This window comes from Hydra vulgaris, chromosome 01 (assembly GCF_038396675.1).
Source record: "Hydra vulgaris chromosome 01, alternate assembly HydraT2T_AEP".
In the NCBI taxonomy this organism is placed as follows: domain Eukaryota; kingdom Metazoa; phylum Cnidaria; class Hydrozoa; order Anthoathecata; family Hydridae; genus Hydra; species Hydra vulgaris.
The window spans coordinates 60,630,262-60,702,350 of NC_088920.1; the positions used below are offsets into that span (position 1 = coordinate 60,630,262).

Sequence of the window (72,089 nt, forward strand, 5' to 3'; positions counted from 1 at the left end):
GGACTACCCGTCCTGCTGGTCGGGGACTTCAACATGGTCGAAAGTCTGCCACTTGACACAGAAGGAACAAACAACGCTAAATATCACACCTACGGCATTTCTGAACTCGGGGTCTTCCGAGGTAAGTATAACCTAGTAGATGTTTTTCGTTATAAGTTTCCCACCAAACGAGAATTCACATGGCGCAATCAGACGGTCAAATGTTGACTCGACAGAATCTACTGCCCTGATAAAGTCGCCAAAAAAACAACACGCTCCAAAATTCTCACCAACCCTTTTACCGACCACGAGTTCGTGTCAACAACTGTCAACTTTAGTCAATTTAGGAGAGGACCAGGTTACTGGAAATTAAATTGTTCTCTTTTGGAAATAGAGGTGCATAGGCAAAAAATTGAACTCTTAATTCAAGATTGGCAAACAAAAAAACGGTCCTACACGTCAATTTTAAAATGGTGGGACGACTGCAAACTTTTTGTAAGGGCTGAATTACAACACATATCGATACAGGAAAGTGCGAAAAACAAAAAAAATATCAAAAGGATTGAAAACGAAATCCAACGGGAGCAAAAAAACGCTAACCCAAATTTAGATAGCATCAAAGAAAAACGCTCTTTTCTTGCTCCAGTTTCCCGGAGCGTTTATTCGCATGAAACAAAAACTAATCGAAGAAGGAGAAAAACCTTCCAAATTTTTGTATAATTGGGAAAAAACTCGACAGCGGAACAAGTCAATTACCGAAATTCGCAAGAATGACGGCACATTGACGAGTGAACCTGGCGAAATACTCAACTCCCTAGCAACTTATTATAAAAACATTTACACCAAAACAAATTTATGCAAAGACAGCCAAAACCGTGTCTTGCCACACATCACTAAACGTTTGAGTGATGATGAAAACGAATTTTTAAACACCCGCCTAACCGGCGCGGAACTAAAAGAGGCCCTTTTTAAATTTGAAAACGGAAAATCTCCGGGCTATGACGGATTTCCAGCTGAATTTTACAAAACTTTTTGACACGTTTTAAAAAAAGATTTTGAAGAACTTGCTTACGAAATTCTTTTCGTAGAAAAAAACACGAGCCGCTCTATGAAAAAATCAATAATTTCACTTATTCCCAAACAAGGAGATCTTACTAAATGCAAAAATTGGAGGCCTATATCTTTAATCGGCGCTGATTACAAAATAATCACAAAAGCGCTGGCCCTAAGACTTGCAAAAGTAATGGGGAAAATTATAGAACCAAATCAAACTTGCGGAATTCCAGGTAGAAACATTTTCTCAAATTTAAACCTAATACGTGATCTTATAGATTACGCCGAATTTAAAAAACTACCTAGTTTCATTTTGACAATAGATCAAGAAAAGGCATTTGACAAAGTCGATCGCGCGTTTCTGCTGCAGATTCTTCGAAAATTCAATCTCGGAGAAAATTTCGTATCATTCATTAACACCTAGTATTCAGATGTTTCGGCAACTGTTCTGAATTGCGGCTTCCTGTCTACCTCCTTTCTTACGGAAAGGGGAGTCAGACAGGGAGACCCACTCTCTCTTTTGCTGTACGTTTTTGTTGCTGAAGCTTTGGCTTTGGTGATCAGAGCGGATAGCAGAATAGAGGGTTTTCCTCTGCCGGGAACACGGAAACTTCTAAAACTACAGCAGTACGCAGACGATTCAAACTTTTTTGCTAAGGACGTAAAATGTGTCCGCTATTTCTTTGAAAACCTAAAACTATTCGAAAAAGCAAGCGGTTCAGTGATCTACGCCTCAAAAACCAAGGGTCTCGCTCTTGGGGGTTTTGATCCCGAAATTTACACACAATTGGACGACATAGAGTGGAACAATGACACCGGTTTCAAAATTTTAGGTGTCACATTTTACACCAGACTGAGCGATACTACCAATTTCAACTGGCAAGTAGCTCTTAAAAAAACAGAGAAAAAGCTCAAGTTTCTGGGACTGCGTACTTTGTCACTTAGGGGAAAGACTAATCTGATAAATACGCTAGCAATGTCAAAAGTGTGGTTTCTAGCAAACGTTTTGCCCACTCCCGAGTGGGTAATAGAGCGTTTGCATCGAGCCATTTTCGAAAATCTGTGGCAAAAGACCAATTTCAACCCGGTCAAACGAGAGACGCTTTTCTTACCCGTCAAAAGCGGGGGTCTCGGAATTTTATCACCGAAGGAGCAAAGTCTTGCGATCCGCCTCAAAACGCTCTTTCAAATAAAAGAACGCGAAGAGGACAAAACTCACGATTCTTACTACTTTTCAAAGTATTGGGTGGCAAGTTCACTTGTTAAATATACTAAGCAAAACGAAAGCTGGAATTTTTTAAGGCAAAACACTTTTCCAAAACACTGGGACAACAAAATGTCTCAGTACTACAAAACTACAATTGATATGTTAGATAAATACGGGTCCTTCTTTAACGGCCCCCTAAAATCAACAAAAAAATTTTACTTAGAAGTGGCAAAAAACAAAAAGACAGTCGTGCCAGCAGAACTTTTCTGGAACAGTTCAACGAAAACAACAATGCCGTGGACCCAAATTTGGAAAAGAAATTTTACCTCCCACGCATACGGACCGACTCAAAACATCCTCTTTCGATTTCTCCATAACAGCTTACCCTCTGCTGCCTTGCTTGCCAAAAGCACAAGACAACAGATCGTTAAAAACAACAAATGTAAAACTTGCGGTAAAATTGAGGACAACCTGCACATCTTTGCCTACTGTCCTCCTTCTGTTACAATATGGGAATACTTTAAACATGTATATAACTCCTTGACATCCCAAAACAACTTTTCTCCAATAAATTGCATCTTCTCGATTGAGACTGCGAATTTATCGGAGAAAAACCCTACCTCGCAGCTGCTGTTGACAGTCACTCAAACCATTATGAGTGAACTATGGAACAGCAGATGCCACCATATGTATAAAAATTCAAACATTGACCCAACGGCAGTGATCAGGATAATTACCAGAAACATCAGGAATATTATTACTTTAAAATATAATTATCATGTCCGTAGAAACACCACGGACATTTTTTGTCAACTTTTTTGTATTAAAAACGTTTTTTGTGAAATAGAGAACGGGAACCTGAAACTAAACATATGAGCCAAACTAACACACTGGCTCGTAAATAGAACTAAATGTTTAGTTGAGTGTTCCCGTGTCCATTAAACATATAATTTTTTTTACAACAAAATTATTGTTATTTATGATTAAACAATCACTGCCAGCCCTTAGTTTTTTTTTCAGATATATTTTATTATTTGCATTTTTTTTCTGTAGATTTCGTAATGTGATGATTTGTGTAAAAGTCCTGTAATTTTTTTAGTATTAATCAATAAAATCTTTTTTAACTAAATATACTTAAATAATCTTTACAAACTTCATTATCAACATTCTTCCATATTCTCGATTTCTTTCCGCACATAGGCTCAAAAAAACAAAAAACACAAAAAAATATAAAAATAAAAATGCGAAAAAATAAAAAACTTAAAAACACAAAAAAATAAAAATACAAAAAAAAAACCAAACAAAAATTAAAAAATGTATATATATATATAAACACGACTTTGTTTTTAAAATATTAGCATAGTAACTAATGAACTTTTTAAAATAGATCAAATCAAATTAAATGAAAAAAAGCCTGTTTTTTTTCTTTTGCCTTCTTATAATATAAAAGAGAAATATAAAAGTGTATCATAAAAATATTTATAAACGGGAAAATATATAATATTAAACGATTTGTAAACTCATTGTAAATATGCGTATTTATTATGCAGATATAGTAAAGACAATTGTAAATATTTATTATTTTGTAATCAAAATAAAAAAAATTAAAAAAAATGTTAGTAAAAAAAAAAAAAAAAAGTATCTGTATCGAAATAAATCAAGTGGAAGGTAGTGAGTATTTGTCGGAAGTCGTTTATACAATGGCGTCTTATGCGAAAGTTTCCGCTTCAGTTCATCCCGTCAGCGAACGAATTATCGAATTTAGAACTTATATGGATCCAAGACAATCTGGTGTTTATCGTTATGTTAATGATCGTGCCAAGGAAATTAATGACAAAATTCTAGAGAAGGTTGGACGAAACAAAATCGAAAGCCTTACTTATCATCGTGATGGCAGATGGATTGCCGTTTTTAAGTCTGTAAAAGATGCCGAGGCAATGTCGCGTAACGAGATTACAGTTTCGGAATGTAAAATGCCAGTCTTCTTTAGAAAACGCGATGAATATGGTTTCTTAATAACTATTAAATGTGACCCAGTTATAGAAGACGAACAGCTTGTCGAAAAACTCCAACCGTACATCGAAAAGGTTTTATCGATTAAGCACTCAACATACGATTTTGATAACTCTATTAAAGATGTTTGTCGCCTGTTTAGAGTACAGCGCAAAGTTCTAGCGAGGGACATTCCGCACCATGTTGAAATAAATGGTGCTAGAATTTTGTTGAACTTTGCGGGAAAAGAGTTTTTATGTCGAATATGTCAAAATTTTCACGTACCAAAAGAGAATTGTTCGGCTGTTAACCCAGCTAAAATACGACCCACAATCAGTAATGTAATACAGAAGTGTGATCAAAAGCAAGTTGATGACGTCAAAGCGATTAAAACTGCAACTTTCCAATTCACACCACCAACTCCTCTCTGCTCTACCAATACATTCTCAAGAGGAGAAGTAAATAATTTTGTTTATATAAAAAAGAAAGAAAATGTTTTTGATAGTTTAGGGAAAGAAGACCTCGAGTTACCAAGCGAAATAAAAAACAAAATCCTTGTAACACAAAAAGAATACAAATCGGCTTTTGACGCTGCAAGACAGCAGGAACAGTCAAAACATCCTGTTGAAGATTTAGTAATTGAAGAAAATCCTTTCATTGATGTCGTGTCTAAAAACACCAAAAATAAAGAAAAAAAGATTTTAAAGAAGAAAGAAGAAGGAGAAGTTTCAACAGAGAGCGATATCGAATACGAGTCGGAAGTCGATATAACGATGGCAAGTAACGTTAGTGAACGTAAACGACTACACCCGCAAACACCGGTGAAAGAGAGACAGTATAATAAAGAAAAACGGAGCTTAAAACCGAAATGGATTACTTAAAAAAAGACTGTTTTGTGAGTGTTTCTTTATTTCGGTATGAGTTTTTATTTTATTTTTTTTTTACTAATTATATATTAAGGTTTTGCTCAATAGCTTTCACCTGATCTAAATATGAAAGGTTCCTCTTAAAAATATTTTAAACTAAGTAAGGAAAATCTTAATAAAAAATTTAAAAACTAATAAATAAAAACAAAAACAAAAAAGAAAAATGGAAGTTTTAAAATTTTACACCTCAAACATTAATGGATTAAATAACGGAATTAAGATAAAAACAATCGTTAATAATTTCAAACACAACCCATGTGACGTTTTTCTTTTGCAGGAAACTCATTTGAATAATAAAAATATTAATTTGTTAAAGAATGTATGGGAAGGTGATGTTTTTTACTCACCGTCCGATACATCATTTACACGCGGCACAGCCATTTTGTTTAAATATAACCACGATAAACCGATTTTAGTAGGAAATGACTCGAAAGGCAATTATAATTATGTAGCTATAAAAATTAATGGTATAAATTATTTAATCATTAATGTTTACGCACCATCCGGGGTTGGAATATCTCAAAAATTAAGAACAAATTTGTTTAACGATTTAATTAATGAGTTTAGCAATAAAGACTTAAATGATTTTAATATTGTAATGGGTGGTGATTTCAACATCACTTTGTCTGAAAAAGATAGATACCCAGTCATGTTCAAAAGTGAATGTCCCTCGTGTAAAACTTTAAAAACCCTTTTAAACCTATTAGAAATTGAAGATACATGGCGTGTCTTCAACCCCAATAAACAAGAGTATACCTATGCTGCCACTAACGGTGTGTCCCGTTCTCGGCTGGATCGCTTATATATGAGTAAAAAATGTAGACAAAATATAAAAACATTTTTTGAGCCCACCATATTTACTGACCATTATAATGCTCAAGTAGCTTTTTTAAGTAAAAGAGTCTTTTCGCTAAAGTCAGAAATATGGATATTAAATAACAAACATTTAGAAAATATCCATTTTAATGCTCATATAGAAGCGTTTTGGAACGAATGGGGACAGCAAAGGTGTGCGTATGAAAATGTCAAGGAATGGTGGGAGGCCGGTAAAGAGAATATAAAAATTATTTCAAAAAAATTTAGCAAAAAACTTAAACAAAAACAAAACAAAAAAAAATATAAATTGATCAAATTATTAAAAAACGCATTAAAAAAAATGCATATAAATCACAAGATGAAAAAACTCTACGATGATATAAAAAATAAACTTGAAAATATAGAAATAGAAAAAGCCAAAGGCGCGGCAATAAGAGCGAAAATTCAGTGGAGGTTAGAAGGAGAAAAATGTTCGAAATTTTTTTTTGGATTAGAAAAACAAAAACTTGCCAAGCAATATGTCTCTGAAATAAATGGCAGAGATGGGCTGGTTAAAACTGACTCAAAAGAAATTTTATTGGAGTTTGAAAATTTTCACAGAAACTTATATAAATTCAAAGAAAACGACAAACATTCTCAAGAGTTTTTGTTTTTAAATGCTAAAGTTAAAAAAGTTACAAAACAAGAAAACAAAATGTTAAAACAAGAGATTTCCGAAAGAGAGGTAAAACAAGCTCTAAGCCAAATGAAAAATAATAAGTCACCAGGGTCAGACGGTTTAACCATTGAATTTTATAAACATTTTTTCATTTTGTTTAAAAAAGATTTGATTGCAACTTTAAATAATGTTTTGGTTACAGGCGAAATGACAAAATCGCAAAAAGAAGCGTTAATTACGTGTATTTTTAAAAAAGGAAATAAAAACGATATTGCGAATTGGAGACCCATTTCGTTGACAAATGTTGATTATAAAATATTAACAAAAGTTTTGGCCAACAGGCTTAGAGATGTTTTGCCTAACATAATACATAGCAATCAAACCGCGTGCATCAAAAATAGAACAATATACTATAACCTAAGTTATACTAGAGACATTATTAGCATAGCTCAAAAAAGCAAGTTAGACGCTTGCATCCTTTCAATAGATCAGGTGAAAGCTTTTGATAGGGTTGATAGAGTTTTTTTGTTTGAAAGTTTAAAACATTTTGGATTTGGAAAAGTTTTTACATCTTTTATAAAAACAATTTATAATAATATAAATGCTAAAGTTAAAATAAATGGTATGTTATCGCAAAAAATAGATACTTTGAGAGGAGTAAGGCATTGTTGTCCTTTGTCAATGATACTATACATCATTCAGGCAGAAGTATTTTCATCCTATATTAGACAAAACAAAAATATAAAAGGTATAAGTGTCGAAGGTAGCGAAACAAAAATACAGCAATACGCCGACGACACAAATTTCTATCTAATCGGAGATGATTCCATTAGAGAGGTAGGAAAAGCCTTAAAATTAAACCAAAAAGCTACTGGTGCTAAAATAAACATTGCCAAATGCCAAGGCATATGGCTAGGCAAAAACATTTTTAAAGATAAAAGCGAACATTTAAATTTCAATTGGGAAGAAAACGTCTTTAAAAGTTTAGGCGTCTTTTTCTCAAATAACGCAAACTTCCAGTACGAAACATACTGGAAGGAGCGTTTTTACACAATGGAAAACTCTCTTCAAAAATGGCAAAAGTACAACTTGTCGCTTAAGGGCAGAAAAACAATAATAAATTCATTGATTATCCCACAAGCTCTGCATTTGGCTTTTATAGCGCCCTTACCTGGCAAAGCCATTTTAAATAAAATTGAAACAAAAATTAGTAATTTTTATTGGGGAGGCAAAATTTGTAGATTAAGCAAGACAAAAACACAACAAAAGATAAATGAGGGTGGCGCAGGAGTTAACTGCTTAATAATTAAACTTAAAGCAATTCAACTGCAATGGGTCAGCAAACTTTTTAACGAAATCTTATGCAGCCCTTGGAAAGATCCAATGTTTTGCATTTTTAATAATTATAGAAATGCAAACCAAGGTAAACACATTTTCGAAACAATCCCTACTAAAATCAAATTATTACCCCCGTTTTATTCTCAACTCTTAGTTAATTGGCATAAACTAAAACAAAAGCATATTGTACCTGTAACCGATATAGAACAAATTTTAAATCAGCCTCTCTTTTTCAATTTAATGATAAAAACATCTTCAAATAAGTATTTAACTCCAAGCGAAATCCATATTAAAAATGATATAATCCTTGTAGCTGACATTACCAAAACATTTCAACCGGGTTTTTTAAATTACAAAAGTATTGGCTTGAGCGAGAAAGAATTAGAATTTATTACAAAAGCATTGCCAAGAAGATGGAATAAAAAAATATTATCAGAATGTCAAAACTATGATTTTAAAAAGTCTCCATTGTATGTAGCTAAAAGAAAACCAAAATACGAATAAAAAAAACTAACTGTTTTAACTTTATACAAATTATAAAATAAAATAACGAAAAAGTTAAATTATAAATTTTATGAATGGAAAAATACTTTTGAAAGCATGAAAGATATAAAAGAAAAAGATTGGAAACGTTTTTTTATAAAACTTCAGAAAAGAAATACAAACAATAAGGCGAGTGAAATTCTATTTAAAACTGCACATTTCATATTGCCAACTAATGAAAAAATGCTTGACCTTAAAGTAAGAAAAGACAAACTTTGTCCACAATGCAAACTAAAAGATGAAAATACTGCACACATGATGTATCAATGTGAAAAAGTACAGCCTTTAATATTTTTTGTACTAGATATTTTAGATCAGCTCTACCCTAGCGAATATCCTCATATTAACAGTTTTAAGTTTATATTTTTTGGATACGAAAAAAATCAAGCCCAGAGATGTTTTGGGGCTTTGTTGTTGGAGTTTTTTATATGTGAAGTTTATTTTAACAGAATGAAAAGTCAATATGAAAACAAAGTTTTTACGAAAAAATATTTGTTAGAAAAGTTCGAAAAAAAAGTTAAAAGAATGTTTTTAAATGAATTTTTAATGCTGAAACAACAAAATAAACAAGAAAAACACATAAATGAAATAACAAACATTTTTATAAATGGAAGACTAATTTTGATTTCAGATATTCGTGACTATTTCGATTAATTCTTATTTTTTCTTTTTTTCTTCGGAAATTAAATTTTTTATTTTTTTGGTGTTAGTTATTTTTATTATATTTACGGGTCCGAAGAACATCTTTGTAATCGTTTTTTTTCGTTTTTTTCGTTTTTTTTTTTTTTTTTTTTTTTTTTTTAAAACCTTGTAAATTATTTATGAGGACGTCAGTATGGCAATTAGCTGGATGACGGAATAAATTACAATATAAAAAAAACTTTTTAGTTTTCTTGCTTGTGGGTTTTTCCGATTTTAAGGTGCGATTTTTAAGATGGCGGCTGGTGAGCCGGTTGGCGTGGAAAAGCTTTTCGAAGTTCCATCACAACCTTCTAATTCAAGTAACGAGATGGCGATTACGGTCAAAGAGACAGAAAACCTGATAAAAAAACCGAAAGCGGTGTCGAACGGAGATTTAATAGAAGACGTGTCAATTGAATACAGCGATGATGATTTGTTAAGTGACGAAGATCAATACCACAACATTCCAAAACCAAAAAGTTACGCTTCCGTGTTAAACATTGTTAAAAAAACTGATCGTCGACCACTTCTAAGAACTCTTGTTTCTAGAGTCCAAACCAATCTTTCTATTTTGGACGTAATAGTTGAAATTGAAAATGCGAACTTGGCAGAACATCTTGAGGGAATTCAACTTATCAACTGAAATTCAATTATTGAAATAGTCATGAAAACTGAAGGTGCACGAAACTTTCTTTTAGAGAAAGGACTGAGTATAAATGGTTTTCATCATGTCTTTAAGAAATCAAATCCCAACAGACAACCCAGTAGACGGACTCATGTTTCCATTTTTGGACTGCCGTTAGAGGCAAAAAACTCTCAGGTAGGTAAATGTTTGGAACAGTTAGGATATGGTAAACACGTTTTGACTAAACCCGTTATGCGAAAAACGCCGAACGAGGGTAGAGAATATTACAGTGGAATACTAGTAGCTGTCATGGAGGATTTGGTTTCATCGATTCCTGTTTTTATCGATTTATTGGGATATCGAGTTAGAACTAAACACAACGGACAAGTTTTGTTAAGTGAAAAATTTCGAAATAATACAAAAATTAACATAGTTTCATCAAATGATGTAAGTAATAATGTTGTAACTAGTGAAGTTAGTAATAATGAAGTAGTAGCGATGTTGATTGTAAACGAACAGCCAAAAGTAGTTTTAGATATTTCATCATTGACTGTAGATGGTGGAATGGCTTCCCCAGTTGAAGAGGTAAGTAAAGAAAATGTAAACATTGTTGTGGACCAAGCTGCTCTGTCGGAAGAAGATTTTAAGGAGGTGGGAAAGTCGAGAAAGAAACGAAAGAAGCGAAGCGAGGAAAGAAGACCAACGATCGGCGATAGTTGCGAAATCAAAAGGAGAAACGATGACGAAAAGAATGAGGTCGTAGAAAAAGCGGACGTATAAAACTGGTATGAGGATATGGTTGATTCGGGAGATATTGAAATAGAGAAGGGAAAGATTACGTAAGAATTTTTATTTATTTTGGTTTTACTTTATTTAATTAATATTTTGGTTTCACGATATTTTATTTTCTAATATTTTATTGAAAAACGTTGTTTGCGTATAATTGTGTTTGGAGCTTACGCAAGAACTTCCGCATTTTTTTTAATTAGTATAAACTGCCTTTAATTTTGGTTTCCTTAAGTTCAAATGTGTCATTTGTTTTTAATGTTTTAAAAATGTTTGTTTCAATAACTTAATTAGTTTCTTTTTTTTTTTTTTTTCGCTTAATTAATTTTAATGGCTATGAAAATTCTTTCTAATAACGTCAATGGCCTTAATAATGTGGCCAAGAGAAAAAATATTTTTAATTTTTAAAAAAAACTTTCTTGCGACATTTATTGCATTCAAGAGACCCATAGCACCGATTCTTCGACTGTAGAATGGGCCAAAGAATGGCGAAACATAACTGACGGCTGTTCCATTTGGAACAGCGTTTCAAGCCGAGAATGCGGTGTGGCCATTCTTTTTAAAAAAGACACTGAATTAGTAGAAATTACTAAAGACAAAAGCGGAAGAATTCTTTCCGTAACAGCAAAAATAGAAAATTTGAATGTCAGAGTAATTACTGTTTACGCTCCAAATTTGTTAGAAAAGTTCGAAAAAAAAGTTAAAAGAATGTTTTTAAAAGAATTTTTAATGCTGAAACAACAAAATAAACAAGAAAAACACATAAATGAAATAACAAACATTTTTATAAATGGAAGATTAAATTTGATTTCAGATATTCGTGACTATTTTGATTAATTCTTATTTTTTCTTTTTTTCTTCGGAAATTAAATTTTTTATTTTTTTGGTGTTAGTTATTTTTATTATACTTACGGGTCCGAAGGACATCTTTGTAATCGTTTTTTTTTTCGTTTTTTTCGTTTTTTTTAAAAAACCTTGTAAATTATTTATGAGGACGTCAGTATGGCAATTAGCTGGATGACGGAATAAACTACAATATAAAAAAATAAAAAAAAAACTTTTTAGACCCTGTGTTTATCTTATTGCTGTCATTAGGTTAACCTAATTTCAGCATGATTTCCAGTCATTGCACAATCTAACATCATATGCAATCCTGTCCGCTTTCTCTATGCTATCTTTCTACCGCGATTTCTTCTATCTTTTGCTCTAACATATCTTCGTTCTTCCAAAACTCACTTTACTCTTGGCCGTAGAGCGGTAATGACGCTCCCCTACTAGGGGCTGAACACGTCTCTGCGTGCCATGGTATGGTGGTCTCCGTATGGCAATTAGCTGGAGGAGAATAAACCACAATACCAACTTTTTAGTTTTCTTCCTTGTGGTTTTTTTACGATTAAGGTGCGATATTCAAGATGGCGGCAGGTGAGCCTGGTGGTGGCGATGTCTTGTCGAGTACTTCGCGAAAAAGCTCTGTTGTTAACAATGATGTCGTTTTAAATGTTAAAGATGCTTATAATCTGTTAAAAAAAATGAATTTTGTAGCTAATGGTGAATATATTGATGTCATACCGATTGAATATAGCGATGATGATCTGTCGAGTGAGGAAGAACAATATCATAGTATACCTCAACCAAAAAGTTATGCTTTGGCAACAAAATCATTTAAAAATGTCGATCGACGACCACTTACAAGAACTCGGGTTGCCAAGGTTCAAACTCGAATCACAATTGTTGATGTGATTGTCGAAATAGAAAATGCTAATTTAGCGAAAGAGTTGGAAGGAGTCCAACTCATAAATAGGAACTCTGTTATTGAAATTGTAATGAAGTCCGACGGAGCGAAAAACTACCTTCTCGAAAAAGGATTAAACATAAATGGATTTCACCATATTTTCAAAAAAGCAAATCCGAACCGACAACCGAGTAGGCGCACACACGTTTTTGTTTTTGGTTTGCCCTTAGAGGCCAAAAACACTCAAATTGGCAAATGTTTTGAACAATTAGGATACGGAAGACACGTCCTAACAAAACCAGTTATGAGGAGAACGCCAAACGAAGGCGTTGAATATTATAGCGGCATACTGGTTGCCATTATGGAGGATTTGGTTTCTCCGATTCCTGTCTACATGGATTTGCTTGGCTATAGAGTCAAAACAAAACACAATGGGCAAATTCAAACTCAAGAAAGAAACGTCAAGGTATTGAATGAAAAGGTTAATCCACCTAAAGATGTTGATATTGTTAATAACGAAAGTGTTTCAGTTGAAATGGTGAGTATAACAGAAAATTCTACTGCTGTTGAAGAAATCTCTACGCAGAATAGTGATGGAATGGTTTCCCCAAATGACGAAAATGTAAATAATGTTATTGATCAAGTCGTTGTATCGGGAGAAGATTTTAAAGAAGTTGGTAAATCACGAAAGAAAAGAAAGAAGCGAGGTGAAGATGTAAAATAACGTAGAGGAAATAATACCACTTAAAAAAATACTTGAAACTTCTACCGAAGAAATAAAAACCGAATTGCAGGAAGACAAAACCAGTAAATACAATCAAAAAGAAAGTCATAAAAATGAAAAAGACGAGACGAAATGTAACAAACGAAAACAGTACCATTTCGATACTCCTGAAAAAAAAAAAGCAGAAGAGAAAATCAGTATCAACTTTAGGAGGAACGACGACGAGCTCGAGGTGGAAGAAATGGTGATTTCTGGAGGCAGGTGAGTCATTTTTTTCTAATTTCTTATTAAGTTTTTTATTTTAATTTTTTTTAAACGAGTATTTTTAAATTAATCGAAAGTTCACGTTTTAAAAATGCAAAATTTCAAAGTTGACGCCTCTGTGAACTCGAAAAAGTTTAAAATTTAATTAAATAGAATTTCTTTTGTTTCAAAGCGCCTGCGTTTTAAAAATTCTTTTGTTCTATTAAGATGACAGTAAAAATTCTTACAAACAACGTAAATGGCCTTAATAACTCGGCCAAACGAAAAAATACTATGAATTTTTTTCAAAATCTAAATTATGACATTTATTGCGTCCAAGAAACTCACCGCACCGATGAAACGGCTATTGAATGGGCTAAAGAATGGAAAAACAAAAAAAATGGAACATCAATATGGAATAGCGATAACAGTCACCAATGTGGTGTTGCTATTCTTTTTAAAAAAGATATTATAATTGAAAATATTACCCAAGATAAACAGGGAAGAATTCTTGCTGTCACTATAACATTAAAAAAAATAAACTAAGAATAATAAACATTTACGCGCCAAACACTTACAGTCATAAAGAGCGTTTTTTTAAGAAATTAAATAAACATGCAAATGTGTGTGATTTTCTTATTTTATGTGGAGACTTTAATATGGTTAAAAACCCAAGTATAGACCGGCAAGGTGGAGATATGTTAAACTTAAACCACCTTGCTGGGTCAAAAAACTTAAGTCAATTTAAACAACTACACAAAGTGGATGACGTCTTCAGGACGCAATTCACGCATAAACAAGTCTTTACGTATGAAAAAGAGGATAAAACAATCCGAAGTCGGCTAGACCGCATTTACGCCTCTAATTCAAATCTAAATGATTGCAAGAGCACGTTCGTGAAAAATCTTTTAAGTGATCACGACGCCGCACACTGCGAAATGAGTTTTGTACATACAAACAAAAGAGGGCCAGGATACTGGCACCTTAACACCAATATTTTAGGTGACGAAATTTTTAAAAATAAATTAAAAACAGATTTCGAAAAGCAAAAACACAAAAAGTTTAAATACAAGCAAGGCCAGAGCTGTGTGGAGATGCATGAGAATTATATATGAAAAGCTAATGCCTAAAACACCTTTCAACTCGGTGCAAGCTCTCTTTTTAATAAACATAGAGGAGCTGCCGAGAAAAGATCACAGCGCAAAAATAATAAATACTTTAACTCATATTATAACAACAGAATTATGGAGATGTAGAAACTCCAAACTAAAAGAAAATAAAACTATACCTGCAACAAGAGTTGTAGAAAATATATTAAAAGAAATAAAATATATCCGGACAATACAATATAATAAATATTCCAGAGAAAACAACATAGGAAAATTTCATGAAATGTTTTCAATAAATAACGCCATAAGCGAAGTTAATAATCGAGACTTAACATTCACCATATAAAAAATGGTGAATTTTAGGTCTCGATTACCAAGTTAACAGCAAAAAATTTAGGTCTTCAACCATTATTAACTACGAAAAACGGCATGACCCTAGCCATTTGGTGATGGCGAAGGTTGTGTGTTTATTTATGAGGTCGTGGGTTAATCGCAACGATATTTTATTATTTAAACCACGAGTCTGAGCATGTCCAGGGTAACCACTTGGTGCGAAGGACATGCGTATGTTTTTTGTTTATAATTACCTATTAGTCACATATATATATATATCTTATATTTATATATATGCAAATGTTTAGCTTGATATATTGATATAATTGTAGTCGCGCGAGCGCATTATAATAATTTATATATATTTTTTAATGGGGGAGATATGTAGAAATCTTCCACATAAACTTTGTTATTTGTTTTTCTTTTAATTTGATGCAATTTAACCAACATTGGTTTAAAGACCCTCTTTTTAACTAGAATGGATGAAATATGAAGTAAAAACTTATAAATAAAAAATTCATGCTAACGCAATATGTATATATATATATATTTTTTCTTGTTTAGTAATAACTTTACGGCATTGTATTTATAAAGATGCCAAACCTTAACAAAATGTATATATTTAACGAAAAAACCCACCCAAACATTGTAGATTTGTCCCCAATTGTAAAATCAGTTTCTTTGAAATATATATATTGTTATCTTAAAAAAAAAAAAAAACAAGGTAGGCATCAAAAAATTTTGACGCAAAATCTCGATTTTTCGGGGTTTCGGGAGTGGGTAAACTAAAGCAAAAAAAGTAACTTTTCCCTGCACTTCGCTCGTCTTATTGACGTGCCAGTGCAAACAACTCTTCTTTTGCAGATTCATGTTTTCATAGAACGATTTTTGAGTTTTTAACTGAGTTTTAAAGATAATTTTTACGGATTAATTTTTCAAATGTACACTTTTTTTTAATGTTGCAATTTGTATGCAAATGATACCTGTATATTTGATATTTGACAAACAGTGTAATTAAAGGCTTTATCTAATAAAAATACATTTACTTGCTTGTTGTTGATTTCTTTTAAAACGAAGTTTAACTGCTGCTGCTGCTGCTGGTACAAACGAAGCAATGAGAACTTGTCATATTCTCGCATAAGCACAACACTAAATAAGAAAGTTTTTCTTTTTTCAAGTCAACAAGAACCTGTTACAGTTACAGTTTACAGTTCCTACATATAAAATATAATGTACACTTGAATGACAATCTACTTAACATAAAAGAACATTTCAGCGTTTTTTCACATATGTTAACAATGGTGTTGGAGTTTTCAAACATATTTTTAAGTAGCATCTTTTGCTCTGTTTTGTTCTTTTGTTGAATACTAATTTGTTGAATAACGTGGAGGTTCACTTGATTGCCGATATAGAGCTGAATATTTGCACAATGAAAAATATTGAAGCTTTAAGCAACAAATGAAAATACTTCAATTTTGACGTCTTTTAGGCCGAGACAATGTTTAGAGCTGTCTAATCGACAAGGAGCAAAGATGTATTTAGGTAATGAAAGTGAGAAAAGTAAGAAAAAGCCTACGGCCCCAGGAGTTCCCAGGCGGTACCCCATCCAAGTACTACCCTGGCCCGACGGTGCTTAACTTCCGTGATCGGAAGAGAACGGGTGTGTTCACTGTGGTATGGTCGTAGGCGAAAGCTTTAGCGTTTGCAACGCTTATAAACAGTCAAATGAGCTCTTCACCCGCTTTCACCAAGTCACTAAGTCACCAATAATGTAGGAGAGACCTATCAACTTGATCAAAGAAATTCGATTCATTTTGTGGCATCTGTAATGAAAAACGTAAAGGATTTCGTGCTAGATAAGTTGCGTTTCAAATTTTAGAGCCACAATTACAAAAATGGGCAGTTGAACAACCCTCTTATATTAAGAACGAAGACACTACGGAAAAAAACACATACTGAAACTTTTTAGTCGCGCTTGTGGTTTTTATCTGTTTTTGTTGTTTATGGTTAATAAGAAGTCGTCATTGCTATTTTGAATTATATTAGTTTTTTTTTTTGTTCCTGTTTGCCTTGTGGTTTTCTTTAAGTTACCTTTTATCGCTTTGAGATGGCTAAAAGTTATGCCAGCGTGGTGGCACCTGGAGTCTCTGGTGAAACTGATAAAGTCAACCTTGGAATTTTTAAACCTTCATTCTCTAACGATGCATACACTGTACTTCTATGTAGATACGGCAATCTTAACTGTAGCGTAGAAGATTTTCTAGAAGTCCTCGCCAAGAAAAATCTTTTGTGCTATGTCTGGGGAGTTACCAGACACTACAACAACCGATTCTTTGAGTTTGTAGTGAGCAACCCAAGTAAAGTGAGTGAATTTCTTGTTGCAGAAATAGTTATTAAAAACGTAACTTTGTCAATAACACAGAAATATATCAGAAATGTCCAAGTTTTAGTTTAAAACATATCAATTGGTATGCTAGTTAATGGAGGTACCAATGCCTTAAATACCTTGGGGAAATTCCTCGCCGCTGGAAGAGGTGTTTTCGACTCGTTTAGCTGTCAAAAGGTTAATGTTTTTGGCGAAAATATATTTACCGGAAACGTCATAATTGTAATAAAGAACTGGCAAAACCCCAACCTTAACCCGTTGCCAAGATACCAAAACGTCGACGGGTACACGTTGAGGTACAAACACAACGGGCAACCGCAAACATTAAAAAAAGTTGAAAACCCAACTGCAGTGACAAACGTAAAAGTCCCGGAAAAAACTTCTACTGAAAAAAGTATACTCGAGCCCAAAGAGCACACGCTGTCAAGTGAAACAGCTGAAAATGTGGAAAACTGACGTTGTAGTCAAGGAAATTACAAATGTAACCGCAATTAAACAAATAGAATCAAGCGAAGAAACAAAGGTATCGAGAAGGAAAAGGGCAAAAAATAAAGCAGAATACCCTTTTCATTCTAAAAAAAGCAGCAACGAAGTGCTGTGTGTAGTAAACTCAGAGGAAATAAACACCGTAGATTTGTTGGAAAAAGAAAAGATGGACACTGATGGCGTTACAGATGACGACCAAGATTTAACTTTTAATTTGATAAATACGATGCCATAAATTGTGCGGAGAAGATGTCGTAAGATCTTTCTTTCATTTTAATTTTTCTAGGTTTTTTGTTTATTTTAATTTTTTTCTAAACTATTAATTTCTCTCTATTCTCAAATCTATTAATTTTTTTTTTCGATTCTTTCACGTTCTATTACGAAATGCATGTTCTATTTTTAAATAAGCGCTTAAGCTGTCGTAATTCGTATTGTTGTAGTTCGCGCTTTTTTGTGGAATGTTATGGTCCAGTGCGTCCTATAGTTCGTATTACGTCAGTTCAAACAAAAACTCGTGCTATAAGGTTAAGCTTTTTATGTTTGTGTTTTTTATGTCAGGTTGTAAAATTATTATATTTTTGTTTAAGATACACGAGTTTTCAAATAAGGAAACCTGACTCTCTCCATCATGGCTATTAATATTTTAACGTGCAACATAAATGGTCTAAACGACCAAGATAAACGCACTAATTTTTTTGGTTTTCTCAAAAAATCCACCTTCGATCTCATCCTCCTTCAGGAAACAAAATCCGGACCGTCCACTGTTAAACAGTGGAGTGACGAATGGACTGGCGAGTCTATTTGAGACTCTGGTCCGAGTCACAACTGTTGTGGGGTGGCGATACTCTCTAAATCCAATGTTTCTTTGCACGAACTAAAAAGGGACAACAACGGAAGAATATTAAATGTCATGATAAAAATTGATGAACACGAAATGCAGGTGCTGAATATTTACGCGCCTAATGTGCCGAGAGAAAGGCGCCTCTTTTTTGGCGACCTTGGAGATTTCTTGCAGGACACAGGACTACCCGTCCTGATGGCCGGGGATTTCAACATGGTCGAAAGCCTGCCTCTTGACACAGAGGGCACAAATAATGCTAAATATCACACCAACGGCATTGATGAACTCGGGGTCCACCAAGGTAAGTATAACCTCGTAGATGTTTATCGTTATAAATTTCCTAACAAAAGAGAATTCACATGGCGCAATCAGACGGCCAAATGTAGACTCGACAGAATCTACTGCCCTAAAAAAGTCGCCAAAAAAACCACATACAACAAAATTCTCACCAACCCTTTTTCCGACCACGAGTTCGTGTCAACAACTGTCAATTTTAGTAAAACCAGGAGAGGACCAGGATACTGGAAATTAAACTGCTCCCTTTCGGAAATAGAGGTGCATAGGCAAAAAATTGAGCTCTTAATTCAAGATTGGCAAACTAAAAAACGGTCCTATACGTCAATTTTAAAATGGTGGGACGACTGCAAACTTTTTGTTAGGGCTGAATTACAACACATATCGATACAGGAAAATGCGAAAAACAAAAAAAAATATCAAAAGGATTGAAAATGAAATCCAACGGGAGCGACAAAACGCTAACCCGAATTTAGATAGCATCAAAGAAAAACGCGATGCTCTTTTCTTGCTCCAGTTTCCCGGAGCGTTTATTCGCACGAAACAAAAACTAATCGAAGAAGGAGAAAAACCTTCATAGTTTCTGTATAATTTGGAAAAAGTTTAACAGCGAAACAAGTCAGTTACTAAAATTCGCAAGAATTACGGCACATTGACGAGTGAACCTGGTGAAATACTAAACTCCCTAGTTTCATATTATAAAAACATTTACACCAAAACTAGTGTATGCAAAGACACCCAAAAATATGTCTTGTCACACATCACTAAACGTTTGATGAAAATCAATTTTTAAACACCCGCCTAACCGGCGTGGAACTGAAAGAAGCCCTTTTTAAATTTGAAAACGGAAAATCTCCGGGCTATGGCGGACTTAGAGCTGAATTTTATAAAACTTTTTGGCACACTTTAGAAAAAGATTTTGAAGAACTTTCCTACGAAATACTTTTCGTAGAAAAAAATACCAGCAACTCTATGAAAAAATCTGTTATTTCACTGATCCCCAAACAAGGAGATCTTACCGAATGCAAAAACTGGAGGCCCATATCCTTAATCGGCGCTGATTACAAAATAATCACTAAAGCGCTGGCTCTAAGACTTGCAAAAGTAATGGGGAAAATTATAGAACCAAATCAAACTTGCGGAATCCCAGGTAGAACAATATTCTCAAATTTACATTTAGTCCGTGATCTCATAGATTACGCGGAATTTAAAAATCTACCTAGTTTCATTTTGTCAATAGATCAAGAAAAGGCGTTTGATAAGGTCAATCGTGCTATTCTGCTTCAGATTCTCAAAAAATTCAACCTCGGAGAAAATTTTGTGTCTTTTGTTCACACCTTATATTCAGAAGTTTCGGCATCTGTTCTGAATTGCGGTTTCCTGTCAGCCTCCTTTCCTACAAAAAGAGGTGATAGACAGGGTGACCCCTCTCTCTCTTGCTGTATGTTTTTGTAGCCGAAGTTCTCGCTTTGGTGATCAGAGCGGACAGCAGAATCGAGGGTTTCCCGTTACCAGGTACACCTAAACCCCTCAAAATACAGCAGTACGCAGATGATTCGAACTTTTTTGCCAGGGACGTAAAATCAGTCCCCTTTTTTTTCGAAAAAATAAAACTGTTTGAAAAAGCAAGTGGTTCAGTGATCAACGCCTCAAAAACCAAGGGTCTCGCCCTTGGGGGTTTTGATCCTAAAATGTACCCAGAATTGGACGACATAGAGTGGAACAACAACACCGGTTTTAAAATATTAGGTGTTACTTTTTACACCAGACTGAGCGATACTACCAATTGCAACTGGTTAGTAACTCTAAACAAAATAGAGAAAAAACTCAAGTTTCTGGGACTACGTACTTTGTCACTTAGGGGAAAGACTACGTTGACAAATACGTTAGCAATGTCAAAAGTATGGTTTCTGGCAAACGTGCTGCCCGTTCCCGAATGGGTAATAGAACGTCTGCACAGAGCCATTTTCGAAAACCTGTGGCAAAAGACCAATTACAATCCGGTCAAGAGAGAGACACTTTTCTTACCCGTCAGAAGCGGGGGTCTCGGAATTTTATCACCGAAGGAGCAAAGTCTTGCACTTCGCCTCAAAACACTCTTTCAACTGAAAGAATGCGAAGAGGACAAAGCTCACGATTATTACTACTTTTCAAAGTATTGGTTGGCGAGTTCACTTATAAAATTTGCAAACCAAAACCAAAGCTGGAACTTTTTAAAGCAGAACAATTTTCCAAAACACTGGGACAACAAAACGTCTCAGTAATACAAAACAACAATAGAAATATTAGGCAAAAACGGGTCCCTATTTAACATCCCCCTAAAAACAACAAAAAATTTTTACTTAGAAGTGGCAAAAAACAAAAAGACAGTTGTGCCAGCAGAACTTTTCTGGAACGGTTCAACAAAAACAACAATGCCGTGGACCCAAATTTGAAAAAAAAACTTCACCTCCCACGCATGCGGACCAACTCAAAACATCCTCTTTCGTGTTTTACACAACAGTTTACCTTCTGCGGCCTTGCTAGCCAAAAGCACAAGGCAGCAGATTGTCAAAAATAACAAATGCAAAACCTGTGGTAAAATCGAGGACAACATGCATATCTTTGCCTACTGTCCTCCTTCTGTTGAAATTTGGGAGTATTTTAAACATGTATATAACTCCTTGACATCCCGAAACAACTTTTCTCCGATAAACTCGATCTTCTCAATTGAAACAGCGAATTTATCGGAGAAAAACCCCACTTCGCAGCTGCTGTTGACACTCACTCAAACCATAATGAGTGCAATATGGAACAGTAGATGCCACCACATGTTTAGTAACAAAAAAATTGACCCAATGGCAGTGATCAGGGTAATAATCAGGAACATCAGGAATATTATTACCTTAAAATATAATTATCATGTCCGTAGAAACACTACAGATATTTTCTGTGAGTATTTTTGTATTAAAAATGTTTTCTGTCAAGTAGAGAATGGAAGTCTGAAACTAAACATATGAGCTGAATTAAAACAACGGCTCGTTGTATGTTTAGTAAAGATTTCCTTCCCTCTTGCAATTTTTTTTATGTTATACAACAAACTTATTATTATATAAAACAAGCAAATCACTGCCAGCCTTTATTATATGAAATATTATTTTAACACAAAAAAATTTTTTTTTTATCTAAAATTTTCGTAACGTAATGTTTATGTAAAAGTCCTGTAACTGCTTTTTTAATTTTTTTGCATATAAATCACTCTTTTTACCTTATGAACCTTTCCTTAACCTATTTTAAAATTTCTTCTTTTTTTAACTTAATCTAAACTCTTGATATCTTTCCGCACAACGGCAAAAAAATTTAAAACAAAAATATACAAAAAAATATAAAACCAATGAACACAAAAAAAATATGAAATCAAAAAAAAAACACAAAAAAAAAACACAAAAAAAAAAAATTATGTAATAAAAGTTATAAAACAGAAAATGTATATATTTAAAAAAATTGTAAAACCATACATTTAAAAACATAAAACCGTAGATAATGTTATAAAAAATTGTAAATATTTATTATTTTATAAAAAAAAAAAAAAAAAAAAATTTTTTTATTATTGCAATTTTTTCAAGATGGCGGCTGGTGAGCTGGTAGTTGGCGAAACAGTTTTTTTCAAAACTAATCAATCTTCTACAATTTTAACAAATGATGAAGACAAACCAAAACAATGTGCTAATGTTTTGTTAAAAAAAATGAAAGATGTTGCTAATGGCGAATTTATTGATGATGTTGAAATGGAATATAGCGACAACTCGAGCAATAATTTGAGTAGCGAGGAAGAAGAAAATACTGTTGTTTCTTATTCAAAAAGACCGCTTAATCGAACATTACTTTCTAAAGTTGTAACAAAGTTACGAATTGTTGATGTAATAATCGAAATTGAAAATGTCAACTTGGCTGACAAACTTGAAGGCGTGCAACTAATAAACCGAAACACGATGATAGAAATTGTAATGAAATCGGATAACGCCAAGAACTACTTACTTAAAAAATGACTGAATATTAATGGTTTTCACCACATATTTACAAAATCAAATCCGAATCGTTAACCCAGCCGGAGGACTCATGTGTCTGTCTTCGTGCTACCACTGGAAGCAAAAAGCACAAAATTGGTAAGTGCTTTGAGCAAATGGGTTATGGTAGACATATCATAACCAGACCAATTATGAGGAAAACACCAAACGAAGGAAAAAAGTACTATAGTGGTATACTTGTGGCTATAATGGAAGACTTGGTAGCCCCTATACCAATATTTACAGAAATACTTGGTTATAGAGTGCGAACCTAACATAACGATCAACAACCGCTAAATGAAAAGCAAATTATTAACGAAAAAAAAAACGATGAAATGCCAAACAACGTTTTGTCTGACGCTCAAGAAACAAGTGAAATTAAAGCACCTATTCTAGCAATTAAAAAAGCTGATAAAATTGTCGAAACCTCGGTAGAAGTTGTTGATAAAGAATTAAAGAAAACAGAAAAAGATGGTGAAAATCAAAACGAAAGTGTACAGACACTTTTAAATCAATCTGTTGTGTCTACTGAAGGCAAAGAAGATTTTAAAGAAGCAAAAAGACCACGAAAAAAAAGAACTAAGCGACGTGACGATATAAAATTAAAACGAAATGACATTTTGGAAAGTAAACGGCGGATCGAAACTGAAAAAACTGGATCAAAGGAAAAAACCCGTAATTGGTACGACGATATGGTAAAATCGGGGGATATTGTAGGTGATAGTGGAGTAGTAACGTAAGGAAAATATTTTTTCTTAATTTTGTACTTCACTTTTTGTTTAATTTTTTAGTTTTTTTTAAGAAAAAAAATGATTATAAAAAAAAAAAAAATAATAATAAAAATAAAATTTTTTTTATTTTTTTCACAAGTGTTTTGAGCATAAACCAAAACATTTGTAATTTGGTATTCTAAAAGGATATGATCTTAGTATAATTATTATAAAAGTTTTACTTTAATGTCTTCACAATTTGTCTGTGAAATTTTTAATTTGTTTTCTCTTTTTAAAGTATTAATTTCAATTACAAATGGAAGTGAAAATTATTTCAAATAATTTCAATGGCCTTATTAATAAGGCCTGAAGAAACAATATTTTTAATTTTTTTTTAAAACTAAATTGCCATATTTATTGCATTCAAGAAACTCATAGCACTGATGAAAAGGCTGTTGAATGGGCCAAAGAATGGCAAAACAAAAGTAACGGTTGTTCCATTTGGAACAGCGGTTCAAGCCGAGAATGTGGCGTTGCCATTCTCTTTTCAAAAAATATAAAACTTGAGGAAATTACTCAAGACAAAAGCGGAAGAATTCTTGCAGTAACTGTAACCATCAAAAAAACAAAAATTACAATAATTAACGTTTATGCTCCAAACACTCACAGTAAAAAAGAACACTTTTTTAAAAAGTTAAATAAGCATGTGAGAGATAATGATTTTTTATTATTAATGGGGGATTTTAATATGGTTGAAAACTCAAGCCTTGACCGACAAGATGGGAATTTATTTAAAAAAAACCACCAAGTCGGTCTTAAATCTTTGTATAATTCTTTAAAAGCCCTTAAAGAATTTAAGGGCTTTTAAAGAATTATACAAAGTGAATGACGTTTTCAGTACACGTTTTCCGCAAAAACCTTTATTTACTTATGAAAAGGAAGATAAAAGTTTTAAAAGCAGAATAGATAGGATTTATGCGTCAGAAACAAAATTAAATAACTGCGATTGCAAATTTATAAAAAATATTTTTAGCGATCATCTTGGCGTTTTTTGCGAATTAAAACTTGAAAAAAAGAATGAGCGAGGACCTGGTTACTGGCATTTTAACACCACTTTGCTAGGAGATGAATCTTTTAAAAATAAACTTTGTAAAGATTTTGATAAAAATAAAAACAAAAAATATAAATACGCGAATAACAACCATTGGTGGGATGTGATGAAAACGAGAATTAAAGATATTGCCATCAACACTTTAAAAATTAATAAAAAAGAGAGTAAAAAACAGGAATTTTTGTTAGAAAAGGACATAGAATTATAAAAAAACGAAACAGTGAGAAATAATGAAAAAATAAAACAATTGCAAAAAAACCAAATAGCGCTTTTTAACAACAGCTGAATTTTTGTTAGAACCAAGCAAATTATTATTGAAGAAGGAGAGAAACCTTCGAAAGCTTTATTCCAAATAGAAAAAAGCAACCAAATTAAAAAAACTATTAAAAAAATTAAAATTGGCGACAAGACGTTTGTTGACACAAAAAACATAATGAAAAACGTTAGAAAGTTCTACAAATCTCTTTATAAAAAACAAAATTTAAATCTTGATAAACAGAATGATTTTTTGAAAAACGTTCATAATGTTTTAATAAATGACCAAAACGCTTTTTTGAAAATAAAATTTAGCAGCGAAGAACTTTATAATGCTGCCAAATCGCTCAATAAAGGAAAAACTCCGGGAATAGACGGGATTCCTGTAGAGTTTTACACCGAATATTGGGAGATTTATGGTGTAGAAATTACTAACATTTTTAGCGAAAATATTTTTCATCCAAAAAATGAACTCTCTTGGACGCAGAGGACAACGCTAATTAGTCTTTTGCCCAAGGAAGGCGATTTAACGCTTATTCAAAATTGGCGACCAATATCTCTATTATGCGCAGACTACAAAATTATTACAAAAGCACTTGCGTTAAAGCTTTCGAAAGTTCTCAACAACGTACTAGGATCCTCTCAAACGTGTTCTGTCCCGGAAAGAAACATCTTTTCGAACATGTTTCTTGTAAGTGACGTCATTCATTATACTAACGAAAAAAACATCGAAATCGTTTTGCTGACAATAGATCAGGAAAAGGCTTTCGACAAAATTGATCCAAATTTTTTATTCAAAATATTAGAAAAGTATAATTTAGGTGAAAATTTTATTAATGCGATAACACAAACAATGAAAGAAAACCAATCCATTATAATTAACAACGGTTACATGAGTAAACCGCTTAAAGTTAGGAGAGGGTTTCGTCAAGGCGATCCCATCTCACTCAAGTTGTACTGCCTGGCGGTGGAAGTACTGGCCCTCGAATTTAAAAACAACCGATTCATGGACGGTATTCCTTTGCCAGGGACAAAATCCAACTTAAAAGAATTGCAGTATGCCGATGACACCTCACTGTGTGTGAGGAGTCAGTCCTCAATAAAAGAAATTTTTAAAATTCTTGATAAATTTGAAGAAGCTTTAGGCTCTAACATTAACAAAAACGAAACTAAAGCTTTGGCCCTGGGTGGTTTTAATTACATCGCCTATGAAAACACACTTGGCAAAAACAAACAAAATTTTATTTGGTCCATCGCAACAGGTATTAAAATATTAGGAATAACTTTCCATTCTGACCTTGCGTATGCGGCGTAATTAAACTGGACCAAAGCCATTGAAAATTTTAAGAAAAAATTAAAAAATCTCAAATACAGAAACGTGTCTTTGAAATGCAAGGGAATTTTCGTAAATACTCATACAATGTCAAAGGTGTGGTTTGTAGGCAGCGTTTTTCCAATAACAAAACTAGATGAAAAAAAAATTAACAAAGAAATTTCGATTTACCTTTGGCAAAGTTTAAATGCGGAACCACTGAAAAGAGAAATTCTCAAACTACCCATTGACAAGGAAGGGTTGGGCATTTTAGATGTTCGAAAGCAATTCCTTGCATTAAGACTAAAACATATTTTGCAAATGTAAAAATTAGACAATCCAAAGTAGAGTTATTATTTGCAAAAATACTATTTTTCTTATCCCCTTTCTCACCTCGCTAAAACAAAATACGTTCAATGGATGTATATGACAGGAAATAACAGCCCCAAATCTATAAACAATCTTCCATTTTATTATAAAGATGTGTAGATATAATTAAAAAAGATATGAACATTTTTCAAATAGCTACTAAAACTAATAAAAACATTTATGTTCATATTTGTAATCAAACACAAAATAGAGCATTAAAACTGACTGAACTTTCCTGCAATGCTAAGTTTCAAAAAGAGCTTCCGTGGAACAAAATTTGGGAGAGAAATTTCAACTCGCATGCACTGGGTCCAAGTAAAAATACACTTTGGCGAATATTAACGGATTCGCTGCCAACCTTAGAAAAATTAAACAGATGGCGCACGAAACGTGGACAATACCACGGCAACTCAAAATGTAAAACGTGCGACCGTAACGAAGACACTTTACACCCTTTTCTCTTTTGTACTAAGGCCCGGGCTGTATGGAAAAAATTTAAATTTGTTTATGAAAGGTTACTTCCTTTGAAACCTTTCAACTCTGCGCATGCTCTATTTTTAATAAACATTGAAGAACTCCCGAAAAAAGACGATAAAGCCAAAATTATTACTACTTTAACCAATAAAATTACTTCAGAACTATGGAAAAGTAGAAATTCGAAACTCAAAGAAAACCAAAACATAAACTCTACGAGAATAGTAGAAAACGTATTAAGACAAATTAAATATATATGGAAAATTAAATATAACAAATATTTAAGAGAAAACAATGTTGAAAAATTTCACAAAATATTTTCGGTTAACAACGCAATATGTAGTAGTGATAATCTAGACCTAACATTCACAACTTAGACGACGGAGAACTGTAGGTCTGGATTAACAATAAGGAATAAAAAAGGGTATTCAACCATTTTACTTGAATTTTACGATTGCATGACCCTTGTCGTCCGGTGATGACGAAGGTTGTGTTTTTAGTTTATAAAGTCGTGGGTTATTCGCCACGACGTTTTTATTATAAGCACGTTTTTTTTTTAGTTTTTGCTTGACCCTAGTCGTCCGGTGATAACGAAGGTTGTGTTTTTATATTATAAGGTCGTGGGTTATTCGCCACGATGTTTTTATTATAAGCACGGATATTTGTTTGCTTAATAACGAGGGATTGCATGACCCAAGTCGTCCGGTGATGACGAAGGTTGTGTTTTTATATTATAAGGTCGTGCGTTAATCGCCACGACGTATTTATTTAAAGCAAGAAAAATTTTAAAAACAAAAAAGCTTTCTGTAAACCACACTTTTATCGTAAAATCGTCCTATTTTTTCTTATTTATGTTATACTTTTTTATTATATATGTTTGGAGAAATTTCCGCCTAAAATTGTAAAATACCCAAGTTGTAAATTATTTTCATGAAATATATGTAAATATGTTGTTAAAAAAAAAAAAAAAAAAAAAAAAGGTAGGCATCAAAAAATTTTGACGCAAAATTTCGATTTTTCGGGGTTTCGGGAATCGGTAAACTAAAACAAACAAAAGCAACTTTCCACTGTACTTGCACGTCTTATTGACGTGCTAGTGCAAACGGCTCTTCTTTTGCAGATTCATGTTTTCATAGAACGATTTTTGAGTTTTTTAACTGAGTTTTAAAGATTATTTTTACGGATTAATTTTTCAAATGTACATGTTTTTTTAATGTTGCAATTTGTATGCAAATGATACCTGTATATTTGATATTTAACAAACAGTGTAAATAAAGGCTTTATCTAATAAAAATACATTTAATTGCTTGTTGTTGATTTCTTTTAAAACGAAGTTTTACTATTGCTGCTGCTGGTACAAACGAAGCAATGAGAAGTTGTCAATTTCTCGCATAAACACAACACTAAAATAAGAAAGTTTTTCTTTTTTCAAGTCATCAAGAACCTGTTACCGATACAGTTCTTACTTATAGAACATATTGTACACTTGAATGACAGTCTACTTGGCATAAAAGAATATTTCAGCGTTTTTTCACATATGTTAACAATGATGATGGAGTTTTTAAACATATTCAAGACTTTAAAGACTATCTAAACTTGAATGTTTAAAAAGCGTTCAGAAGTTGGCTCGAAGGTTTCACGTTTGTAGCGTATAAGTGAGTTATGTTATCGAATATTGGTCGATTTGCAAGCACTTCTTCGAAGGTGAGATTTGTGTAGTTATTGATTTTTCGAGTAGCACTGTTTTGTACTTTAGAGATTTTGTGGAATAACGTGGATGAGGTTCACTTGACTGCCGATATATGAAATATATAGAGCAGAATATTTGCACAATGAAAAATATTGAAGCTTCAAGCAATAAATGAAAATACTTCAATGTTGACGTCTTTTATGCCGAGACAATGTTTAGAGCTGTCTAATCGACAAGGAGCAAAGATGTATTTAGGTATTGAAAGTGAGAAAAGTAAGAAAAAGCCTACGGCACCAGGAGTTCCCAGGCGGTCCCCATATAAGTACTACCCTGGCCCGACGGTGCCTAATTTCCGTGATCGGACGAGAACGGGTGTGTTCACCAAGGTATGGTCGTAGGCGAAAGCTCTAGCGTTTGCAACACTTATAAACACTCAAATGAGCTCTTCAGCTGCGTTCACCAAGTCACTAAGTCACTAATAATGTAGGAGAGACCTATCAACTTGATCAAAGAGTTTCGATTCGTTTTGTGGCATCTGTAATGAAAAACGTAAAGGATTTCGCGCTAGATAAGTTGCGTTTCAAATTTTACAGCCACAATTACAAAAATGGGCAGTTGAACAACCCCTTCATTTTAAAAACGAGGACACCATGGTAAAAAACACATACTGAAACTTTTTAGTCAAGTGCGAAGGTGTTTTTTTTGTTACGATTTTTCAAGATGGCGGCTGGTGAGCCGGTTGGTGGCGTTGTTTTGTTGGGATCGTCGTGTAAAATTTCAGCTGAAAATAATGATGTAGTTATCAGTGTTAATGATGCTGATACACTGTTAAACAAAATGAATTCTGTCGCTGCTGGCGAAATTATTGAAGTTGTACCAATTGATTATAGCGACGATGAGCTTACCAGTGACGAGGATCAATATCATGGTATTCCAAAACCAAAAAGTTACGCTTCAGCATTAAACTCGTTAAAAATTGTCGATCGAAGACCATTAACAAGGACTCTGGTTTCCAGAGTTCAAACAAGAGTTACGGTAATGGATGTAATCGTGGAAATTGAAAATTTAAACTTAGCAAGCCAACTGGAAGGAGTCCAGTTGATAAATAGAAATTCTGTTATCGAAATTGTGGTGAAGTCGGAAGGGGCGAAAAATTTTCTTTTGGAAAAAGGACTAAATATAAATGGATTTCATCATATCTTTAAAAAAGCAAATGCAAATCGACAACCGAGTAGGCGTACACATGTCTCTGATTTTGGTTTGCCCCTAGAGGCCAAAAATACTCAAATTGGTAAAAATTTTGAACAATTAGGATACGGAAGGCATGTCCTAACCAAACCCGTTATGAGAAAAACGCCTTATGAAGGTATGGAATATTACAGCGGCATACTGGTTGCCGTTATGGTGGACTTTGTAACGCCGATTCCAGTCTATATTTATTTGTTGGGATACAGGGTAAAAACGAAACATAATGGACAAGTATTATCCCATGTGAGAAACGTCAACGTTACTTAAGAAAAAGTTAATCCAATGAAGGACGTTAAAACTTAAATTATCAATAACGTGAGTGATGTTGTAGAAATGGCGATTGTGGTCGAAAAATCAAACGAAGTCAACGAAATATCGTTACAAAATGAAGCAGAAGGAGTGGCTTCCCCAATTGCAGATACAAGAGACGAAAATGTAAATAATTCTATGGATCAAGTTGTGTTATCGGAGGAGGATTTTAAAGAAGTGGGCAAAACGAGAAAGAGAAGAAAGAAGCGAGGTGGAGAAATAAAATCAACGAAGGGCGATATCGGAGAAAGTAAGAGGCGAAATGACGTTGTGAGCGAAAAGATTGGTATATCAAATTGGTATAAGGATATGGTCGAATCGGGGGATATTGTAGGTGATGGTGGAGTAGTGACGTAAGGAAAATTTTTTTTCTTAATTTTGTCTTCCTTTTTATTTAATATTTTAGTTATTTATTTTTAAAAAAAAAAAAAAAAAAAATTTTTTTGAAAAAAAAAAAACTTTTTTTTTCACAAGTGTTTTGAGCATAAACTAAAACATCCGTAATTAGGTATTTTAAAAGAATATGATGTAAGTATAATTGTTTTAAAAGTTTAATGTCTTCACAATTTGTCTGTGAAATTTTTAATTTGTTTCCTCTTTTTCAAAGTAATTAACTTTAATTAGAAATGGCAGTGAAAATTATTTCAAATAATCTAAATGGCCTTAAAAATGTGGCCAAAAGAAACAATATTTTAAATTTTTTTAAAAATTTAAATTGAAAAATTTATTGCATTTAAGAGACTCATAGCACTGATGAAAAGGCTGTTGAATGGGCCAAAGAATGGCAAAACAAAAGTAACGGTTGTTCCATTTGGAACAGCGGTTCAAGCCCAGAATGTGGCGTTGCCAATCTTTTTTCAAAAAATACAAAACTTGAGGAAACTACTCAAGACAAAAGCGGAAGAACTCTTGCAGTAACTGTAACCATCAAAAAATCAAAAATTAGAATAATTAACAGTTATGCTCCAAACACTCAGAGTGAAAAAGAACATTTTTTTACAAAGTTAAATAAACATGTGTGAAATAATGATATTTTAATATTAATGGGTGACTTTGATATGGTTGAAAACCCAAGCCTTGATCGACAAGGTGGAGATTTATTTAATAAAAACCACCATGTCGGTCTTAAGAATTTAAGGGTTTTTAAAGAATTATATAAAGTGAATGACGTATTCAAAACACGTTTTCCGCAAAAACTTTTATTTACCTATGAAAAAGAAGATAAAAGTTTTAAAAAAAGAATTGATAGGATTTATGCGTCAGAAACAAAATTAAATAACTGCGATTGCAAATTTATAAAAAGTATTTTTAGCGATCATCTTGGCGTTTTTTGCGAATTTAAATTTGAAAAAAAGAATGAGCGAGGGCCTGGTTACTGGCATTTTAACACCACTTTGCTAGGAGATGAATCTTTTAAATATAAACTTCATAAAGATTTTGATAAAAATAAAAACAAAAAATATAAATACGCAAATAACAACCAATGGTGGGATGTGATGAAAACAAGAATTAAAGATATTGCCATCGATACTTTGAAATTTAATAAAAAAGAGAGGAAAAAACAGGAATTTTTGTTAGAAAAGGTAATAGAATTAGAAAAAAACAAACCAATTAGAGATAACAAAAAAATAAAACAATTGCAAAAGAATCAAAAAGCGCATTTTAACGACAGCGGAATTTTTGTTAGATCCAAGCAAATTATTATTGAAGAAGGAGAAAAACCTTCGAAAGCTTTATTACAAATAGAAAAAAGCAACCAATTTAAAAAAACTATTAATAAAATTAAAATTGGCGACAAGACCTTTAGCGACACAAAAAACATAATGGAAAACGTTAGGATGTTCTACAAATCTCTTTATAAAAAACAAAATTTAAATCTTGATAAACAAAATGATTTTTTAAAAAACGTTCAAAATGTTTTAACAAGTGAACAAAACGCTTTTATAGATATAAAATTTAGCAGCAAAGAACTTTATAATGCTGCAAAGTCGCTCAATAAAGGAAAAACTCCGGGAATAGACAGGATTCCTGTAGAGTTTTACACCGAATATTGGGATATTTATGGTGAAAAACTCACTAACATATTTAACGAAAATATCTTTAATACAAACAATGAACTCTCTTGGACGCAGAGGACAGCGCTAATTAGTCTTCTGCCCAAGGAAGGTGATATAACACTTATTCAAAATTGGCGACCGATATCTCTATTGTGCGCAGACTACAAAATTATTACAAAAGCACTCGCGCTAAGGCTTTCGAAAGTTCTCAACTTCTTACTAGGATCATCTCAAACGTGTTCTGTCCCGGAGAAAAACATCTTTTCGAACTCGTTTCTTGTAAGGGACGTCATTCATGATACTAACGAAAAAAACATTAAAAGCGTTTTGCTAACAATTGATCAGGAAAAGGCTTTCGATAAAATTGATCGAGATTTTCTATTCAAAATACTAGAAAAGTATAATTTAGGTGAAAATTTTATTAATGCAATAAAACAAACAATGAAAGAAAGTCAATCCATTATAATTAACAACGATTACATGAGTAAACCGCTAAAAGTTAGGAGAGGGGTTCGTCAGGGCAATCCCATCTCACTCATGTTGTATTGCCTGGCGGTGGAAGTTCTGGCCCTCGAATTTAAAAACAACCGATTCGTGGACGGTATTTCACTGCCAGGGACAAAATCCAACTTAAAAGTATTGCAATATGCTGACGACACCTTATTGTGTGTGAGGAGTCAGTCATCAATAGAAACATTTTTAAAATACTAGATAAATTTGAAGAAGCTTCGGGCTCCAACATTAACGAAAACAAAACTAAAGCTTTGGCCCTGGGAGGTTTTAATTATATTGCCTATGAGAACACACTTGGCAAAAACAAACAGAATATTATTTGGTCCAATGCAACAGGCATTAAAATATTAGGAATAACTTTCCATTCTGACCTTGCGTATGCGGCAAGATTAAACTGGAACAAAGCGATTAAAAACTTTAAGAAAAAATTGAAAAATCTCAAATACAGAAACGTGTCTTTAAAATGCAAGGGAATTTTTGTAAATACTCTTGCATTGTCAAAGGTATGGTTTGTAGCCAACGTTTTTCCCATAAAAAAATTAGATGAAAAAAAAATTAACAAAGAAATTTCGATTTACCTTTGGCAAAGTTTGAATGCGGAACCTCTAAAGAGAGAAATTCTCAAACTACCCGTTGACAAGGGAGGGCTGGGCATTTTAGATGTTCAAAAGCAATGCCTTGCATTAAGACTAAAACATATTTTGAAGATGAAAAAATTAGACAATCCCCACGAGAGTTATTATTTGCAAAATTACTATTTGTCTTTTTCCCTTTCTCACCTCGCTAAAACAAAATACTCTCAATTGCTGTATATGACAGAAAACAGCAGCCCCAAATCTATAAACAACCTTCCCTTTTATTATAAAGATGCAGTTAATATAATTAAAATCGATAACACAATTTTTCAAATAGCTACTAAAACTAATAAAAACATCTATGTTCATATTTTTAATCAAACACAAAATAGAGCATTAAAATTGACTGAACCTTCGTGGAATGCTAAATTTTAAAAAGAGCTTCCGTGAAAAAAAATTTGGGAGAGAAACTTTAACTCGCATGCACTGGGTCCAAGTAAAAATACACTATGGCGAATATTAATGGATTCGCTGCCAACCTTAGAAAAATTAAACATATGGCGCACGAAACGTGGACAGTACCACGGCAACTCAAAATGTAAAACGTGCGATCGTAATGAAGACACTTTACATCCCTTTCTCTTTTGTACTAAAGCCCGGGCAGTATGGAAAAAATTAAAATTTGTTTATGAAAGGTTACTTCCTTTGAAACCTTTCAACTCTGTGCATGCTCTATATTTAATAAACATTGAAGAACTCCCGAAAAAAGACGATAAAGCCAAAATTATTACTACTTTAACCAATAAAATTACTTCAGAACTATGGAAAAGTAGAAATTTGAAACTCACAAAAAACCAAAACATAAACTCTACGAGAATAGTAGAAAACGTATTAAGACAAATTAAATATATATATGGAAAATTAAATATAACAAATATTCACGAGAAAACAATGTTGAAAAATTTCACAAAATATTTTCGGTTAACAACGCAATATGTAGTAGTGATATTCTAGACCTAACGTTTACCGTTTAGACGACGGAGAACTGTAGGTCTGGATTAACAGTTAAGAATAAAAAAAAAAAAAGGGGGTTTTCAACCATTTTACTTTAATTTTACGATTGCATGACCCTAGTCGTCCGGTGACGGCGAAGGTTGTCTGTTTTTTTATAAGGTCGTGGGTTATTCGCCACGACGTATTTATTTTAAGCACGAAGTTTTGTTATTAAAATTGCATGACCCTAGTTGTCCGGTGACGGCGAAGGTTGTGTGTTTTTTTTATAAGGTCGCGGGTTAATCGCCGCGATGTATTTATTTTAAACACGGATATTTCTTATTCCTTAAATTTAACGATTGCATGACCCTAGCTGCCCAATGGTAGCGAAGGTTGTGTTTTTTTTTTATAAGGTCATGGGTTAATCGCCATGATAAATTTATTTTAAGCTCGGAAACTAATAACTAATAATTTTTTTTATATACCCACAAGTAGGTTTTCAACTTTGCAATAATTTCTATACTGAGTATACTAAATGGTGCAAGTATCAGTTTTTAACACCGTTAAATTTTAAATCGTCCCTTCATCAAGTAATAGCTGTTTTTTTTTTAATCCCCTCCTTTCTGATAATTTTATCCTTTTTTTTAAAAAAACATACAAAGGTTTTAACTTAGTAAGACTCTTGAAAGTGATTTTTAAAATACTTAAACTTTAAAATCGTCTTTTATATAATTGTATAACTATATATACTGTATATATATTACGGAACGACAATTGTTGTAAAACTGCCCTAATTGTAAATGATTTTCATGAAATATATATAAATATGTTGTCAGAAAAAAAAAAAAAAGGTAGGCATCAAAAACTTTTGAGGCAAAAATTCGATTTTTCGGGGTTTCGGGAGTGGGTAAACTAAAACAAACAAAAGCAACTTTCCACTGTACTTGCACGTCTTATTGACGTGCCAGTGCAAACGACTATTCTTTTGCAGATTCATGTTTTCATAGAACGATTTTTGAGTTTTTAAACAGAGTTTTAAAGATTACTTTTACGGATTAAATTTTTAAATGTACACGTTTTTTTAATGTTATAATTTGTATGCAAATGGTACCTGTATATTTGATATTTGACAAGCAGTGTAAATAAAGGCTTTATCTAATAAAAATACATTTACTTGCTTGTTGTTGATTTCTTTTTAAACGAGGCTTCACTGCTGCTGCTGCTGCTGCTGCTGGTACAAACGAAGCAATGAGAACTTGTCATTTTCTCGCATAATCACAACACTAAAATAAGAAAGTTTTTCTTTTTCCAAGTCAACAAGAACCTGTTACAGATACAGTTCTTACTTATAGAACCTATTGTATACTTGAATGACAATCTACTTGGCATAAAAGAATATTTCAGCGTTTTTTCACATATGTTAACAATGGTGATGGAGTTTTTAAACATATTCAAGACTTTAAAGACTATCTAAACTTGAATGTTTAGAAAGCGTTCAGAAGTTGGCTCGAAGGTTTTACGTTTGTAGCGTATAAGTGAGTTATGTTATCGAATATTGGTCGATTTGCAAGCACTTCTTCGAAGGTGAGATTTGTGTAGTTATTGAATTTTCGAGTAGAACTGTTTTGTACTTTAGAGATTTTGTGGAATAACGTGGATGAGGTTCACTTGACTGCCGATATATGAAATATATAGAGCTGAATATTTGCACAATGAAAAATATTGAAGCTTTAAGCAATAAATGAAAATACTTTAATTTTGACGTCTTTTAGGCCGAGACAATGTTTAGAGCTGTCTAATCGACAAGGAGCAAAGATGTATTTAGGTATTAAAAGTAAGAAAAGTAAGAAAAAGCCTACGGTGTTAGGAGTTCTAAGGCGGTACCCCATCCAAGTACTACCCTGGCCCGACGGTGCTAAACTTCCGAGATCGGACGAGAACGGGTGTGTTCACCGTGGTATGGTCGTAGGCGAAAGCTCTAGCGTTTGCAACGCTTATAAACACTCAAATGAGCTCCTTACCAGCGTTTACCAAGTCACTAAGTCACTAATAATGTAGGAGAGACCTATCAACTTGATCAAAGAGTTTCGATTCGTTTTGTGGCATCTGTAATAAAAAACGTAAAGCGATTTCGTGCTAGATAAGTTGCGTTTTAAATTTTAGAGTAACAATTACGAAAATGGGCAGTTGAACAACCCCTTCTTTTTAAGAACGAGGACACATACTGAAACTTTATAGTCTTCCTTGTGGCTTTTCTTTCCGTTTTTAGAATACGAATTATTTAGATGGAGGCTGGTGTGCTGAGTGACAAAAAAGTTTTTTTGAACCTACAAGACAAGTCTCTGATTTTAGAAACGTCGCAGCGATATTGTTAACGGAATTCGAAATCCTCTTGGAGAAAATGCATGCAGTGGCGAGTGGAGCTGCATTAAATGACTTCGAAATTAATTACAGCGACGATGAAATGTCTGACGTCGAAAATGAAGAAATCAAACCTCAACAAGTAACGAAAAGGTATGCATCGGCAATAAATACCAACCTTTACAAAAGATCCAATAAAATACCATTTAACCGAACCCTTCTGTCAAAATTGCAAACTAAAGCTACCATAGTTGATGTTATAACTGAAATTGAAAATGCTAACCTTGCTAATCAACTAGAAGGTATACAACTAATCAAGCCCCACGTCAAGAACGACGCTATAATGACGTTATAAAGGATAACGAAAATTTGATCAATGATAATGATAGTAAAATTCAAAGAAATAACATTAACACACTACCTCAATCTTGTACAACTACGAAATCGGTTGAAAATATCGAAAACAAGACGCAAACTGCAGCGGAGAAAGAAATTGCTACGAGGAAAGAAGAAAATGACCAGACTAAACAACCAATTGTGGACCAAACTACCATATCTGATGACGAAGAAAAGCAACGGGCTAAATAACGAAAGAAAGGCACGAAGAGAAGAGAAGAAATCAAATCAAGGATCGAAGAAAGCGGAGACAGCAAACGAAAGAGTGAAAACGAAAAGGCAAACGTAGAGGATGCAATAACGAATAAAAACTGGTACGAGGAGATGGTCGAGTCGGACGACATTGAAAGCGAAGTTGGGAAGGTGACGAAAGAATTCAATTATTAATTTGTTTTTTTCTACTTTTAATTTTTTTCCAATTTTACTACTACACTTTATTTTCTTATAAAACTACTATAATAACGCGTTTTTCAAAACAGATAAGTGCGCCAAAAATTGAATTGAATTCAATTAAATTTTCGATCACTATTGTTCTTTTTTAATTAGGCGTTTGAAACCACGTTTTGCTTTTACGATCTTTTAACAATGGCAGTAAAAATTCTTCCGAACAATATTAACGGCCTTAACAATAAGGCAAAAATAAAAAGCGTGATGAATTTTTTTCATAAATTAAATTACGACATTTTCTGCCTACAAGAAACTCATAGCACTGATGAAACTGCAAATGAGTGGGCCATTGAGTGGAAAAGTAAAACAAATAGCACTTCTATATGGAATAGTGGAACAAGCCGCGAATGCGGCGTTGCTATTCTATTTAAAAGAGAAACAAAAATTGAACACATTACACAGGATAAAAAAGGTAGAATTCTTGCTGCCACCGTAATTTTTAAAAATATAAAAATAAGGATAATAAACATTTATGCACAAAATATACATCAATATAAGGAACATTTTTTTGAGAAATTAAACAAACACGCGCGACTTTATGACTTTCTTTTATTGTTAGGCGACTTCAACATGGTTGAAAATCCAAATTTAGATAGAAAAGGTGGAGATTTATACAACCCTAACCACCAAATAGGTTTAAAAAACCTTAACCTTTTTAAAATACAACATAAAGTGAACGACGTTTTTAGAACTCTCTTCACGCAAGAACGAGTCTTCTCTTATAAAAAAGAGGACAAATCCTTTAAAAGTAGAATAGACCGTTTATACGCCTCAAACGAGCTAATAAAACATTGCAAATGTTCCATTTTAAAAAACGACTTAAGCGACCATAACGCAGTTCTATGCGACATCAAATACGATAAATTTAACGAACGAGGACCAGGTTACTGGCACCTCAACACAAACTTATTAAGTGATGCAAGCTTTAAAGATAGATTATTAAAAGATTTTGAAAAACAAAAAAACAAAAAACTTAAATACAAAAGTAATAATCAATGGTGGGACATAATAAAAACCCGCATTAGAGATGTCGCCATAGAAACAGCAAAAACTAAAAAAACGCAAAGAAAACAACAAGAGGCGTTGTTAGAAAAACAAATAGAATTTGAAAGAAATAAAACTAACATAGATTATGAAAAAATTAATCAACTCCAAAAGGAGAAAAAAGACCTCTGCATCGACAAAGGAATATTTGTGAGAACTAAACAAATTATATGCGAAGAAGGCGAAAAGCCAACAAAATCTCTTTTTCAAATGGAAAGAGACAATCAAAAGAAAAAACTATTTAAAGTATTCAAGATGGGGACTGTCTACATAAAGACACAAAAAACATTTTAAAAACAGTAAGAAAATTTTATAAACATTTATACAAAAAACAAATTTTAAACGAAATAAAACAAAAACAATTTATTGATAGAATTGAAAACACTCTAAATGATGACCAAAACGCGTTTTTAAACATTCCATTTAGCAGCGAAGAACTCCTCAATGCCGCAAAATCCTTAGGGAAAGGAAAAACTCCAGGCATTGACGGCATTCCAATTAAATATTACCAAGAATACTGGGACATATACGGTGAGGAGCTGACTGAACTTTTTAACAAAAATATGATCAACTTAAGTAATGAGCTATCTTGGTCACAAAAAACGGCCCTCATTTCCCTTCTACCCAAAGATGGGAACCCAACGCTAATTCAAAACTGGAGACCAATATCACTGCTATGCGCAGACTATAAAATAATCGCAAAAGCGCTAGCGCTGAGACTCTCAAAACTCCTAAACGTACTCCTCGGACCAACCCAAACGTGCTCAGTACCCGGAAGAAACATCTTCTAAAATATAACTCTAGCCAGAGATGTTATTCACTACACAAACAAAAAATATATTGTTAGCTGCCTGATCACCATCGATCAGTAAAAACCATTTGACAAAGTTGATAGAGACTTTCTTTTTAAAATTCTTGAAAACTTTAATTTGGGCCAAAATTTTATAAACGCAATAAAACAGACCATGAATAACACTCAATCCATCATCATAAACAACGGGTATATTAGCAAACCCTTTAGAATTGAGAGAGGTGTCCGCCAAGAAGACCCAATATCCCTTATGCTGTACTGCCTTGCAGTGGAAATGCTCGCACGCGAATTTCAATCTAATAGGTTTATAGACGGTATTCTGCTGCCAGGCACTAAAACAAGCCTCAAAGTAATGCAGTACGCAGACGACACGACGCTGTTTGTTCGAAGCGAAAACTCAATAAAAGAAATCTTTAACATACTCGAGGACTTTGAGCAAGCCTCGGGATCAAACATAAACAAAAACAAAACCAAAGCGCTGGCCCTGGGCGGTTTTAACTACCTAGGATATGAAAATAACATAAAAACACTCAGTCAAAAAAGCTTTAATATAAACTGGTCAAACCAGGTAGGATTAAAAATACTAGAAGTAACATTTCACACAGACCTTGCTTACACAGGCAGAATAAACTGGCACAACGCCACTGAAAATTTCCAAAAAAATATCCACAATTTGAAATACCGAAGTCTTTCCTTAAAATGCAAAGGAATCTTTTATAACACCCTTGCTCTGTCAAAGGTGTGGCATGTGGCTAACATCTTTCCTAATTCAAAACAAGACCTAGAAAAAATAGATAAAACAATCTCATCCTACCTGTGGCAGAGCATATACGCAGAACCCATTAAAAGAAACATCCTAAAACTACCCGTGAATATGGGGGGTCTGGGCATTCTTGATGCGCAAAACCAGTGCATTGCCATCAGAATGAAACACATACTTCAAATAAAAGAAGTAGACAACTGTCACCAAGGTTTTTATTTACAAAAATACTATTTAGCGTACTCCTTAACCCAGCTAGCTAAAACTAAATATGCTCAATGGCTATTCCTTACTGAAAATACCAATCCAAAATGCCTAAATCCACTCCCCTTTTATTATAAAGATGTAGTTGAAAAGATTAGAGGAAATGCTGAGATTTTCAACATTACTCAAAAAACAACAAAAAATATCTATACCCACATCTCCCCACAAAAAGAAAACAAGAGCATTAAACTAATTTAACTTAAATGGGAGGAAAAATTCCAAAAACCAATCCCATGGAAACAGATATGGGAAAGGAATTTTGACTCGTATGCCCAGGGAACAAGCAAGAACACGCACTGGCGCATTCTTACCAACTCCCTGCCTACTTTAGAAAAATTAAACACTTGGAAAGTTAAACGTGGACAATTCCATGGAAACTCAAAATGCAAAAATTGTAACCGAGTGGAAGACACTCTTCACCCTTTTATCTTCTGCAGCAAGGCGAGGGCTGTGTGGAAAGTAATAAGAAACATTTACGAAAAACTCCTACCGATGAAACCATTTAACTCGGTACACGCCCTCTTCCTGATAAACATAGAGGAACTACCGAAAAAAAATTATACTGCAAAAATTATTACAACCCTAACACACATTACCACTAATGACTTATAGAGATGTAGAAACTCCAAACTAAAAGAAAATCGTGATATTCCGGCCAAAACAATTGCTAAAAATATACTAAAATAAATTAAATCCACCTCGAAAATTCAGTCCAATAAATACTCTAGAGAAAATAATATAGAAAAGTTTCACGAAACGTACTCAGTAAACAGAGCAATAAGCAGCTGTAACAATCGAGATCTAACATTCACTATATAGACATAGTGAATGATAGGTCTCGATTTAAAACACCATGTTAGGAAACATAAAACGGATTTCCAACCATAGTTGAATACGAGAACGAGCATGACCCTAGCCGTCCAGTGACAGCGAAGGTTGTGTGTATATATTTTGAGGTCGTGGGTTAATCGCCATGATGTATATATTATAAGCACAACTACGCGCATGTCCCTAGTGACCCTGCGGTACGACGGACATGCCTTTATTTTTTAAATGCAAGGTTTAATAGCCAGCAAAATATTTTATAAACACGCTTTAATACTTACTTTAACTATTCTTATTTTTCATATAAAGCTATCTACAAATAAGTATATTATAAACGAACAACTATTATAAAAAATGTAAATTGCAAATAACCTATTAAGAAGCTAAAGCTATATTAATCTTACACCAAAAAATTGTGTTTGGTGCGCCAGCACTATGAAATTTTATTTGCTTTTAATTCTAAATAATAAAAGTTACAAAAACTATTATAAAAGTTTAAGTCATTATTAATGCATATAATGTACAGTATTTGAGAAACATATCAAGAGATAATCCCCTCACATATGTAAACTACCCAATACGTAAATCATGTTATAAAACCCCTCACTTGTAAATGTATACCATAACTATATGATATACGGTTTTTATTGGAAAAAAAAACTTGTAAATATATTACGAAAAATTCCCCCCTATTACTGTAAACAACCTCTCATGTAAAATTTTGTTATGAAATATATGTACATATGTTGTTAAAAAAAAAAAAAAAAAAAACAATAAGGTAGGCATCAAAAAATTTTGACGCAAAATTTCGATTTTTCGGGGTTTCGGGAGTGGGTAAACTAAAACAAACAAAAGCAACTTTCCTCTGTACCTGCACGTCTTATTGACGTGCCAGTGCAAACGACTTTTCTTTTGCAGATTCACGTTTTCATAGAACGATTTTTGAGTTTTTAAACAGAGTTTTAAAGAATATTTTTACGGATTAAATTTTTAAATGTACACGTTTTTTTAATGTTGTAATTTGTATGCAAATGGTACCTGTATATTTGATATTTGACAAACAGTGTAAATAAAGGCTTTATGTAATAAAAATACATTTTTTGCTTGTTGTTGATTTCTTTTTAAACGAGGCTTTACTGCTGCTGCTGCTGCTGCTGCTGGTACAAACGAAGCAATGAGAACTTGTCATTTTCTCGCATAATCACAACACTAAAATAAGAAAGTTTTCCTTTTTCCAAGTCAACAAAAACCTGTAACAGATACAGTTCTTACTTATAGAACCTATTGTATACTTAAATGACAATCTACTTGGCATAAAAGAATATTTCAGCGTTTTTTCACATATGTTAACAATGGTGTCGGAGTTTTTAAACATATTCAAGACTTTAAAGACTATCTAAACTTGAATGTTTAGAAAGCGTTCAGAAGTTGGCTCGAAGGTTTTACGTTTGTAGCGTATATGTGAGTTATGTTTTCGAATATTGGTCGATTTGCAAGCACTTCTTCGAAGGTGAGATTTGTGTAGTTATTGAATTTTTGAGTAGCACTGTTTTGTACTTTAGAGATTTTGTGGAATAACGTGGATGAGGTTCACTTGACTGCCGGATATATGAAATATAGAGAGCTGAATATTTGCACAATATTGAAGCTTCAAGCAATAAATGAAAATACTTCAATTATGACGTCTTTTAGGCCGAGATAATGTTTAGAGCTGTCTAATCGACAAGGAGCAAAGATGTGTTTAGGTATTGAAAGTGAGAAAAGTAAGAAAAAGTCTACGGCACCAGGAGTTCCCAGGCGGTCCCCCATCCAAGTACTACCCTGGCCCGACGGTGCTTAACTTCCGTGATCGGACGAGAACGGGTGTGTTCACCGTGGTATGGTCGTAGACGAAAGCTTGTGACTTCGCAATGCTTTTAAAGCCAACTTGGAGTTCACTTGCGTTCACCAAGTCACTAAGTCACTAATAATGTAGGAGAGACCTATCAACTTGATCAAAGAGTTTCGATTCGTTTTGAGGCATCTGTAATGAAAAACGTAAAGGATTTCGTGCTAGATAAGTTGCGTTTCAAGTTTTAGAGCCACAATTACAAAAATGGGCAGTTGAACAACCCCCTCATTTTAAGAACGAGGACACTACGGAAAAAAACACAAAAATACTAACAGTTCTATTTGTGTCTCTTTGTCTTCGAATATCTGCTTCAATTTCAATATTGTGCGGAAGTTGTTAACGAATGGCATCTTATGCGAACGTTACATGATCTCTCGATTTGATTCGTGAACGCCTTGTTGAGTTTCGTATTTATATGGATCCTAGGCAAAATGATGTTTTTAAATACGTCAACGATCGAGCGAAAGAGATTAGTGACAAAATTCAAGTTAAAGTTGGACATGGTAAAGTTGAAAGTTTGACTTACCATCGTGATGGCCGATGGATTGCCTTCTTCAAATCGATTAAGGATGCTGAAACAATGTTTCGTAATGAAATTGCTGTTTCAGAATGCAGACTGCCTGTTTTCTTTAGAAAACGCGATGAATATGGTTTTTTGATAACGATTAAATGTGACCCAACTATTGATGACGATGCTTTAGTTGAAAAAATATCACCATACATCGAAAAAGTTGTTTCCATAAAACACACAACATACGATTTTGATAACTCGATTAAAGATGGAAGAAGATTGTTTCGAGTCCAACTTAAGGTTTTAGCTAAGAACATACCTCATCAAATTGAAATAAATGGTACAAGAATATTATTAAATTTTGCAGGCAAAGAATTTTTGTGCAAGTAATGTGAAACTTTTCATGTACCTAGAGAACAATGCTCAGCTGTAAAGCCTACGAATAACGAAACATCAATTAACAATAACTTAAAAAAATCAAATGAAATAAAAGATATCGAAGTGAACAACATATCAAACAAAAATTCTTTATTCCAGTTTTCTCCGCCGACTCCTGTCACTTCAAATGCTACTTATACCAGAGGAGAGGTAAATAATTTTGTTTACTCTAAAATTAAACAAAAATCTTTTGATAATTTAGATTTATCGTTACCAAAAGAAGTTAAAAGTAAGATTATTGCTACGCAAAAAGAATACCAGTTGGCTTTTGACGTTGCCCGACAACTCGAGAGTAAAAAGCATCCTGTTGAAAACTTAGTAATCGTTGAAGATCTTTTTACCGAAGTTAATTCGAAAAAGAAGCAAAATAAAGACAAAAAGGCGATGAAGAAGAAAGAAAAAGGCGAGTGTTCTAGCGAGAGCGATTATGATTCGGAGGTCGATATGACGATGGTCGGAAACGTAAGCGATCGAAAAAGATTGCATCCTCAAACGCCAATGAAAGAAAGACCGGCGAATAAAGAAAAAAGAAGCTTAAAACCAAAATGGCAAGGTTAAAAAAAAGACTTTTTAAAGGGAGAAGTTTTTTCTGGTATGAATTTTTTATTTACTTTATTATTTTTTACTAATTACTACTACATATTGAGGTTTTGCTCAAAAGCTTTCACCTGATCTATAAAAGAAAGTTACTTTAATTAAATAAATTAAAAAAAAAAAAAATAAATAAATAAATAAAATAAAATAAAATAAAATAAAAATAAAAAAGGAAAATGGAGGTTTTAAAATTTTACACCTCAAACATTAATGGTTTAAATAACGGAATTAAGTTAAGAACAATTATTAATAATTTCAAAAACAAGCCACATGACGTTTTTCTCATACAGGAAACTCATTTAAATATTAAAAATAATAATTTGTTAAAGAATATGTGGGAAGGTGATATTTTTTACTCACCGTCTGACACATCATTTACACGAGGAACTGCAATTTTGTTTAAAAATAATTACGAAAAACCAATTTTACTAGGTAACGATTCGAAAGGCAAATATAACTACGTAGGTATAAAAATTAATGGTATAAATTATTTAATAATTAAAGTTTAGGCACCATCCGGTGTCGGAAATTCTCAAAAATTAAGAATAAGTTTGTTTAAGGAATTAATTAATGAATTTAGTAATAAAGATTTAAATGATTTTCAAGTTGTAATGGCTGGTGATTTTAATATGACTTTGTCTGATAAAGATAGATACCCAATCATGTTTAAAAGTGAATGTCCCTCGTGCAAAACATTAAAAACCCTTTTAAACGTCTTAGAAATTGAAGATACTTGGCGTGTTTTTAATCCTTACAAGCAAGAGTTTACTTTTGCAGCCACCAACGGTGTTTCCCGCTCTAGGCTGGACCGCTTTTATGTGAGTAAAAAATGTGGACAAAATATAAAAACATTTTTCGAGCCAGCCATATTAACTGACCACTATAATGCTCAAGTAGTAGTTATAAATACAGGAGATTTTTTGCTCAAGTCAGAAATATGGATACTAAACAATAAACATTTAGAAAACATCCATTTTAATGCTCTTATAGAAGCGTTTTGGAATAAGTGGGGAGAGCAAAAGTATGCTTATGAAAACGTAAAGGATTGGTGGGAGACCGGTAAAGAAAAAAAAAAATAGTTTCGAAAAAATATAGCAAAAAACTTAAACAAAAACAGAACAAAAAAGAATTTAAATTGATCAAATTATTAAAAAACGCAGGAAAAAAAATGCATATTAATCCAAATATGAAAAAGCTTTACGACGATTTAAAAATAAAACTTGAAAATATAGAAATAGAAAAAGCAAAATGTGCGGCAATAAGAGCAAAAATTCAATGGAGGTTAGATGGAGAAAAATGCTCAAAATTTTTTTTCGGATTAGAAAAGCAAAAACTTGCCAAGCAATATGTCTCTGAAATTAATGGCAGAGACGGGCAGGTTAAAACTGACTCAAAAGAAATTTTATTAGAGTTTAAAAATTTTTATAGAAATTTATACAAATTTAAAGAAAACGACAAACCTTCTCAAGAGTTTTTGTTCTCAAACGCAAAAGTTCAAAGAGTTTCTAAGGAAGAAAACAAAATTTAAAAAAAGAGATTTCTGAATGTGAGGTAAAACAAGCTCTAGGGCAAATGAAAAACAATAAGTCACCCGGTTAAGACGGGCTAACTATAGAGTTTTATAAACATTTTTTCGGTTTGATTAAGAAAGAATTGATTGAAAGTTTAAATAACGTTTTGTTTACAGGCGAAATGACAAACTCGCAAAAAGGAAGCATTAATTACATGTATTTTTAAAAAAGGAAACAAAAACGATATCGCTAACTGGAGACCCATATCTTTAACAAATGTAGATTATAAAATTTTAAAAAAAGTTTTGGCCAACAGGCTCAGAGATGTTTTACCTAACATTATACATAGCAATCAAACTGCATGCATTAAAAACAGAACAATATATTATAATCTAAGTTATACTAGAGACATTATTAGCATAGCTCAAAAATGCAAGCTAGACGCTTGCATCCTTTCAATAGATCAGGTGAAAGCTTTTGATAGGGTGGATAGAACTTTTTTGTTTAAAAGTTTAGAACATTTTGGATTTGGAAAAGTTTTCACATCTTTTATAAAAACAATCTATAATAGTATAAATGCTAAAGTAAAAATAAACGGTTTGTTATCGGAAAAAATAGATATCTTAAGAGGAGTAAGGCAAGGTTGTCCTTTGTCAATGATACTATACATCATTCAGGCAGAAATTTTTTCATCTTATGTTAGGCAAAACAAAAATATTAAAGGAATTGGTGTCGAAGGTAGTGAAACAAAAATACAGCAATACGCCGACGAGACCAATTTCTATCTAATCGGTGATGATTCCATTAGAGAGGTAGGAAAAGCCTTAAAACTAAACCAAAAAGCCACTGGCGCTAAAATAAATATTGCCAAATGCCAAGGCATATGGCTAAGCAAAAACATTTTTAAAGATAAGAACGAGCACTTAAATTTCAATTGGGAGGAAAACGTTTTTAAAAGTCTAGGCGTTTTTTGCTCAAATAACGCAAACTTCAAGTACGAAACATACTGGAAGGAGCGTTTTTACAAAATGGAAAACTCTCTGCGAAAATGGGAAAAATACAACTTGTCGCTTAAGGGCAGAAAAACAGTGATAAATTCTTTAATCATTCCTCAAGCGCTGCATATGGCCTTTATAGCGCCCCTACCTAGTAAAGCAATTTTGAATAAAATTGAATCAAAAATTAGTAATTTTTATTGGAGTGGCAAAATTTGTAAACTAAATAAAACAAAAACGCAACAAAAAATAAATGAGGGCGGCGCAGGAGTTAACTGTTTAATCAATAAACTTAAAGCAATTCAACTGCAATGGGTCAGTAAATTATTTAATGAAAATTTATGCGGTCCTTGGAAAGATGCAATAGTTTATTTTTTAAATAGTCATAGAAATGCAAACCAAGGCAAACACATTTTTGAAACTATCCCTACTAAAATCAAACTATTACCCCCATTTTATTCTCAACTATTAGTTAATTGGCATAAATTAAAACAAAAACATGTTTTACCTCTAACCGATATTGAAGAAATTTTAAATCAACCTCTCTTTTTTAATTCAATGGTAAAAACATTTCCAAATAATCATTTAACTCCAAGCGAAACCCACATTAAAAATGATATAATACTTGTAGCCGACATTACAAAAACATTTCAACCGGGTTTTTTAAATTACAGAAGCATCGGTTTAAGCGAAACAGAATTAGAAATTATTACAAAGGCGCTGCCAAGAAAATGGCATAAAAAAATTGTGTCGGAATGTCAAAGTTATGATTTTAAAAAGTCCTCCTTTTATATTGCAAAAAGAAAAACAAAATATGAATATAAAAACCTAACTGTTTTAAATTTATACAAATTATTAAATAAACCAACAAAAACATTGAATTATAAATACTTTGAATGAAAAGATACTTTTGAAAGCATGAAAAATTTAAAAAAAGAAGATTGGAAGCGTTTCTTTATAAGACTTTATAAAAGAAATACTAACAATAAAGCGAGCGAAATTTTATTTAAAACTGCACATTTTATTTTGCCAACTAACGAAAGAATGTTTGATCTTAAAGTTAGAATAGACAAACTTTGCTCACAGTGCAAAATAAAAAATGAAAATACAGCACACATTATGTACGAATGTGATAAAGTACAGCCTTTAATTTTTTATTTCCTAGATATTTTAGATCAGCTCTACCCTAGCGAATACCCTCATGTTAACCATTTTAAGTTTATTTTTTTTGGTTACGAAAAAAACGCAGCCCAGAGATGTTTTGGGGCTTTACTATTCGAAGTTTTAATTTGTGAAATATATTTTAATAGAATGAACAGTCAGTTTAAAAATAAAGTTTATACTAAGAAATATTTGCTAGAAAAATTTGAAAAAAAAGTGAAAAAAGTGTTCATAAATGAATTAGAAATGCTGAAACAACAAAATAAAAAGAAAAAACACTTAAATGAAATAAGAAATATTTTTATAAACGGAAGATTGAATTTGATTTCAGATATTCGGGACTATTTCGAACAATTTTTACTTTTTCGTTTTTTATTCTTCCTTGGTTTCTTTTTTGGGTTTGTTATTTTTATTTTTTATTTTTACGGGTCCATTGGACATCTTTGTAATCGTTTTTTTCGTTTTTTCGTTAAACCTTGTATATTATTTATGAGAACGTCAGTATGGCAATTAGCCGGATGACGTAATAAATTACAATACAAGTCTTCCTTGTGGTTTTAAAATTATTAGTGTTAGTAGTATGGTGGCGGCTGGTGAGCCGGTAGTCGGTCAAGCGATGGTGGATCTAAAGCAGAGTTCTTCCAATCAAAGTAGTGAAATGGTTTCGACTCATCGTTAATCTGAAACTTTACTTAACAAAATGTGGGCGGTCGCAGATGTTGAAATGTACGACGATATTAACATAGAGTATAGTGACGACGATTCATCTAGTGACGAAGAAGAATATCGAGCTATTGTAAAACCGAAAAGTTATGCTTCGGCTCTAAACACAATTAAAATGGTGGACAGAAGACCACTCCTTAGAACATTGGTATCTAGAATTCAAACAAGGATATCAATTCTTAATGTTATTATCGAAATCGAAAACGCAAACTTAGCTAGCGATCTCGAAGGAGTTCGACTCATAAATCGTAACACAGTTATTGAAATTGTTATGAAGACCGACGGAGCTAGAAATTTTCTACTTGAAAAAGGTCTGAACATAAATGGTTTTCACCATATTTTCAAAAAATCAAATCCAAACAGGCAACCGAGTAGACGTACTCATGTTTCAGTCTTCGGGCTACCTTTAGAAGCTAAAAACACGCAAATAGGAAAATGTTTTGAGCAACTTGGATACGGTAAGCATATATTGACTAAACCTGTCATGAGGAAAACGCCTAATGAAGGCAATGAAAATTACAGTGGTATCCTCGTTGCCATAATGGAGGATATCTCTACCCCGATTCCAGTTTCAATGGAGCTGTTAGGCTATCGCGTGAGAACGAAGCATAACGGACAGGACCACTCTCATGAAAGAAAACAAAATATCGAGAAAGAAAAAGTTGTTTTGACAAATACTGTAAGTAATGAAATTTTAAATAATGAAGGCGATTCCATACAAGTATCTATTGTTAATGATCGCCCTTGTGAAAATAATAAAACTCCAGAGCAAATTGTTGTTGATGTTATGACATCTCCAATTGTCATTACGCGCAACGAAAATGAGTGTGATCAGGCAGTTGTGGATCAAGCAATTGTGTCGGATGAAGATTTTAAAGAAACGAGTGGTTCGCAAAAGAAAAGAAGAAAGAGACGCGAAAAAAGAAACCAAGCGACGGTTGATGGCGGCGAAATTAAAAGACGAATTGATGACGAAAAAAGGATAACGGTGGAAGTATTTGTGTTAAAAACTGATACGAGGAAATGGTGGAGTCAGGAGACATTGATAATTATGAAGATAAAATTTTGTGAGGAATTTTAATTTTTACTTTATTTTTTTTATTTTAATTTTTTATTTCACGGTATTTTACTTTTTTAACTATATAAAAAAAAAAAACGTTATTTGCGAACAACCGTGCTCGGAGCATGCGCAAGAATTTCCGCAATCTTTTAAGTTGTTAAAAAGTCTTTATTTTTGGTTTCCTTAATTTGAAATGTGTCATTTTTTAATGTTTTAATAATGTCTGTTCTAAAACTTGATTGATTTCCTTGTTTTTGAGATAATTAGTAGAAATGGCTTTTAAAATTTTGTCTAATAACATCAATGGCCTTAATAATGTAGCCAAAAGGAAAAATATTTTTAACTTTCTAAAAAACCTATCTTGTGATTTTTATTGTATCCAAGAAACCCATAGCACCGACGAATCGGCTGTAGAATGGGCCCAAGAATGGCAAAACATAACTGAAGGCTGTTCAGTATGAAACAGCGGCTCAAGCCGTGAATGCGATGTGGCCATTCTCTTTAAAAAAGAAACTAAAATTTCAGAAGTAACTAAGGACAAAAGCGGAAGAATTCTTGCCGTCACAGCAAAAGTAGACAATTTAAACATTAGATCAATTACTGTTTATGCTCCGAACACACATAGTGTCAAAGAACGTTTTTTTAAGAAACTAAATAAACACGCGGGAGTTTATGATTTTTTAATATTGTCTGGTGATTTTAACATGGTTGAAAACCATGTTAAAATCACCAGAGTCTTGACCGACAAGGTGGGGATTTATAAAATAAAAACCACCAAATCGGTCTCAAACAATTAAGTGATTTTAAGAAAATACATAAAGTGAATGATGTGTTCAGAACGCGTTTCCCGCAAAAACTTTTGTTTACTTATGAAAAAGAAAACAAAAGTTTTAAAAGTAGAATAGATAGAATTTATGTTTCAGATACAAATTTGAATAAATGCGAATGCAAGTTTATTAAAAATAAACTTAGCGACCATGTTGCCGTTTTTTATGATTTAAATTTAAAAGAACATAACGAGAGGGGGCCTGGTTACTGGCACCTTAATACGAGTTTGTTAGGTGAGGTCATGTTTGAAAATAAACTAAAAAATGATTTTGAAAAAACGAAAAACAAAAAATTCAAATTTGTAAACAACAACCAATGGTGGGACGTAACAAAAACTAGGATTAGGGACATTGCTGTAGAGTTCTCGAAAGTGAAAAAGAGAAAAAACAAAATTCGCGAAGCGTTTTTAGAAAATGAAATACAATTAGAAAAAATGAAACCAAATAGAGACGAGGCAAAAATTAAGCAACTGCAAAAAGAACAAAAAGCGCTCTTTAACAATAGCAGAAATTTTGTTAGAACAAAACAAATTGTTGTAGAAGAGGGAGAAAAACCTTCTAAAGCGCTCTTTCAATTAGAAAAAAGTAATCAAATCTAAAAAACAATTAAAAAAATTAAAAGCGGCGACAAAACTTTTAGCGACACAAAAAACATTCTAAAAACCATTAGGAGATTTTATAAATCGCTATATAAAAGGCAAAAACTAAATCAGGAAACGCAAAAAGATTTTTTAAACAACATTAAAATTGTTTAACAAACGAACAAAACGCTTTTCTAAATGTAAATTTTAGTAGCGAGGAACTGTTTAACGCTGCGAAGTCGCTGGGGCAAAGGTAAAACACCAGGTATTGACGGAATTCCCGTTGAGTTTTACACCGAATATTGGCACATATACGGTGAAGAACTCACGACTTTGTTTAAGGACAATGTTTTTAATTCGCAAAACGAGTTGTCCTGGTCGCAGAGGACTGCGCTAATTAGTCTTCTGCCCAAGGACGGCGACCTAACGCTTTTACAAAATTGGCGTCAAATCTCTCTTTTGTGCGCTGATTATAAAATCATTACAAAAGAACTCGCGCTAAGACTTTCGAAAATTCTATATCGCATTCTGGGATCGTCCCAAACGTGTTCTGTCCCTGAAAGAAACATTTTTTCAAACTTGTTTCTTTTGAGGGACATCATTCACTATGCCACTGAAAAAAACATTGATAGTGTTTTGCTGACAATAGATCAAGAAAAAGCTTTTAACAAACTCGATAGACCTTTTTTGTTCAAAATTTTAGAAAAGAATGATTTGGGACAAAATTTTATTAACGCGATTAAACAAACAATGAAAAAAAATCTATCCTTAGTAATAAACAACGGTTACATGAGCAAACCGCTAAAAGTTCGGAGGGGGGTTCGTCAAGGCGATCCTATTTCACTTATGTTGTATTGTCTTGCGGTGGAAGTACTAGCCCTCGAGTTTAAAAATAATAGACTCGTGGACGGTATTCCGCTGCCAGGATCAAAATCAAATTTAAAAGTTTTACAATATGCTGACGACACCACACTTTGTGTGAGAAGTCACGAGTCCATTGAAGAAGTTTTTAAAATACTAGATAAGTTTGAGAATGCCTCAGGCTCAAACATAAACAAAAACAAAACCAAGGCGCTGGCTCTGGGCGGGGGTAACTATTTCGCATACGAAAACAGCCTGAGGGAAAAGAAACAAAACATTATTTGGTCGAACGTGACGGGAATAAAAATTTTAGGAATCACTTTCCATTCTGACCTCGCGTACACGGCAAGGCTAAACTGGAATAAGGCGTTTCAAAATTTGAAAAAAAAATTGTTAAGTTTAAAATACAGGAGCGTATCTTTGAGATGCAAGGGAATTTTCGTCAAAACTCTTGCATTGTCAAAAGTTTGGTTTGTAGCTAACGTGTTTCCCGCGACAAAATTAGACCAAAAAAAAATTAACAAAGAAATTTCAATTTACTTATGGCAAAGTTTGAACGCCGAACCTGTTAAAAGAGAAATTCTCAAATTCTCTGTTGACAAGGAAGGTCTGGGAATACTAGATGTTCAAAACCAGTGCCTTGCGCTGAGGTTAAAACATCTTTTGCAAATGAGTGAAAAGGAAAACCCGCACGAAAGTTATTACTTGCAAAAGTATTTTTTATCTTATCCCTTGAACAACCTCGCTAAAACAAAATATCCTCAATGGTTATATATGACTGGGAACAACAGTCCTAAATCTATAAGCAACCTACCTTTTTACTATAAAGATTTAATTGAGACAATTAAAAATGATATCAAAATTTTCGACATTGGTAAAAAAACTACGAAAAATATTTTCGCTCACTTTTCTGGCAAAACAGAAAACAGAACCACAAAACTAATTAAGCTTTCCTGGAACGCCAAGTTTCAAAAAACTCTCCCATGGAAAAAAATTTGGGAGAGAAACTTTAACTCGCACGCCCTGGGCACGAGCAAAAACACCCTTTGGCGCATTTTAACCAATTCTCTGCCAACCTTAGAAAAATTGAACGGATGGCGCATAAAACGAGGTCAGTTTCACGGAAACTCAAAATGTAAAAGCTGCCACCGTGCAGAGGACACCTTACATCTTATTATTTTTTGCAGTAGAGCGCGAGCGGTGTGGAAAAAAATGAGATTTCTATAGGAAAGGTTGCTCCCAGGAAAACCTTTTAACTCTGTGCATGCTCTCTTTTAATTAACATTGAGGAATTAGCAAAAAAAGATGAAAAAGCAAAAATTATAACAACTCTAACAAATATAATAACATCGGAATTGTGGAAAAGTAGAAACTTAAAACTAAAAGAAAATCAAAATATTAACTCTACCAGAATTGTAGAAAACATTTTGAGACAAATAAAATATATATGGAAAATAAAATACAAAAAATACCTAGGGGAAAACAATGTAGAAAAGTTTCATAAGATGTTCTCTTTAAATAACGCGATTTGCGATATGAACAATCGCGACTTAACATTCACCATCTAGACGATGGTGAATTGTAGGTTGTGATCATTTTTAGATAATTACGGATTTTCAACCATATATCTTTATATTGAGTTTAGAGAATGCATGACCCTAGTCGTCCGGTGACGGCGAAGGTTGTGTGTATTTTTTATAAGGTCGTGGGTTAATCGCCACGATGTTTTTATTTTAAGCACGAACTTTTGTTATTTGAATTGCATGACCCTAGTTGTCCGGTGACGGCAAAGGTTGTGTGTATTTTTTATAAGGTCGCGAGTTACTCGCCGCGACGTATTTATTTTAAACACGGATATTTCTTTTTCTTTAAATTTAACGATTGCATGACCCTAGCCGCCCGGTGGTGGCGAAGATTGTGTTTATATTATATAAGGTCATGGGTTAATCGCCATGATGAATATATTTTAAACACGGAAACTAATATCTAATAAATATTTTTTTTTTTTCATATAACCACAAGTAGTTTTTCCATTCTTCAATAATTTTTACACTGAGTATACTCAATGGCGCAAATTTGAATTTTTAAAACCCTTAAATTGAAATCGTCCTTCCATCAAGTAATAGCTGTTTCTTTTTTAAAACCCTCCTTTCTGTTAAGTTTTTCCTTTTTTTTTTTAACATACAAAAGTTTTAACTTAGTAAGACTCTTGAAGGTGATTTGAAGGTAGGCATCAAAAAATTTTGACGCAAAATTTCGATTTTTCGGGGTTTCGGGAGTGGGTAAACTAAAACAAACAAAAGCAACTTTCCACTGTACCTGCACGTCTTATTGACGTGCCAGTGCAAACGACTTTTCTTTTGCAGAATCATGTTTTCATGGAACGATTTTTGAGTTTTTAAACAGAGTTTTAAAGATTATTTTTAGGGATTAAATTTTTAAATGTACACGTTTTTTTAATGTTGTAATTTGTATGCAAATGGTACCTGTATATTTGATATTTGACAAACAGTGTAAATAAAGGCTTTATCTAATAAAAATACATTTACTTGCTTGTTGTTGATTTCTTTAAAAACGAGGCTTTACTGCTGCTGCTGCTGCTGCTGGTACAAACGAAGCAATGAGAACTTGTCATTTTCTCGCATAAACACAACACTAAAATAAGAAAGTTTTTCTTTTTCCATGTCAACAAGAACCTGTTACAGATACAGTTCTTACTTATAGAACCTATTGTATACTTGAATGACAATCTACTTGGCATAAAAGAATATTTCAGCGTTTTTTCACATATGTTAACAATGGTGATGGAGTTTTTAAACATATTCAAGACTTTAAAGACTATCTAAACTTGAATGTTTAGAAAGCGTTCAGAAGTTGGCTCGAAGGTTTTACGTTTGTAGCGTATAAGTGAGTTATGTTATCGAATATTGGTCGATTTGCAAGCACTTCTTCGAAGGTGAGATTTGTGTAGTTATTGAATTTTCGAGTAGCACTGTTTTGTACTTTAGAGATTTTGTGGAATAACGTGGATGAGGTTCACTTGACTGCCGGATATATGAAATATAGAGAGCTGAATATTTGCACAATATTGAAGCTTCAAGCAATAAACGAAAATACTTCAATTTTGACGTCTTTTAGGCCGAGACAATGTTTAGAGCTGTCTAATCGACAAGGAGCAAAGATGTATTTAGTTATTGAAAGTGAGAAAAGTAAGAAAAAGCCTACGGCACCAGGAGTTTCTAGGCGGTCCCCCATCCAAGTACTACCCTGGCCCGACGGTGCTTAACTTCCGTGATCGGACGAGAACGGGTGTGTTCACCGTGGTATGGTCGTAGACGAAAGCTTGTGACTTCGCAATGCTTTTAAAGCCAACTTGGAGTTCACTTGCGTTCACCAAGTCACTAAGTCATTAATAATGCAGGAGAGACCTATCAACTTGATCAAAGAGTTTCGATTCGTTTTGTGGCATCTGTAATGAAAAACGTAAAGGATTTCGTGCTAGATAAGTTGCGTTTCAAATTTTAGAGCCACAATTTCAAAAATGGGCAGTTGAACAACCCCCTCATTTTAAGAACGAGGACACTACGGAAAAAAACACATACTGAAACTTTTTAGTCCCTGTGTTTATCCTATTGCTGTCATTAGGTTAACCTAATTTCAGCATGATTTCCAGCCATTGCACAATCTAACATCATGTGCAATCCTGTCCGCTTTCTCTATGCTATCTTTCTACTGCGATTTCTTCTATCTTTTGCTCTAACATATCTTCGTTCTTCCAAAACTCACTTTACTCTTGGCTGTAGAGCGGTAATGACGCTCCCCTACTAGGGGCTGAATACGTCTCTGCGTGCCATGGAATGGTGGTCTCCGTATGGCAATTAGCTGGAGGAGAATAAACCACAATACCAACTTTTTAGTCTTCCTTGTGGTTTTTTGTTTTTTATAGTGCAAAGTTATGATGGAGGCTGGTGAGCCAAGTGGCAAAAAAGTTTTTTTTAAAACTACAACACAAGATTTTAAAAAAACACACGATGTGGTGATATTTGAAGAAGAGTCGAAAGTTCTTCTTGATAAAATGCTAGCAGTAACGAATGGAGTGACTATGGAAGATTTCGTAATTAACTATAGCGATGACGATTTGTCAGATGACGAAGAAGTTACCAAACAACCAAAATCAAAATCTTACGCTACCGCGATAAATTTGAATTTACCAAAAAAATCTGAGAAGCGTCCTCTTTACCGAACTCTTATCACGAAACTTCAAACAAAAGCATCTATAGGCGAAATTATTACTGAAATTGAAAATGCTAACCTGGCCAAGGAATTAGAGGGTATCCAACTGATTCACCGAAATTCAGTAATCGAAATACTTATGGAATCCGATGATTCGAAAAACTTTCTTCTCGGGAAGGGTCTAAATATTAACGGTTTTCACCATATGTTCCACAAATCGAACCCAATCAGACAACCGAGTCGTAGGACTCACGTATCCGTCTTTGGCATGCCACTCGAAGCCAAAAACACACAAATTGGGATATGTCTTGAGCAGTTAGGATACGGCAGACACATCCTCACAAAACCGGTAATGAGAAGAACTCCAAACGAATGTAGCGAGTATTATACCGGAATACTCGTTGCAGTACTTGATGATATGGTGACCCCGATTCCGCGCACTATTGACGCGCTCAGATACAGAGTCAGAATAAAACATAATGGACAAACACCTCGCCAAGAACAACAACCCAACCACCTAAACCTTAACGAAACTTCAAACAAAGAAAACGAATCGGAAAAACAAGCAATCAACGTCGAAAACCAATCATCAACCCCAAAAACCTCAAATTCAAATGTAAATAACGAAAACGTAATGCAAACTGCTGTTGAATAAATTAGCACAACAAAAATGGAAACAAATGAACAGAACGAATGCAAGGAAGCACCTTCTGGTCAATCTGCGGCATCGGACGATTAAGATAAAGATACCCTTAAAAAATGGAAGAAAGGTATGAAAAGGCGTGAAGAAACAAAACCGAAATTGGCGGATGGCGGAGAGAGCAAGCGACGAAACGAAAACGAGAAGGCAGAGGCAGAAAACAAAACGACAAAAACAAGTTTATATGAAGAAATGGACGAGCCTGAGTCTGGCGAAAACGAAGTTGGAAAGGTGACGTAAGGTCTTCTTTTCTTTTTATTAATTTGTTTTTTTTAGTTTAACCTTTTTAGTTCAAAGTAATTTTTTTTTATTAGTACGCTTAAATCTTACACAAAACTTATTATCATAAAAACGCGTTTTCAAAACAGATAAGAGCGCCAAAATTTAAATGAAATTCAATTAAATTTTCGATCGCTATTATTCTTTTTTAATTAAGCGTTTGAAACCACGTTTTGCTTTTACGATCTTTAACAATGGCAGTAAAAATTCTAACGAACATTATTAACGGCCTTAACAATAAGGCAAAAAGAAAAAATGTGATGAATTATTTTCATAAATTAAATTACGACATTATCTGCCTACAAGAAACTCACAGCACTGATAAAACTGCGAATGAGTGGGCCATTGAGTGGAAAAGTAAAACAAATCGCACCTTTATATGGAATAGTGGAACAAGCCGCGAATGCGGCGTTGCTATTCTATTTAAAAGAGAAGCAAAAATTGAACACATTACACAGGATAAAAAAGGTAGAATTCTTGCTGCCACCGTAATTTTTAAAAATATAAAAATAAGGATAATAAACATTTATGCACCCAATATACATCAATATAAGGAACATTTTTTTGAGAAATTAAACAAACACGCGCGACTTTATGACTTTCTTTTATTGTTAGGCGACTTCAACATGGTTGAAAATCCAAATTTAGATAGAGAAGGTGGAGATTTATACAACCTTAACCACCAAATAGGTTTAAAAAATCTAAACCTTTTTAAAATACAACATAAAGTGAACGACGTTTTTAGAACTCTCTTCACGCATGAACGAGTCTTCTCTTATGAAAAAGAGGACAAATCCTTTAAAAGTAGAATAGACCGTTTATACGCCTCAAACAAACTAATAAAACACTGCAAATGCTCAATTTTAAAAAACGATTTAAGCGACCATAATGCAGTTCTATGCGACATCAAATACGATAAATTTAACGAACGAGGACCAGGTTACTGGCACCTCAACACAAACTTATTAAGTGATGCAAGCCTTAAAGACAGATTATTAAAAGGTTTTGAAAAACAAAAAAACAAAAAACTTAAATACAAAAGTAATAATCAATGGTGAGACATAAGAAAAACCCGCTTTAGAGATGTCGCCATAGAAACAGCAAAAACTAAAAAAACGCAAAGAAAACAACAAGAGGCGTTGTTAGAAAAACAAATAGAATTTGAAAGAAATAAAACTAACATAGATTATGAAAAAATTAATCAACTCCAAAAGGAGAAAAAAGACCTCTGCATCGACAAAGGAATATTTGTGAGAACTAAACAAATTATATGCGAAGAAGGCGAAAAGCCAACAAAATCTCTTTTTCAAATGGAAAGAGACAATCAAAAGAAAAAACTATTTAAAGTATTCAAGATGGGGACTGTCTACATAAAGACACAAAAAACATTTTAAAAACAGTAAGAAAATTTTATAAACATTTATACAAAAAACAAATTTTAAACGAAATAAAACAAAAACAATTTATTGATAGAATTGAAAATACTCTAAATGATGACCAAAACGCGTTTTTAAACATTCCATTTAGCAGCGAGGAACTCCTCAATGCCACAAAATCCTTAGGCAAAGGAAAAACTCCAGGCATTGACGGCATTCCAATTGAATTTTACCAAGAATACTATGACAAATACGGTGAGAAGCTGACTGACCTTTTTAACAAAAATATGTTTAACTTCAGTAATGAGTTATCTTGGTCACAAAAAACGGCCCTCATCTCCCTTCTACCCAAAGATGGAAACCCAACGCTACTTCAAAACTGGAGACCAATCTCACTGCTATGCGCAGACTATAAAATAATCGCAAAAGCGCTAGCGCTGAGACTCTCAAAACTCCTAAACGTACTACTCGGACCAACCCAAACGTGCTCAGTACCCGGAAGAAACATCTTCTCAAATATAACTCTAGCCAGAGATGTTATTCACTACACAAACAAAAAAAATATTGCTAGCTGCCTGATCACCATCGATCAGGAAAAAGCATTTGACAAACTAGAGACTTTCTTTTTAAAATTCTTAAAAAATTTAATTCGGGCAAAAATTTTATAAACGCAATAAAACAGACCATGAATAACACTCAATCCATCATCATAAACAACGGGTATATGAGCAAACCCTTTAGAATTAAAAGAGGTGTCCGCCAAGGAGACCCGATATCCCTTATGCTGTACTGCCTTGCAGTGGAAACGCTCGCACGCGAATTTCAATCTAATAGGTTTATAGACGGTATTCCGCTGCCAGGCACTAAAACAAGCCTCAAAGTAATGCAGTACGCAGACGACACGACGCTGTTTGTTCGAAGCGAAAACTCAATTAAAGAAATCTTTAACATACTCGAGGACTTTGAGCAAGCCTCGGGATCAAACATAAACAAAAACAAAACCAAAGCGCTGGCCTTGGGCGGCTTTAACTACCTAGGATATGAAAATAACATGAAAACACTCAGTCAAAAAAGCTTTAATATAAACTGGTCAAACCAGGTAGGATTAAAAATACTAGGAGTAACATTTTACACAGACCTTGCCTACACAGGCAGAATAAATTGGCACAACGCCACTGAAAAATTCCAAAAAAATATTCAAAATTTTAAATACCGAAGTCTTTCCTTAAAATGCAAAGGAATCTTTGTTAACACCCTTGCTCTGTCAAAGGTGTGGCATGTGGCTAACATCTTTCCTATTTCAAAACAAGACCTAAAAAAAATAGATAAAACAATCTCAACCTACCTGTGGCAGAGCATATACGCAGAAACCATTAAAAGAAACATCCTAAAACTACCCGTGAATATGGGAGGTCTGGGCATTCTTGATGCGCAAAACCAGTGGTTTGCCATCAGAATGAAACACATACTTCAAATAAAAGAAGTAGACAACTGTCACCAAGGTTTTCATTCACAATAATACTATTTAGCGTACTCCTTAACCCATCTAGCTAAAACTAAATATGCTCAAAGGCTATTCCTTACTGGTAATAGCAATCCAAATTGCCTAAATCCGCTCCCGTTTTATTATAAAGATGTAGTTGAAAAGATTAGAGGAAATGCTGAGATTTTCAACATTACTCAAAAAACAACAAAAAATATCTATACCCACATCTCCCGACAAAAAGAAAACAAGAGCATTAAACTAATTCAACTTAAATGGGAGGAAAAATTCCAAAAACCAATCCCATGGAAACAGATATGGGAAAGGAATTTTGACTCGTATGCCCAGGGAACAAGCAAGAACACGCACTGGCGCATTCTTACCAACTCCCTGCCTACTTTAGAAAAATTAAACACTTGGAAAGTTAAACGTGGACAATTCCATGGAAACTCCAAATGCAAAAATTGTAACCGAGTGGAAGACACTCTTCACCCTTTTATCTTCTGCAGCAAGGCGAGGGCTGTGTGGAAAGTAATAAGAAACATTTACGAAAAACTCCTACCGATGAAACCATTTAACTCGGTACACGCCCTCTTCCTGATAAACATAGAGGAACTACCGAAAAAAAATTATACTGCAAAAATTATTACAACCCTAACACACATTACCACTAATGAGTTATGGAGATGTAGAAACTCCAAACTAAAAGAAAATCGTGATATTCAGGCCAAAACAATTGCCGAAAATATACTAAATTAAATTAAATCAACCTGGAAAGTTCAGTACAATAAATACTCTAGAGAAAATAATATAGAAAAGTTTCACGAAACGTACTCAGTAAACAGAGCAATAAGCAGCTGTAACAATCGAGACTTAACATTCACTATATAGATATAGTGAATGATAGGTCTCGATTAAAAACACCATATTAAGAAACATAAAACGGATTTCCAACCATAGTTGAATACGAAAACGAACATGACCCTAGCCGTCCAGTGACAGCAAAGGTTGTGTGTATATATTTTGAGGTCGTGCGTTAATCGCCATGATGTATATATTATAAGCACGACTACGCGCATGTCCCTAGTGACCCTGAGGTACGACGGACGTGCCTTTATTTTTTAAATGCAAGGTTTAATAGCCAGCATAATATTTTATAAACACGTTTTAATACCTACTTTAACTCTTCTTATTTTTCATATAAAGCTATCTACAAATAAGTATATTATAAACGAACAACTATTATAAAAAATATAAATTGCAAATAACCCATTAAGAAGCTAAAGCTATATTAATCTTACACCAAAAATGTGTGTTTGGTACAACAGCACTATGAAATTCTATTTGCTTTTAATTCTAAATAATAAAAATTACAAAAACTATTATAAAAGTTTAAGTCATTATTAATGCATATAATGTACAGTATTTGAGAAACATATCAAGAGATAATCCCCTCACATATGTAAACTACCCAATACGTAAATCATGTTATAAAACCCCTCACTTGTAAATGTATACCATCACTATATCATATACGGTTTTTATTGAAGAAAAAAACTTGTAAATATATTACGAAAAATCCCCCCCTATTACTGTAAACAACCTATCATGTAAAATTTTATTATGAAATATATGTACATATGTTGTTAAAAAAAAAAAAAAAAAAACAATAAGGTAGGCATCAAAAAATTTTGACGCAAAATTTCGATTTTTCGGGGTTTCGGGAGTGGGTAAACTAAAACAAACAAAAGCAACTTTCCATTGTACCTGCACGTCTTATTGACGTGCCAGTGCAAACGACTTTTCTTTTGCAGAATCATGTTTTCATGGAACGATTTTTGAGTTTTTAAACAGAGTTTTAAAGATTATTTTTACGGATTAAATTTTTAAATGTACACGTTTTTTTAATGTTGTAATTTGTATGCAAATGGTACCTGTATATTTGATATTTGACAAACAGTGTAAATAAAGGCTTTATCTAATAAAAATACATTTACTTGCTTGTTGTTGATTTCTTTAAAAACGAGGCTTTACTGCTGCTGCTGCTGCTGCTGGTACAAACGAAGCAATGAGAACTTGTCATTTTCTAGCATAAACACAACACTAAAATAAGAAAGTTTTTCTTTTTCCAAGTCAACAAGAACCTGTTACAGATACAGTTCTTACTTATAGAACCTATTGTATACTTGAATGACAATCTACTTGGCATAAAAGAATATTTCAGCGTTTTTTCACATATGTTAACAATGGTGTCGGAGTTTTTAAACATATTCAAGACTTTAAAGACTATCTAAACTTGAATGTTTAGAAAGCGTTCAGAAGTTGGCTCGAAGGTTTTACGTTTGTAGCGTATAAGTGAGTTATGTTATCGAATATTGGTCGATTTGCAAGCACTTCTTCGAAGGTGAGATTTGTGTAGTTATTGAATTTTCGAGTAGCACTGTTTTGTACTTTAGAGATTTTGTGGAATAACGTGGATGAGGTTCACTTGACTGCCGGATATATGAAATATAGAGAGCTGAATATTTGCACAATATTGAAGCTTCAAGCAATAAACGAAAATACTTCAATTTTGACGTCTTTTAGGCCGAGACAATGTTTAGAGCTGTCTAATCAACAAGGAGCAAAGATGTATTTAGGTATTGAAAGTGAGAAAAGTAAGAAAAAGCCTACGGCACCAGGAGTTTCCAGGCGGTTCCCCATCCAAGTACTACCCTGGCCCGACGGTGCTTAACTTCCGTGATCGGACGAGAACGGGTGTGTTCACCGTGGTATGGTCGTAGACGAAAGCTTGTGACTTCGCAATGCTTTTAAAGCCAACTTGGAGTTCATTTGCGTTCACCAAGTCACTAAGTCACTAATAATGTAGGAGAGACCTATCGACTTGATCAAAGAGTTTCGATTCGTTTTGTGGCATCTGTAATGAAAAACGTAAAGGATTTCGTGCTAGATAAGTTGCGTTTCAAATTTTAGAGCCACAATTACAAAAATGGGCAGTTGAACAACCCACTTATTTTAAAAACGAGGACACTACGGAAAAAAACACATGCTAAAATTTTTTAGTCCCTGTGTACTAAGGTAGGCGATCGGACGTGATTTATCAGCGGTTTTTTTATATTTGAAGAAAAAGATGGCGTCCAAAGAAAAGCATAAAACAGTTATTTTAAAAACTACACATACAAATACAAATTCAATTAACGAAATTTAAACTATGATTAACGAAGATGATATATTGAAAGAGGAAGGGTTGTTATCACTTAAAAAAATGAACCAAGTAGCGACAGGTGCATCGATTGCAGAGATAAGCATCGATTATAGCGATGACGACGAATATGTCGAAAAAAAAAAAGCAATATCAAAACCAATTAACTACGCTCAAGCAGCGAAAACAAATCTTCAACCAAGGAAGCAACCATTAATTAAAACTTTATTAAGTAATGTTCAATGCAACATGAATATTGGGGACGTCATCAGTGCCCTGGAGAAGAAAAACCTTGATGGGCATTTGGAGGGCCTCCAATTTATCCACAAAAACAACGTTCTCGAAATTGTTTTGAACTCTGAAGCATCGAGATCATCACTACTAGAATCAGGACTGGATATTCTAGGATTCCACCACACCTTTACTAAATCGAACCCTTGCAGAAAACCCCTTATCGAGCATCCTGATCAAAAACAGCAAACTCATGTCTCTGTTTTTGGCTTTCCAATTGAAGCCAAAATGCTTAAAATTGGAAAAATCTTTGAAGAAATGGGTTATGGGACCCACGTAAATTCCAGACCCATTATGCGAACAACAACAAAGGGTATCCAATATTACAGCGGAATTTTAGTCGCTGTAATGGAGGATATGACCTCTTCCATACCAAAATTCCTTAACATCCTAGGCTATGCAGTATGAACTAAACACAACGGACAGGAAGAAAATGCCCTAACTACTCCAGAAAAGGTTTCAAAAGAAACAACTCCTAAAAACGTTAGAAACAGAAATTCGAGAGGATGCTATCATCGCTGATGTTCCTAAGCAACAGAGCAGTGATGAAACTCCATCCCAAACGTCTGGAAATAGTAAAAACATAACAATTCAGACCTAAAAAATTAAAAGCAACAACAAAAGCGACGAAACAAAAGGAAAAAAATCTCTTTTATTATCCGAAGAAAAGAAAAATGAGAATGACGAAGAAATGGCACAACTAACAAATAAAAGAAAGCAATTCTACTTTGAAACGCCTGGAAAAAAAAGAGCAGAAAACAAAGAAATTTTCTTCGAAACAAAAGACCAATATGTAAAAGAGATCGTGGAAAAAATGGTGTTCTGCGAAGAAACGCAAGAAAAGTTTACTTTTTACTTAATTTAGTATTTTTAAAATTAGTCGACATATAAGTTTTTAAAACTCAAAATTTTAAAATTAACGCATGAGTAAACACACAAAAATTAAAAAACCAGTTTGAATAGGAATTTCTTTTGTTCTAAAAGGCGCGCTTTATATTTTTTTAACATTCTTTTTGCTTGTTAAATATGACAGTAAAAATTCTTACTAATAATGTAAATGGCCTAAATAACGCGGCCAAACGAAAAAATACTATGAATTTCTTCCAAAATCTAAACTGTGACATTTATTGTGTCCAAGAAACCCACAGTACCGATGAAACGGCTATTGAATGGGCTAAAGAATGGAAAAGCAAAACAAATGGAACATCAATATGGAATAGCTATGACAGCCACCAATGTGGTGTAGCTATTCTTTTTAAAAAAGATGTTATAATTGAAAATATTACCCAAGATAAACAGGGAAGAATTCTTGCTGTCACTGTAACATTGAAAAAAAATAAACTAAGAATAATAAACATTTACGCGCCAAACACTTACAGTCATAAAGAGCGTTTTTTTAAGAAATTAAATAAACATGCAAATGTGTGTGATATTCTTATTTTATGTGGAGACTTTAATATGGTTGAAAACCCAAGTATAGACCGGCAAGGTGGAGATATGTTAAACTTAAACCACCTTGTTGGTTCAAAAAACTTAAGTCAATTTAAACAACTACATAAAGTGGATGACGTCTTCAGGACGCAGTTCACGCATAAACAAGTTTTTACGTATGAAAAAGAGGATAAAACAATCCGAAGTCGGCTAGACCGCATTTACGCCTCTAATACAAATCTAAATGATTGCAAGTGCGCGTTCGTGAAAAATCTTTTAAGTGATCATGACGCCGCACTCTGCGAAATGAGTTTTGAACATACAAACAAAAGAGGGCCAGGATACTGGCACCTTAACACTAATATTTTAGGTGATGAAATTTTTAAAAATAAATTAAAAACAGATTTTGAAAAGCAAAAAAACAAAAAGTTTAAATACAAAAATAACAACTAATGGTGGGATATTGTGAAATCCTGAACAAAAAGTATAGCCATGGAAACATCTAAACTAAAAATACTCGAACAAAAAAAACAAGAAGCATTATTAATCCAAAAAATTGATTTTGAAAAACAGAAAATAAACAAAGACAATGAAAAAATTAAACAGCTCAAAAAAGAGCAAAAAACTCTCTTGAACAACACAGGAGTTTTTGTTAGAACAAAACAACTCGTTGTGGAAGAGGGCGAAAAACCCTCAAAAGCCCTGTTTTAAATTGAAATAAGTAATCAAAAAAAGAAAACTATTAAACAAATAAAAAATGGTAATAAAATGCATAAAGACACTCAAAACATACTAAAAATAATTAGAAACTATTACAAAAGTCTATATAAAAAAGATGTTTTAAATACGAAAATGCAGGAACCGTTTTTGGCCAACATTAAAAATATTTTAGGCGATGACCAGAACGGCTTCCTTAACATTAGGTTTAGCAGCGAAGAATTGTGTAACGCTGCAAAATCTTTAAGTAAAGGAAAAATCCGGGCATTGACGGCTTACCTGTAGAAATTTACCAACAAAATTGGGATATCTACGGTGAAGAGCTCACTGCCCTCCTTAATGACATATTTTTTAACAAAGATAAGGAACTAACTTGGTCGCAAAATACGGCCCTTTTAAGCCTACTACTAAAAGATGGGGATTTGGCCCTAATGCAAAATTGGCGACCAATCTCACTTCTATGCGCCGACTACAAAATAGCAACAAAGGCGCTCGCACTAAGACTATCAAAAGTTCTAGCAATCTTGCTCGGGCCGTCACAAACGTGCTCGGTACCCGATAGAAATATATTTTCGAATATATTTCTTATAAGAGATTTAATCCACTATACAAATGAAAAAAATATAGAAAGCTGCCTGATAACAATTGACCAGGAAAGAGCTTTCGACAAAATTGATAGATCCTTTTTATTCAAAGTCCTTAAAAAATATAACTTAGGCAAAAAATTTATTACTGCAATTAAACAATCAATGAAACAAACTCAATCTATTGTAACAAATAACGGATACATGAGCCAACCCTTTAAAATAGAGAGAGGCGTCCGTCAGGGCGACCCTATTTCACTCATGCTATACTGTCTGGTTGTGGAAACGCTGGCACTTAAGTTTAAGAACAACAAACTCATTGACGGCATTCCTCTGCCAGGTACAAATTTGAACCTGAAAGTCTCGCAGTATGCAGACGACACAACTCTCTTCGTTAGAAGCCTGCACTCCATAGCTGAAGCGTTCAATATACTAGAAAAATTCAAATACGCTTCCGGCTCTAACATTAATATAAATAAAGCCAAAGCTCTAGCTTTAGGCGGATTTAATTACCTAAACTATGAAAAAACGCTAATAAAGCTAAAACAAAAAAACTTTAATCTTAAATGGTCAAACGGAACAGGTGTAAAAATTCTTGGAATCACTTTCCACACAGATTTAGCCTATACTTGCAGGGTAAACCTGCGAAATGCTATTAAAAACTTCCAAAAAAAATACAAACCTTTAAGTACAGAAACATTTCATTAAAATGCAAAGGAATATTTATTAACACCCTTGCTCTGTCCAAGGTATGGTTCGTGGCAAACGCCTTTCCAATATCAAAAATCGACCTAAAAATAATTGATAAGGAAATCTCGACATACCTATGGCAGGGCCTGAACGCTGAACCCATAAAAAGGGACGTTCTCAAACTACCTATAATTAAAAGGGGGTTGGGCATTCTTGATGCGCTAAACCAATGTCTAGCCATCAGAATGAAATACATATTTCAAATAAATGAAGCAGACCATCTTCACGATGGATGCTTCCTAAAAAACTACTTCTTAGCATACTCCCTTACCAACTTAGCAAAAAGTAAATATCCACAATGGTTGTTTCTTACTGGGAACAGCACCCCAAAATCCTTAAGCGTGCTTCCCTTTTACTATAAAGATGCGATAGAAAAAATAAGGAGTGATGTTGACATCTTTAGCATCACACACAAAACCTCAAAAAATATTTATCTTCGTATTACACAACAAAAAGAAAATTTGAGTCTAAAACTAATACAATTGAGATGGGAAGCAAAGTTCCAAAAGACACTTCCCTGGAAACAAATCTGGTAAAAGAGCTTTGAATCCTATGCTCAGGGAACTAGTAAAAATACACATTGGCGTATTCTTACAAACTCCCTCCCCACCTAGAAAAAACCAACTCCTGGAGAGTAAAGCGTGGCCAATTCCATGGAAACTCAAAATGCAAAACATGTAACCGGGTGAAAGATACTCTTCACCCCTTTATCTTCTGCAGCAAGGCCAGAGCTGTGTGGAGATGCATGAGAATTATATATGAAAAGCTAATGCCTAAAACACCTTTCAACTCGGTGCAAGCTCTCTTTTTAATAAACATAGAGGAGCTGCCGAGAAAAGACCACAGCGCAAAAATAATAAATACTTTAACTCATATTATAACAACAGAATTATGGAGATGTAGAAACTCCAAACTAAAAGAAAATAAAACTATACCTGCAACAAGAGTTGTAGAAAATATATTAAAAGAAATAAAATATATCTGGACAATACAATATAATAAATACTCCAGAGAAAACAACATAGAAAAATTTCATGAAATGTTTTCAATAAATAACGCTATAAGCGAAATTAATAACCGAGACTTAACATTCACCATATAAAAAATGGTGAATTTTAGGTCTCGATTACCAAGTTAACAGCAAAAAATTTAGGTCTTCAACCATTATTAATTACGAAAAATGGCATGACCCTAGCCATTTGGTGATGGCGAAGGTTGTGTGTTTATTTTATGAGGTCGTGGGTTAATCGCCACGATATTTTGTTATTTAAACCACGAGTCTGAGCATGTCCAAGGTAACCACTTGGTGCGAAGGACATGCGTATGTTTTTTGTTTATAATTACTTATTAGTCACATATATACAGTCTTGGCCATAAGTTTGGAACCGATTAGGTTTTTTGATATAATTACACTTTTTATACCCAAAATATCAACAAAATCTTTTGAAATCATTTTTATTTTAAATATTATATACAAGTAAATATTCTGTCATGTAAAAAATGGTATCAGTATTTTGAATAATGTCCTTTGGCACCCAGTACTGCTGCTATTCTCGCTGGCATTGAATCGGACAAATTCGCGCAGTATTCTGGGGTTATGGCAGTTGTCCATACACGCTTGATGGCATCAATCAGAGACTTCTCTGACGTTGGATTTGTGGCAGCAACCTTCTGCTTAATCATTGTTTACATGTTTTCTATTGGGTTTAGGTCAGGACTTGAGCCAGGCCATGGACCCAAGACTTCGATATGTTTCTGTCTTAGCCAGTTGGTTACAACTGCTGCTCTGTGGCAGGGTGCACCATCATGCTGAAATACCTTACATTTCAGAATGTTCATGTGAGTGTTCAACTTTTCCTTTAATATCCCAAGGTAAACTTGAGCATTGATGGTTGTATTCTTTGGCATGAACCATATGCCACCTCGACCTGATGCCGAGAAACTTGCCCACACCATAACGGTAGGCGCCTGCTTCCCAGTAGGAACAACATACCTGATGTTGTATCTTTGTTTTGCAGGTCTCCTGACATGTCTGATATATGAGGCAAACTGAGAAAAAGTTGACTCATCTGAAAACATAGTTTTTTTCCAGTCTCGTGCAGTCCAGTCTTTGTACTTGCGACAGAATGTCAAGCGGTCACGGATATTCTTTTTACTTAACATGGCTTTCTTTGCTGGACGACATAATGGCAGCTTGAATTCCTTCAAAAGGCGTCTTCTGATTGTTCTTGTACTGGCAGGAAGTGATGAATTTACTGCTATCTGGAGAGATGACCATGTTGGATTTGCAGCAACAAGCCGATGTATCACCCGATCCGTTGTGGCAGAAGTTATGCGAGGTCGTCCAGACCTCTTTCTGGATTCCAGAGTGCCCAACTGCTTTGCTCTTGCAATGCCTTTGGTGACAGCAGACTTAGATATGTGCAGTATACCAGCTATTTTACTGTGAGAATAATTCTGCTGGTGTAGGATCATCATCTGTGCCCTTTTCTCCTTCGACAATTCAATACTTCTAGTCATTTTACGCACTGTACATGTTAATGTAGAATACTTACTGCTAATAATATAAATAATTATAAATTAATAGATCTATTTTTATGAATAGTATATATTATTGAATGATAATTTGCAAACATTTATACAAATAAAGCGATTTATTTGCATATTTTTACTTCTTATATAACAATAAAAGGATAAATTAATTAATTTTATACTTATAAGAAGTTAAGCCTTACCTTTCGCACTGATATGCAGTTAATATATATGTAAATCAGCTAATTAATTGATTAAAATATAATGTATAGTTTGTTAATATAAGTAAGTATATTTCAACATTAGTTCAACCGAATATTAGTTCAGGTAAACATTAGTTCAAGGGAACGATAGTTTAGGCATTGAACAGTGTATAATGCAGCTTAATGAGGGTCATATTGTTCACGATGCTCTGCTGCGGTGTAAAGTTACACGATTCACGTTTTGCAACGATTAAGAAGTCGCGAAGACATTTAACTATGCAACTGATGCTGCATAAACACGATGCTGCAGCAGTTAAATGCCGTACGCGTCATAGAAACGTTCCTATGAGAAAAAAATTCATCGGTTCCAAACTTATGGCCAAGACTGTATATATATATATATATATATATATATATATATATATATATATATATATATATATATATATATATATATATATATATATATATATCTTATATTTATATATGCAAGTGTTTAGCTTGATATATTGATACAATCGTAGTCGCGCGAGCGCATTATAATAATTTATATATATATTTTTAATGGGGGAGATATGTGTAAATCTTCCACATAAACTTTGTTATTTGTTTTTCTTTTAATTTGATGCAATTTAACCAACATTGGTTTAAAAACTCTCTTTTTAACTAGAATGGATGAAATATTAATAAAAAACTTATAAATAAAAAATTCATGCTAACGCAATACGTATATATATATATTTTTTGTTTAGTAATAACTTTACGGCATTGTATTTATAAAGATTGTAAAACTTATCATTATGTATATATATAACGAAAAAGCCCACCCAAACATTGTAGATACGTCCCCAATTGTAAAATCAGTTTCATTGAAATATATATATTGTTATCTTGAAAAAAAAAAAAAAAAAAAAAAAATAAGTATCATAATTGGAGGAAGTTTTATGGCATCCGAAGAAAAGTGGAAAACAGTTTTTTTTAAAACTAAGAAAAGTATCAAAAACGATACTGAAGTCGTTTTTAACACCAACAACGACCAAACGCTTACGGATGAAGCAGCGATACTTCTATCGAAAATGAAAAGAGCAGCTAAAGGTGAACCGATTGAGGAAGTTAACATCGAATACAGCGAAGACGAGGAAAGCGTAACAGAGAAAAAAACACCATTAAAAAATGAAACATATGTAACAAAAAGCTACGCAAACATTGTACAAAAACAAATTCAAGAAAAAAAAAAAACCATTGAATAACACACTACTGAGCCCTATGCAAACCCGCATGAACCACGGCGATGTCATTAACGCCCTTGAAAAAGCAAATTTAGATGATCACTTGGATGGACTACAATTTATACATAGTAATCAGGTGCTGGAGATCGTTATGAAGACAACAGAAGCAAAAACAGAGTTATTAGAAAAAGGTCTTGACATATTTGGCTTCCACCATACCTTCCAAAAATCAACGCCTTATCGCACACCAGCTGTCACAAGACCAATACAAATCCATGTTTCAATCTTTGGTCTACCACTAGAAGCCAAAAACGAACAAATTGGCAGAATCTTTGAGGAGCGTGGGTACGGAAGGCATGTCTTCACACGGCCTGTGATGAGGAAAACTGAAAAAGGTAACTTCTATTACAGCGGCATCCTAGTCGCAGTCCTGGAGAACATGCCGGCTCCTATGCCCAAATCTCTAAACGTCCTCGGACATTCTGTCCGGATAATGCATACAGGACAAATTGTTGAGACTGAAACAAGAAACACAACAAGTGAGCCTGCTAATTCAGAATCAACCACAACAACAACAACTACCGAACACGAAAATGCAGAGCCT

General features: G+C 33.5%; 4 non-coding genes and 2 pseudogenes across 4 annotated transcripts; all 6 read right to left on the reverse strand.

Annotated features, from left to right (window-relative positions):
- Nucleotides 1–16,314: 16,314 nt before the first annotated feature.
- LOC124810678 (5S ribosomal RNA) lies at nt 16,315–16,433 on the reverse strand. Its single transcript, XR_010636065.1, has one exon. It is a non-coding gene; the product is annotated as a 5S ribosomal RNA (ribosomal RNA).
- Nucleotides 16,434–29,001: 12,568 nt separating this feature from the next.
- LOC124810642 (5S ribosomal RNA) lies at nt 29,002–29,119 on the reverse strand (annotated as a pseudogene).
- A 7,147-nt stretch (nt 29,120–36,266) lies between these two features.
- LOC124810649 (5S ribosomal RNA) lies at nt 36,267–36,385 on the reverse strand (annotated as a pseudogene).
- A 6,709-nt stretch (nt 36,386–43,094) lies between these two features.
- LOC136075659 (5S ribosomal RNA) lies at nt 43,095–43,213 on the reverse strand. The gene has a single exon (XR_010636097.1). It is a non-coding gene; the product is annotated as a 5S ribosomal RNA (ribosomal RNA).
- Nucleotides 43,214–55,693: 12,480 nt separating this feature from the next.
- On the reverse strand, nt 55,694–55,812 carry LOC136075608 (5S ribosomal RNA). Its single transcript, XR_010636057.1, has one exon. It is a non-coding gene; the product is annotated as a 5S ribosomal RNA (ribosomal RNA).
- Nucleotides 55,813–63,212: 7,400 nt separating this feature from the next.
- On the reverse strand, nt 63,213–63,331 carry LOC136075607 (5S ribosomal RNA). Its single transcript, XR_010636056.1, has one exon. It is a non-coding gene; the product is annotated as a 5S ribosomal RNA (ribosomal RNA).
- Between the last annotated feature and the right edge of the window lie 8,758 nt (nt 63,332–72,089).